Source organism: Benincasa hispida, chromosome 1 (assembly GCF_027475165.1).
Source record: "Benincasa hispida cultivar pf3 chromosome 1, pf3_genome.v1.1, whole genome shotgun sequence".
NCBI lineage: Eukaryota > Viridiplantae > Streptophyta > Magnoliopsida > Cucurbitales > Cucurbitaceae > Benincasa > Benincasa hispida.
Window position 1 is genome coordinate 84,692,590 of NC_143478.1, and position 72,089 is coordinate 84,764,678.

General features: G+C 34.7%; 4 protein-coding genes and 1 long non-coding RNA gene across 7 annotated transcripts in view; 1 reads left to right on the plus strand and 4 right to left on the minus strand.

Annotated features, from left to right (window-relative positions):
* The first annotated feature begins 9,250 nt into the window (after positions 1 to 9,250).
* On the plus strand, positions 9,251 to 9,938 carry LOC150038789 (uncharacterized). Its single transcript, XR_016528193.1, has 2 exons — positions 9,251 to 9,595; positions 9,700 to 9,938. It is a non-coding gene; the product is annotated as an uncharacterized LOC150038789 (long non-coding RNA).
* Positions 9,939 to 13,179: 3,241 nt separating this feature from the next.
* Positions 13,180 to 34,697, minus strand: LOC120088514 (Tetratricopeptide repeat (TPR)-like superfamily protein). Of its 2 annotated transcripts, XR_005484947.2 has the most exons (3): positions 31,437 to 34,697; positions 14,977 to 15,047; positions 13,180 to 13,764 (listed from the first exon to the last, which is right to left on the minus strand). XR_005484947.2 is itself a non-coding variant. In XM_090306820.1 (2 exons), the coding sequence occupies exons 1-2, from the start codon at positions 34,580 to 34,582 to the stop codon at positions 32,426 to 32,428; spliced, it is 2,079 nt and encodes a 692-aa protein (XP_090162946.1). In that variant the 5' UTR covers positions 34,583 to 34,697; the 3' UTR covers positions 31,287 to 32,425. The 2 variants fall into 2 exon arrangements, 1 of the variants encoding a protein (XP_090162946.1); XM_090306820.1 differs by lacking the exons at positions 13,180 to 13,764; positions 14,977 to 15,047 and having other exon boundaries at positions 31,287 to 33,360; positions 33,439 to 34,697.
* Positions 34,698 to 41,869: 7,172 nt separating this feature from the next.
* On the minus strand, positions 41,870 to 46,274 carry LOC120070982 (Peptidase S24/S26A/S26B/S26C family protein). Of its 2 annotated transcripts, none has more exons than XR_016524478.1 (5): positions 46,086 to 46,246; positions 45,757 to 45,981; positions 45,504 to 45,648; positions 44,896 to 44,968; positions 41,870 to 42,190 (listed from the first exon to the last, which is right to left on the minus strand). XR_016524478.1 is itself a non-coding variant. In XM_039022954.2 (5 exons), exons 1-4 carry the CDS (start codon positions 46,194 to 46,196, stop codon positions 44,930 to 44,932), a joined length of 486 nt encoding a protein of 161 aa, XP_038878882.1. In that variant the 5' UTR covers positions 46,197 to 46,274; the 3' UTR covers positions 41,870 to 42,190; positions 44,896 to 44,929. The 2 variants fall into 2 exon arrangements, 1 of the variants encoding a protein (XP_038878882.1); XM_039022954.2 differs by having other exon boundaries at positions 45,504 to 45,614; positions 46,086 to 46,274.
* A 12,651-nt stretch (positions 46,275 to 58,925) lies between these two features.
* Positions 58,926 to 63,867, minus strand: LOC120086134 (solanesyl diphosphate synthase 1, chloroplastic-like). Its single transcript, XM_039042601.2, has 6 exons — positions 63,138 to 63,867; positions 62,893 to 63,017; positions 61,345 to 61,472; positions 61,144 to 61,247; positions 59,940 to 60,067; positions 58,926 to 59,769 (listed from the first exon to the last, which is right to left on the minus strand). The coding sequence occupies exons 1-6, from the start codon at positions 63,364 to 63,366 to the stop codon at positions 59,221 to 59,223; spliced, it is 1,263 nt and encodes a 420-aa protein (XP_038898529.1). The 5' UTR covers positions 63,367 to 63,867; the 3' UTR covers positions 58,926 to 59,220.
* A 3,649-nt stretch (positions 63,868 to 67,516) lies between these two features.
* Positions 67,517 to 72,089, minus strand: part of LOC120082135 (mitogen-activated protein kinase 19-like) — a 5,214-nt gene continuing 641 nt past the window's right edge. Inside the window, exons 2-10 of the mRNA XM_039037379.2 lie at positions 70,959 to 71,367; positions 70,633 to 70,760; positions 70,501 to 70,560; positions 69,709 to 69,858; positions 69,430 to 69,585; positions 69,087 to 69,298; positions 68,898 to 68,999; positions 68,305 to 68,435; positions 67,517 to 68,107 (exon numbers count right to left, since the gene is read on the minus strand). Coding sequence (XP_038893307.1) covers positions 68,013 to 68,107; positions 68,305 to 68,435; positions 68,898 to 68,999; positions 69,087 to 69,298; positions 69,430 to 69,585; positions 69,709 to 69,858; positions 70,501 to 70,560; positions 70,633 to 70,760; positions 70,959 to 71,367 — 1,443 coding nt within the window. The 3' untranslated portion in view covers positions 67,517 to 68,012. The remainder of the gene's footprint in view (positions 68,108 to 68,304; positions 68,436 to 68,897; positions 69,000 to 69,086; positions 69,299 to 69,429; positions 69,586 to 69,708; positions 69,859 to 70,500; positions 70,561 to 70,632; positions 70,761 to 70,958; positions 71,368 to 72,089) is intronic.

Sequence of the window (72,089 nt, forward strand, 5' to 3'; positions counted from 1 at the left end):
AAGGAACTTCAAGGAATTTTAACAAATCTCCAAATTCAAAGAATTTCAACAAATCTCCCAAATAACAGATGTACCAGATGTAACATATTGCTAGGCATACCCAGACTTCTCCCTCGTGCCTCAAAGTGTCCCACAAAGGGGACCACTAACAATTCAAAATATTCAACAAGTCCAAACAATGTTGGAACTTGCCTTGTGGAATCGGTTGGTGAACATATCAGCAGGGTTATCAACAGTACCAATTTTCATCACTTTAACTCTCTTCTCACCTCTTAAGAAGTGATATCTTATATCGATGTGCTTAGTTCTCTCATGATGAACTTGATCCTTGGCTAGGCATATTGCATTAAAACTATCACAATATACAATAACTTGGTCATGATGTAAACCAAGATCACCAACTAACCCTCACGCCATATTCTCTCTTTAGTAGCTTCTATCAAGGCCATGTATCTATTTCAGTAGTAGAAAAATTAACGGTAGGCTGTAAAGTTGCCTTCCAACTAACAACAGAACCACTTAAAGTGAATACATGGCCAGTCATAGACCTCCTACTGTCAACATCTTCAGCATAGTCAGAATCAAAATAGCCAGTCACCAAGCACTTTATGTCATTCCCATAAACAAGACCAACGTCAGATGTATCTCTAAGCTAACAAAAAATCCTCTTAACAGCTTGCCAATGCTCCTTCCTAGGTTGACCCATGAACCTGCTGACAACACTAACGACATGGGCAAGATCAAGTCTAGTACAGACCATAACATACATCAAACTTCCCACTGCACTAGCATAGGGAACTCGAGACATATACTCCTTCTCAGCTTTAGACTGTGGTGAAAGCACAGATGACAAATGAGCATTTGCAGCACTGATGACATATCAAACTTGGACAATATTTTCTTAATATAGCCTTTCAGTGACAAAAAGAGCTTATTTTTATCTTTGTCCTTATAAATCTCCATACCCAAAATTTTCTTAGCCGCACCCAAATCCTTCATATCAAACTCAGCATTGAGAAGGTTCTTCAATTTCTAAATGTCAAATTTGGACTTTGCAGCTATGAACATATCATCTACATATAAAAGTAGATAAATCATCAAACCATCATCAGCTTTGTTGTGGTATACACAACAATCATATGGAATCCTGTTATAGCCAAGTTCCATCGTACAGCTGTCAAATCATTTGTACCACTGCCTTGGAGACTACTTTAGCCCATACAAAGATTTCTTCAACTTGCAAACATAACATTCTTTACCAGGACAATGGAACCCATCTGGCTGGTTGTCACATCCCCTCCCAGACTACTCTCTGAGACTAAGAAAGGACATGACTGCAACAGTTATCAATACTTTTGTTGACACTTACTGCCTAATAACTCTAGCGAAAATAACTCTGATACCAATAAGCAATCTCATACACATGGATTCCTCTATGGCTCAAAACATTATGTTTACACACTAAATATTTAGAGAGATTCAATTACTAGTTTCACGAGTCTCGATGCCCAAAACCTTAGTCCCTATATGAACAACTGTAACATGTGTACAATATTTACAGTAACCACCTAACAGATGGGTTACAATAACTTTGTTCTTTCGTAGTAGAGCAAATACAGAGCTATCTCCTAAGGATTTGACCGCTACCTGGGGAAAGAAAAACATTTGAAAATGGGGTGAGCTTGCTAGCCCAGTAAGTGACTTAAGAAAGAAAACTAATTATCATGCAAAAGTCTCAATAAAGAGATTAAACTGAAATATAAATTTCTACAGTAACCTTGTACTGCAATATAAACATTTTCCAAGCATAAAACATATAAAGTTGTTTTCATCATAAAACATAAAACTGTTCCTTAGTTGAGAATAACCCTGATATGGTTAAATCCCAACGTCAACTACTAGTCAAGAGAGAACCCTTTTGCTCAATCTCTGACTTAGTCAAGAGAGAATCCTTTTGTTCAAACTCTGACTTTAAACTACCTACGTGCACATGGCCATAACTAAGTATCATCATAGCTTAGGTATTTTTTCTCAGATATCTTCTCAGAACTTGTCCTCAGTATCGAGCTGCTCAGATACTTTCTCAAATGTCCCTCGGTATCGAGTTTCAAGTAAAACTAGTCATACAGGGACTTTCTCTTTAAAGCATGTAAATCATAACGCATAGAAAACATGTCTTTAAAGATACTAATGCATGCTTTGTGTAATTAAACACACATAAATAGTTTTTCAATAAACTTTCATACATGACATGCATTTAAAACATAACTCATGGTTTGCTTGGAATTTACTTTGTAAAACTAGCTAGCATGAGAATAATCTTTCTTTAAAACATGGTTTCTTTAAAACATTGTAAATATTTAGTCACTCACAACTTCTAGAACTATTCCTCAAGGGTCGATATGCTTCTATTACTGGTGTCAATCTTGTGGACACAAAAGCATATATTAGCTACTAGCATGAGTCTCCCAATTGACACTAACCCTTAAGTAAGCTTTGCGTTTAGCCTTCCCTTTTGAAGACTTTCACCACAATGCACCTTGTTGTAGGTTTAGACACTTAGGAATTTCTTTGAGATTTGGCTCATGCAAAGCTTCCAACCACTCTTCACAAACACAATACCACTTATGCAACCAACACTTTTCTCTCTAAGTGTTCTTACAGCTGCATATAGTCGTCCTCAAGGCTGCTTATGCATCCAAGACTCCACTACAAGCTCTTCTCAGCCTGCACAGTAGGTCCAACACAAGGAACAGCTCAGCCCTTGATCTGTCCAAGCGTTTCCTTCGAGTTGTCAGCTCATTCAACTCAAGCAACTGCCTGCTTGTTCATAAAATTCTAGATTTATCTTACGAAATTAATAACTCAAATTCTAGAGCTCATCTCAAGAAATTTTCTTCTACAAACGTGTTAAGAACTATCTCAGGAATCTCAAAATTTCAGCTTCAGACTCCTCGTGGTCTGTCCTAGAAACTCAATTCTTTAACGACGGCCCGGATTCACCCGAGACAGAACCTCTGGATCTTTTTCTCCTTCTCCGGCATTAATCTGATGAGGACTTCTTCCGCCAGTGTCACCTCTGAAAGTAGACTCTCAGAGCTTTCCAATGATATCAAGAACTCTAAATTTGCAGAGAGGAATTGATCAAATTGATCGTTTGAAGTTCAGGCTCCCCTATTTATACTGCTTTCTACCACTTCTCATTAAAGCATAGCATGACACTTCATTTTCATGGAGTTAAATCCGGTGCTAAGAACATCTGGTGTTTTTAATTGGTGATTAATGTCGATCAATACAAGTCCAATCGTTTAGCTCACCGCCCCATCGTTTAGTGACCTCACGCTGATGCTTGTCACCCAACGATCTTGCCCAACGCATAGCACACTGATGCCTATCGTGTAGCCCTGACGCCCATCGTCTATTGTAGCATGGCCATCGTCTAGTGCCCAGACCCATCCCGTAGCGCCATCGTCTAACACTAATGTCGATCGTGCAATGCCAACTTCTCATTGCTTAATGTTATCGTCCAATGCATAGTGTTATCGTTTAGCACGATCCTTCGCATCGTCTAGCGTCGCACTTTGCCGCACGATCGCCTACCGCATCGTTGAGCTCTGCGCATTGCTACACAATCGCCTACTTCATCGCCTAGCACCACTCATTTGTTAGACGATCGCATACCTCATCGTGTAGCATCGTTCATTTGCTATACAATCGCCTACTTCATCATGTACCACTGCTCATTTGTTATACAATCGTCCAGCGCGCACAACTCCAACGCGCAGTACCCATTGCTCGCGCACACTTAAGGCTTCCGCATGCTTTGATTAGCTCTCAAGATTTTGGTTGTCGCATGCTTTTCCACGCATATCTTTTCCCTTGGCCATACTTTGGCTTCCTTCAACGCCCAAATAACCTCTCAACTGAGCAAGGCCAACGCATGGCACAACACTTAGCCAATTTTCTAGCCTCCAACGCATAGGTTATACTTAGCCAATTTTTCAAGTTTTACCCAAGAGTCAAGCTTTCAAATTCAAACTTTTTTTCTAACTTTTCACCCTCTCTTTATCATTACACATTAATTTTTACGTCAACCTACTTACCACACTGGTCTCAGTAGGGAACATACTCAAGTAGAGAAATTAGGGCTCAGGGTTCACACTGGTGTTGGGGTTGATGCCTTAAATCTCGTAGGGTCCTGTAGTTTGTAAACACTTGTATGAACAAATATTCTGTGATTTATAATATATGATATTTTATTCACATTGTCTATGAAATATATGATATTTTAGTTGCATTAACCACAAACCAATAAACTAAGATCCATGGTTATCGTTGTAACTTAAACATGTATGTGGAGCCATACAAGTGGATCGTGTTTAAGTGATAACCTAAATGGTCTGTAGTATATGGATGTGACACTACGAGTATGCCCCGCTTTGTAGATGTTATAAATGTTGTAAAGTACTACAAATGATTTGATCTTGATTGTTCATGTATTAAACATGCGAGCGGGGATATTCTATACAAAAGAGTTTGTATAAGACCGAACCACGAAATGTTTAGTCTCGTTATATAACGACATTCATAATTGAGACTTTCATTTCACTAGGATGACCATAGGTAACATGACCTTAATCCTGAGTGAGTTGTGAACTTCTGCTATAAGGACGGTCCTTTGATTTTCATAGGTGAGAGTGGCCAGATCACCGACTTAACAAGCCTACCATTTTGGGGATTCGTCTGATTGGGGAGCTAGGAACTCAGCTACACAAGATGGAATTCACTCCTTCCCCAAAGCAGGGGTGAGTAGATAAATTGCTCCCTTAAGGGCTAATTTCGGGTATTGAACAATGTGGCACCACACCCTCTCTTAGCCTGAGAGGGGTTTAGTCATAGTGAGACTATGATCTATTGTTCATTAGAGGGATTGGTGGTACTTAAAAAGATAGATGTAACTACAGGGGCAAAACGATAATTTGGTCCAACTGTACTTATGAGCGATTTATGAAGGATCATCGTACTGTTGATTGGTTACATCCAATGGACACAGAAATATATCTATAGTGCGAAGAATGCAGCTATCGGTCATTAGTGGAGTGTCCGACAATTAATGGATGACGAATAATGTGATTAAAGAGTTTAATCAATTATTCACGCACCGTTGGAGCTTCAAGCTACAGGTCCATAAGGTCCCCTTAGTAGCTCAATGGATTTAAGTTGAGAATCAGTTTTTGGGTTAATTTGAAATGTTCAAATTAATAAAAGGGAATTTGATTATATATGATATAATTGATATAATGTATTTGATACATTATTGTTTAATTGGAGGAACTAATATTTGAATATGATTCAAATATAATTTCTATGAATTAGATTCATCGTTATTAAATTTAATATAAATATGATTTATATTAAATGTCATAAAATAAAGAAAAAGAACTATGGTTTATATATTATATATGATGCAATATTAAAACTATAGGTTATAAATATAATATGATAAGTTAGTTATCATATTTATTTATATTTATTAATTATTTGATAATTAAATTCTTTTTCTCAAATAACCACACTTAGTGGGTAGTTATTAAGTTTAATGGAAAAAGTGGGATAAATGAAATGGTTTTAATTATTCCAAGAGACAAGTGAGAGATAGACGTCATTAGCAATCAAGTAAGAAAGTCATACAATACGATCACTTGAGACACTAAACGATCAAGTAGCTTGTCTATGCGATAGACTTTCATATACACGATAGTGTTGTTCATTTACTCGATCGTCATCCTCCTTCACACCAAATCTTCTCACTAACCAAAATAAGCCAGAGCCCACCACTCCTGGATTCTCACACCTGGAATACCAAGGTAATCTAGTGGTAGTTTCCAATTGTTGCTTGTTGCTGCTCGAGGGTGTTCGAGTTGTTCGATGCGTTCGTGAACGATCAAGGAATTTACTTGAAGAAGAGTTCTTCAAAGGTATAATTTCTTATCCTTTGTTTTTTATTTCAGAAGCATGATGTAATTTAAATTTTGTGTATAATCTATTCTGTGTGACTGTAAATGTATAAGTTCATTCACAATGGGATTTGGACGATCCGCTTCCGTTTAAAGGTCCTCTATAAATTAGAGTTCCTTCAATTGGTATCAGAGCCAGGTTGTGTTCTGATTTCCAAATTCCATTTATGTATTGAATTTCGTTTACAGTGTTAGTGGGTTTTAACTTTCTGCAATGCGTTTAAGTGTTAAGTGTTTGTGGATGTTGTTAATGGATAATTTCGGGATAATTGTCTCTGTTTAATGCTTTCGCTTATTTTTACAAAAGTTAATTTATAAAGGCCCCGGTGTTTTTTTGGGCATAATAACTTGCAATCAAATCTGTATTCATTTTTGTTTTTAAGTCGTTCTTGAAGAAGCTTCAAACACAAAGAGTTGTTTTTCGCTTCGTTGGAGAAGACGAAACGATGGTCGCATCGTGTAGCTCAAGTAGAAGATCGTTTAGATTTGGCTATGTGTTCGTGTAGAAATGTTATACTCGATCGTGTAGCATTTACTAAACGATCACAAAGCTAATGTTTTACAATCGTGTAAAGAGTTTACTTGATCGTATTTTGTTGGATGCATGATCGCATAGACACTCGGGGGTAAATGATCGTATAGTATTTGATACTCGACACAAGGCATGCGTGCTAAACGATCGTGTAGGCTATCATGCTCATCGCATAGTCAGTAGCTACACGATCGTATGATATACGATACTCGACGCTTGCTACTCGATCATGTAGTCTATCATGCTCATCGCATAGTCGTTAGCTACACGATTGCATGGCATGCAATACTCAAAGCCCGCTGCACGATCTCATGGACTTTCATGCTCATCGCATAGTCTTAAGCCATTTGATCATCGCTACACGGTCGTTTACACTCAACGTGCGTTACTCGACGATCAAAGGATTTACTACATGATCAAGTGACTAGGCTTCAAGGCGGGCGGTTCAAGACCCGATTCACTTGTTCGAACCGGTTGACTCGAATCTTTTGTAATAGTTTAGCTTTTATTTTCGATTTTAAGACAAGTTATCTTAGTCCATCAACTTTTATTAAATGTGCATGTTATGTATATTTATTTTATATGCCATAATGTATTACATATAGTTTTAAAACTCACCATAGGTTATGCATTTTTTTTCATGCATCATTTTTATATTATAAGTGTTATAATATATTAGTATGCATGATTAAATTATTTAAAGCATGCTCATACATCATATAATATAAGAGTTATAATATATGCATGCATTAAAGCATATCCATGCATCATCTATATTATAAATGTTATAATATAAGGTTGTATATTTGCATGGAATGTGTGTTTTTTTCATTACTTTGTCATATAAAAGTTATATATATTAGTAATGAATAAATATTGCATGAAGCATGACACTTAGATTTATTTATAAAAGTTATAAATACCTTATGAATGTCTAGCTTAGCAATATGAATGGTTTTAATTGTTTCATTCTTTATAAGAGTTATAATTAATGAAATTAGAATTAAAATCAATAATAAAAAGTTGCATGCACACCTTAGGCTTTAATCATGTTTTAAAATTTTTTTAAAATTTGATTGAGATAGACTTAATATCACGATTCTAATAAGATTAGAAACTTAAGTTTAATCTTTTAATTCGGTTTAATAGGATTAAATTGACTACTAAAAGATTAAATATGTAACAAATGTATCTATAAGGGACCTTTTGGCTAAGGCCGGTTCTTGCTAGGCTAGGGTACTTAAGTCGATGGAAACGCTGCACCCCTACCTGGGAACCTACCTGGAAAGGTGAATTAAATAAATTTATTACATGCATGCAAATTGATGACAGTCTGTTAAAGTGTTTAATAAGACTTGAATCAAACTTGTTTAATCATCAAGTGCAAGTATTCTTTTTTAGAAAATTAAACAAACCACTTAGTTAAAATCAATAACCGGATTTTCTAAGTTAATGAATCCCTAGGTAGAACATTTAGTGGGAGGTAATTGGGGTATATGATACTTCACTTTACCTCTACACACTTCTCCCTAAAAAGTTCACACTGTGAGATCTATCCTTGGCCTCGAGGCACCTTGAGAGTGTCCTCCTACGGATGGCATTTGAGTAGGTCAATACCAAGGTGAATGGAGAGAATGTTCATAGTAAGTGGGAGCAGGACGTGTGACAACATATCCCTCGGTCTCTCTCATTAGGTTAGATAAAGTTTTAGTGCATCGCTTCGAGGCACCCTGGGAGTGTTCCCTTAAAGGATGGCTGTTTTGCACAACTCTTTCTCTAATCTTCAGCAATGTATAGGGTTGCTTTAGTCTCTTGTCCTAATCGGCTTTTCTCTAAGGTTGGCTCATTAGGGCGGGACTTTAGGGCCTAAAATAAGGGGTTACACTTACACAAAATTATTAAGGATGTTAACAAATTCTGGACCGAATAATGGTGGCTGTTAGATTCAGTTACAAAGAGTTGTTTCTATCTAATGGTTGAGATTGTCTCATTCTAGTGAAGGGGCACTTGATCACCCTACGGTGACTTTTGTCCTGCCTCATTGGAGCATCATTGTAAAATAGATGTCACTTAGGATACAATAGAACTATTTCGCTAAAACTTAATTGGTGTTAAAAGTGGTTTAATGCAAGTAGAATTATTAAGTTTGTTCATTTTTCAGCAATTTTATTATGGCTACCACTACTTTATCACTACTTATCGTCGATAATCTGACTGGCGAGAATTATGCCAGTTGGAAGAATACGATTAACACGATTTTAATTATCAATGACTTAAGGTTTGTCTTTATGGAGGAGTGTCCTTTTATTCCACCTCTTAACGTTGCTCAAAACGTTTGAGATGCTTATGAGCGATGGACATGGGCGAATGAAAAAGTCCGAGCGTATATCTTGGCCAGCCTTAACAACGTTTTGGCCAAGAAGCATGAGCTCATGATCACTGCACGCGAGATCATGGAGTCCCTGAGGGGAATGTTCAGACAACCGTCTGCGCAGCTCAGGCACGACGCTCTTAAGCACATCTTCAACTCATGCATGAAGGAGGGATTATTTGTTCAAGAACATGTTCTCAACATGATGGTCCACTTCAACGTGGCAGAGATGAATGGGTCGAGCATCGATAAGGCTAGCCAGGTTAGCATTATTCTGGAGTCGTTACCAAAAGGCTTCTTTCATTTCTTAAGCAACGCTGTTCTAAACAGGATTGATTACAACCCTACAACTCTACTCAATGAGTTACAGACTTTCCAATCTTTGCTAAAAAGCAAGGAAAAAAAGGTTGGTGAGGCAAATGTTACTTCATCATCCAAAAAGTTTCATAAAGGTTCGACCTCAAGAACTAAGTCTACACCTTCTTCTTCCGGCACCAGCAAGTGGAAAAAGAAGAAGGGTCGTAAAGGGAAGGCACCTACTTCCCACAACCTCTTGCTCCACGAGGTAGGCAACCAGTGAGGGTTGACAAAGGAAAATATTTCCATTGCAACAAGACGGGCACTAAATGCGGAACTGCCCACGTTATTTGGCTGAGAAGAAGAAGGTCAAACAAGGTAAATACGATTTACTGGTTTTGAAAACTTGTTTAGTGGAGAATGATGATTCTGTCTGGATTATTGACTCTGGGGCCACTAACCATGTTTGTTCTTCATTTCAGGGAATTAGTTCTTGGCGGCAGCTTGGTGCTGGTGAGATGACGATGCGAGTTGGAACCGGACACGTCGTCTCAACTGTGGTAGTGGAAGGTCTCCGATTGACTTTACAGAATAGGTTTATCATTCTAAATGATGATTATGTAGTTCCCAAGTTAAAGAGGAACTTAATTTCTGTAAAGTCTTTGCTCGAATGTAATTATACACTTAATTTTTCAGTAACTAAAGTTTTTATTTTGAAAAATGGTGTTGATATATGTTCATCTAAACTGGAAAACAATTTGTATGTGCTAAGGCCATTAGCAACAAATTCCCTCCATAACATAGAGATGTTTAAAACTGTTGTAACTCAAAACAAACGACGTAAAATTTCTCCTAAAGAAAATGTCCAACTTTGGCACCTACGTTTAAGGAACATTAATCTCAATAGGATGGAGAAGTTGATGAAGAATGGACTTCTAAGCGAGTTAGAAGAAAATTATTTACCTGTGTGCGAGTCATGTCTTGATGGCAAAATAACTAAAAGGCCTTTTACTAGAAAAGGTTATAGGGCCAAAGAGCCTCTAGAGCTAGTGCATTCAGTCCTCTGTGGTCCGATGAATGTGTGAGTCAAGGGAGGCTAGGAATATTTCATCACTTTTACTGATGATTATTCGAAGTATAGGTACGTTTATTTAATACAACATAAGTCTAAGTCCTTTGAAAAATTCAAAGAGTTCAAAGTTGAAGTTGAAAATGCATTAAGTAAAATAATTAAAACACTTCGATCTGATCGGGGTGGATTATTTTTGGATTTTGAGTTCCAAAACTATATGATAGAACATGGAATAGTTTTCCAACTCTCAGCACCTGGTACACCTCAGCAAAATGGTGTATCAGAGAGGAGAAATCAAACCATGTTGGACATGGTTCAGTCAATGATGAGTTACGCTTTTACCTGACTCGTTCTGGAGTTTTGCAGTAGAGACTGCAACTTACATCTTGAACTTTGTTCCCTCCAAGAGTGTTGCCAAAACACCTTTGGAGTTGTAGAATGGTCGTAAAGCTAGTTTATGTCATTTCCACATCTGGGGTTGCCCAGTACATGTACTTGAGGCTAATCCTAAGAAACTGGAACCACGTTCGAGGTTATGCCTATTTGTAGGTTACCCCAAAGGGACATGGGGGGTTATTTTTATGATCCTAAAGAAAACAAAGTGTTTGTATTGACAAATGCTACTTTTCTTGAGGAGGATTATATAAGAGAGCACAAACCTATAAGCAAAATCGTGTTGAATGAGCTTTCCAAAGAAACTACTAAATCTTCAATAAGAGTTATTGAAGAGCCCACTACCTTAACAAGAGTTGTTGATGTAGGTTCATCTAGTATGTCAAATGTTAGGATTGGTGTCCTAATTCTCCCAAAGTCTCGTTGTTTTGTAAAGATACACATTGCTTAATGAATAAGATAATTATTATTTAATTCTGGCATTTACCCATATCCAATAAACAAAGCTCCATGGTTATCTTATGTGAACTTAAGTATATATATGTGATATACAAGTGGATCATGCCTTAAGTGATAACCTAAATAGGTCTGTAGTATAAGGATTAAGGTGGGATACCTGATCCTGGTGACACTACCAATACAGCCCGCTTTGTAGAGGTTTGCAAGTATTGTAAACTACTACAAATGGTAGATCCTGACCATTCATGTGGAGACGTGCGAGCGGGGGTGTCCTATACAAAGAGTTTGTATAAAACCTGGACCACGAGATGACTAGACTCTGTATATAACGTCATTGATACTAGAGACTTACATCTCACCTAAACGACCATAGGTAACACGACCTCAATCCTAAGTGTTTTAGGAACTCCTGCCATTGAGGGCGGTCCTTTGATTAGTATGGGTGAGAGTGGCCAGATTGCCAACTCAACATGCCTACCTTTTTGGGGACTTGTCTGATCTGGGAGCTGGAAACTCAATCCACAATATGGAATTCACTCCTTTCCCGAAGTAGGGATAAGTAGAGAGATTGCTCCCTTAAGGGCTGATTCCGGGGTTTGAACATAGTGGCCACAGCTTCTCTTTGGAAGAGAAGACTCAGTCATAGTAGGACTATTTGTATTTACCTGAGATCAAGAATGAAGAATGGAAGCTTAAAGAAAGGAAATATGAAGATTTTTGGGTTTATTTACGTGTATTTATATCTCTTCCGTTTAATTTTTTATTCGTCTTGTCAAATAAAAACTGAACTAACCAAAAAAGTTTGCTTGCATGCAACAATATTCTTCCATCATGGGGCTCTCCCTTTTTGTATCATTAATTTTTTTTTCCTTTCACTTATCACCATGGAATTAATTAAGTTTGATTTTTTTCATAAAAAACATAACAATTAATTATCTGACTTCTAATCCAATGTTTGGGATTTTTATCATAGGCATAAGCCAAAATCTAACAGATCATACATAAAACAAAACAACCATGGAATAATCCTTTCCCTTCTTTCCTATAAAGAAAGAATGAAAACTTTAAAGTGGGATTCCTTCTAAATACCAAAAATTTATCCTCTCTACTTTTTTCAAGAAGTATATACAGTATTAAATTATTGGCTTATAAATATAGTAGAAGGAAAAACTTGAAGAGTGCTTTTTTTTGCCAAGAGATTGTATTTTATATTGGTAAACTCCCAATGTTGTTGGATATGAAACCTTCCATCCTCATTTTCATAATTTGCACTTCTTTATTAGTTGTTGCTGTGATTTTATGTTGTTTTTGTATAATTGGAGGTGGTTATAAAAAGAAAGATGCACATGAATTACCTACTCCAAGTGTAAGTATTGGACGTTCAAGGCCATTGCAAATGTACCATGATGTTGAATTTGGACAAGGTTTTCGGACCTATAGACAGGACATGACTCCAAGAAGTGAACAGAGCATTTTTCCTGACATACGAGGTTCTCAAAGAAGCCAACAGACCATCTTCCCTATCACACGAGGTTCTCCAAGAAGCGAACAGAGCATTCGACCGGATACACAAGGTTCTCGAAGAAGTGAACAAATTGACCGACAAGATACTCGAGAAAGCAGGATCAAGGAGAGTGAGATGGCCGTCTTGGCTGGAGCAGGCGCTGCTATAGCTTCTGCAGCTGCTATCCTTGGTTTAAGTAGTGACCAAGGAGGAGAAGATATCGATGGTAGCTATGTCGACAGTTGTGACGATGGTACCTATGGCGGTGGCCGTGGTGCCTACAGTGGTGGTGGCTGTGGCAATGTCTCTCAACTCTGAGTATTGATGTAAAGTGAAACAAGCTGTGCAACACCACAAAGCTTTTCCATATTCCTTTTTTGTTCTTTTCTTTTCCAAAACTTTTATCTTTTAGAAGGAACAATTCTGTATAACTTTTGCTTTTATCACCACCCTTTTGGTCATCTTATTTTCAATATTTCACTGATTTTATGTTAAGTTGCAAATCATAACGTTTATTCAGTATAAAGTGTGGAGTAGGAGAATCAAACCTCAAATCTCGAGATTGATAGTATGAACACTATGTCAATTAAGCTACGCTCTTGTTGGTTATTCAGTATAATTTTTTTAGTACACATTATTCAGCATAATTAACATTGTTGGTGCGGGAAACTCACACATGAGCCTTGGGTGCTCCTCCAGCCCGTTCCTCTGGTCCATACACATAAATGGAGCTATTTTGTACAAGATACACACACCAATGTCGTATCGAACTAAGAATACTCTGATACCTAAATTAATAAAGAGAGTATTTAGCTCAACTACGCATAGAGGGGGTTTCTTACCTTTTGAAGTTGTTTGTGTGGAGCTATTTATAAAGTTCTTCCTTCAACACCTGCTTTAGGATATGTATAGTCTCAATAAAGTCAAAATGAGTGTGGTCCTTAGGATTGTAAGATGCCAATGGCAAGCTCAGCTCAATCATTTCTCTTTTGGTAAAACTTAACCAATTCAGCTGGTTAATTTAAATCTTACGAGTTTGACTTTTTCTTTTGAGACACATGAAATCCTTGTGGAGGCCTTATTCCCTTTGAATTTGGCTCCCATGGACTTTAGGCATTCCTGAGACAATTTAACAAACAACATAAACTTTTAATCTTATTTATTTTTCATATACAAATTCACTAAATATAGAATAAATATAAAAATTATACAAAAATAAGAAGAAGAAGAAATTTTATCATACAAAATTGAAAGTTCAAGGGTTTATTATACACTTTTGAAAGTTCATGATCAAATAAACATAAATCTTAAAATTCAAGAGACTAAACTTATAATTTAACCATAACTATTTTACACTTTATAATGGTAAAATTTCATGCTTATATATCAATTCAAGCATAGTTTAATGAATAAGACACGATCAAATTCATCAACTTATGAGATAGTTTGTTACAAAAGATATCCATCCATTGGAGGCTTGATTTTATCCCAACAAAGTATATTTCAAATTTGTTGCAAAAGACTGAAATGCCTCTCAGGCTAAAGGGATTTCTACAACAATTATTGGAGGTTCACTCATGTCTATTTCGGGGGAGAAAGTTTGCTAATGTTCAATTACACCGTAGCACCATTGAGGCTCTATAAGATGCAACTCTCCCTATTCCTAAAGTTACATACAATGTGACCAAAGTATGTCTTTTATGCATTCCCCCAAAATTACAGATGGATGGAAATTACTTATAATTATATACCATGTGTTCAAATATTTTCATATATATTGATATATTATTTTATTATTTTATATTATACATGTATGATGATGTAGTCTAACTATCTTACCTAAGAGCCTCAAAGAGTAATCCTCTAAGAATTATTATTGTGAATCTTTTATTAGAATGATAATGTGTTTATACAAGAGGGAAAGACTCATATTTATTGAATTTATTCTTCCTACATCTTTCTATCCCTCCAAAAAGATAACTTATTCTCGAGTTTTAAATAGAGAAAAAGACAAAGAATTAAATAAATTCGTTCAACGGAATATGGTCAAACGGACCTCCTATATCTTGCACAAAAATATTATAATCAAAGAGGTAAATCCGAAACAGAAAATCCAACATTGTTACCAAAAGATGAACATAATTATAAGAACATGTTGGATTATGTAACATAATTATAAGAGTTAGTCTAACCCAAATGGTGGAGTTGCGAAGTATTTTTAATCAACTCATTTTCAAAATAAATATATTAAATAATGCATAATCCAAATTATTAAAAAGAATTGCCTATTTCAATTTTTCTAAAAGAGAAATGGGAAGAGAAGAAAATTACCGTTAAGAGACAGCAGCTGAAGTTTAGGATTCCTACGTTGCAACCTTCTTTTCACGGTCACGCAATGTCGCCTAAACAGTTAAGTTCAAATTTTCAGCAAAGGAAGAGAGCGAAATATATGAAAAACAATGGTAAAACATATTTTTGAATATAGAAAAAGGAATTTTCTTCTCAATATATATCAATTTTTCCTAATTTTTCCTTGTGTATTCATTTCCTTATTTTTCGTACTACTGTTAGGTTATTTCCTCATATAATTATATCTGTCTCTTTAAATTAGGGTTGTATCTTTGTATAGAAATATATGAGAAATATAGAATTCTTCATGGTATCAGAGTTGTCGCTTTTGAACTCTTTGTCTTCTTAGGTTTTAAGTCTGAAACCTCTCATGAGTTAGGTGCTAATAAGTCTGTTTTTGTTGCTTCTAAATACAATTATGATAATAAAATAATGTTGTGGCATAATCGTTTAGGCCACTCCAATTTTATGTATTTGAAACACATTTTTCCAGATATTTTTAGTAAAAGCTCTTGGGTTTTTCAATGTGAATCGTGTGAATTGGATAAGCAAACCCGATCTTCTTATCTAATAATTACAAACCTTCTCATCCTTTTTCTATGATGCATAGTGATGTTTGAGGAGCAAGTAGAGTTAAAAAAAATAACATGAGCTAAATGGTTTGTTCGTTTCATTGATGATCATACTAGACTCACTGGGTATTTTTAATGGACTGTCATATTCAAAAATTTGTATGTCATGATAGATACTCGATTTCTTCAATACGAAAATTCAAATACTTCACTCTGATAATGCTAGGGATTACTTTAATGTCTTTAAGAACCTTTTTAAAAGAAAAAGGCATTGTCCACCTCAGTACATGCTACCAGACACTACCCAATAGAATAGAATTGCTCAAAGGAAAAATAGAAATCTGTTAGAAGTTACTACAACCTAATGATTTCCTCAAACACCTTGCGTTATTTCTATGGAGAAGCTGTACTCACTGCAACCTACCTCATTAATAGAATACCATTACGAACTTTAGGTTTTAAAAGCCCCTTACAAAAATTTCAGGAGCACTATCTACACACAAGATTGTTCCCTAAAGCTCCCTTGAAAAGATTTGGATATACTGCTTTTGTTCAAGATTATCAGTCAAATAGGAGTAAGTTGGACCCCAAGGCAATCAAATATATCTTTCTTGGTTATGCCCCAAACCAAAAAGGATACAAATGTTATTCGCTAGTCTCAAAGAAATTTTATACCTCCATGAGTGTATCCTTCTTTGAAAACCAACCTTACTTCCAAGAGAGGAACAACGGAACTCCTTTGTTAGAACGGAAGAAAACGCTAACACAATTTTGACAGAAGCACATACTCCCTATGAACCTTTCATCCTCGAAGACCCTAACCAAAACTCTCAAGAATATACAAAAAAAATAATAGTCTATACTAGAAGGAAAACGCACATCACATACATCCCTGAAGTTGGATCGGTACCTAACCAAAGAACAAATAAAATACAAGAGAACTGTGTCCAAATCTCAAATGCAAGTCCAAATAGAAGATATTGATCTTTCTCTTGCTCAATGCAAAAGGGTAAGGACATGTATAAAATACCACATTCAAAACTATCTATTTCTTCATTGACTTTGTATTTGATGATAAAGATACATTTGCATCATATTGTTTTTTTTTTCTTGAGGGCAAGTTTGTTATTTCCCACGTTTTGTTCTTTTCCAGGGTGTTTAATTCTTCTAAGATTACATTTTTCCAATTTGTGTCCTTAACATTATTAGGAATTTGTATGTTGGATAGGCTGGAGTTGAATGCCTTAAACTCAAGAGAGAGGTGTGTATAAGATAGATAGACTTAAAGCAAGACTCGTCGCAAAAGATTTCACTCAATCGCATGGCATTGACTACCAAGAAACCTTTGCACCTATAGCAAAACTAAACATTATTCGTGTCCTCTTCTCCTTAGTAGTGAATAATGATTGGCTACTCCACCAATTAGACATAAAAGATGCATTCCTCAATGGAGACTTAGAAGAAGAAGTCTACATAGATATACCTACCGGTATGGAATCAACAATAACAATAAATAAAGTTTGCAAACTCAAAAAGTCCCTTTATGGTTTAGTCGTTTAGAACAATCCCCTCGAGCCTGGTTTTACAAGTTTTCAAAGGTTGTTAAAACTATACGATGCCAATCTGATCACAAACTCTTTATCAAACATCACAGCAAAGGAAAAATTTCTATTATTATTGTGTATATGGATGACATTATAATCACAGGAGATCATAAAGAAGAAATAAAGGAACTAAAGTGATGTAACTAGAAAAGCTTACTTCTTTAATTAGCTATAGTTAGTTTGTTAGTTTTGAACAAACTTGTAATTTTTATCTATAAATAAAGCCTCTTCCCTCGTTTTGAGGAGAGATTCATTGATTCAAAATATTAGATTTTTTGTTTTGCACCAAAATTGGTATCAGAGCACTTCAAGATTTTGGAACGATGGCGGGAAGGAGAGCCCATCAACCAATCGAAAGAGATGTACACGGGCAAGAACAAGAGGTAGAAGATACTCCCACCCTCTCTCCAAGAACCTCAACCCGACGCTTGCTGTCTGTTGAGAACTCATTGGAGGGAATTCAAGGCACCTTAACAAACCTTCAAGAAAGCATGGAAACCCTTGCTAGAAGAGTTGAAATGCTTGTAACCACACCTCAAAATCGAGAGAATATTCAACCAATTGATCCAGAATAGGGAGGAAGAGGAGGAAGAGGCGGCGGTCGGGCAAGAATTGGCCAAAACCAACAAGAAATATTTCAAGAAAGACATCCAAGAATTCAAAGATAGTACCATGAAAATCTAAGAAGACAACCAATTGGCCAAGAAAGATATCAAGAAAACCAAGATTGGGATTCATCTAGTGAATACGATCAAGAAGAAGAATTCTTTGTGCTAAGAAAAGGAAGGGGCAAGAGACGTGAGGACAATGATTTCAAGATAAAAATTGACTTGCCAAGTTACAATGGGAAACGAAACATTGAAGAATTTCTTGATTGGATCAAGAACACAGAAAATTTCTTCACATACATGAACACTCCCGAGCACAAGAAAGTGCATCTCGTGGCACTAAAGTTAAAAGTTGGCGCCTCGGCTTGGTGGGATCAACTTGAGATCAATCGGAGAAGAATTGGCAGAAGACCAATTCATTCGTGAGAGAAGATGATAAGGTTAATGAAGGAACGCTTCCTACCTCCTAATTATGAACAAACCTTGTATAGTCAATATCAAAATTGTAGACAAGGAGGACGATCGGTGGCTGATTACATTGAAGAATTCCATTGACTAGGAGCAAGAATAAACCTTATGGAGGGTAAGCAACATTTGATTACAAGGTTTATTGGAGGTCTACGCATGGATATCAAAGAAAAGGTAAAACTACAACCTTTCTACTCTTTTACTGAAGCTATCTCTTTTACTGAAACTGTGGAGGAGATGAACGAAATCCGAGTCAAGAATTGATCAAGAAGGTCCGCTTGGGAAACCTCCACAAGCAAAAGGGTTAGTGCTGCAAGTAAAGCGCCAAATCCTCTAAATCCACCAGCCTTGACCAAAGACAAAGATAAAGAAAATCAAGAAGGGAGTGAAGGGAAGAAGACCGAGACCACATTCAAGAAGAGAGCTTAAAATCCCTACAATAGGCCTTCTTTGGGCAAATGCTTTCAATGTGGCCAAGTTGGTCATCTATCTAATGCGTGCCCCTAACGAAAAGAAGTAGCTTACATAGAAGAGGAAGAAGAAATTATGGTTGAAAACAGTGAAGAATAAGATGAGGAAGCCGAGTTCATTGAATCGGATGATGGTGATAGACTATCTTGTGTTCTCCAAAGAATGTTAATCACTACTAAAGAGGATTTGAACCTCCGAAGGCATTGTCTTTTCAAAACAAGGTGTACAATCAACAAGGTATGCAATGTCATCATAGACAGTGGAAGTAGCGAGAAGTTTGTCTCCAAAAAGCTAGTGGCGGCTCTAAATCTCAAAGTGGAGACTCATCCAAACCCATACAAGATAGCATGGGTAAAGAAAGGTGGCGAGGTACAAGTAAGTGAAATTTGCACCATTCACCTTTCAATTGGTAATAGCTACAAGGACCAAATAGTATGCTATGTATTGGAAATGGATGTCTGTCACATATTGTTAGGGAGACCATGGCAATATGATACTCGAACCTTACACAAGGGGAGAAAGAATATAGTGTGAAACCAAAAATCTAATATTTTGAATCAATGAATCTCTCCTAAAAATGAGGGAAGAGCCTTTATTTATAGAGAAAGATTACAAGTTTGTTCAAAACTAACAAACTAACTATAGTTAAAGTCAAAACTAACAAACTAACAATGGCTAATTAAAGAAGTAAGCCTTTTAGTTACATCAAATCCACCCCCTCAAGATTGGACTCGTCCGCGAGGCAATTAGGATGCTAAATGGAAGCTGTCCGGTGCAAAATAAGGCTTCAAGTCAGTCACGTTGAATATTGGATTAATGTGCAAATCTGTTGGTAATTCAATGCGGTATGCATTGGTGCCATATTTCTCTAATACTTGAAATGGTCCAAGTTGTCTTTCTTTCAATTTGTTGTACGTACCAGTAGGAAATCGAGCTTTGCGTAGGTGGATCATTACTAGGTCTCCTACCTCAAAATTAACTTCTCTTCTAGACTTGTCTTTAGCTTCTTTGTAAGGCAAGGTGGTTTTCTCCAAATGATCATGGACTTCTTGATGAAGCTTTTGAATTCTTTCAGTCATACTTTCAGCCTCAATGCTAACATCCACTACAGAAGGCAAGTTAGCAAGGTCAAAAGTTAGTCTTGGAGTTCTGGTGTATACAACTTCAAATGGGCATCTTCCTGTTGATCTATTCTTCATATTATTAAAGGCAAACTCTGCTTAGGCAAGGGACAAATCCCATTGTTTCGGTTTTGAGTTACTTAGACAACGTATAAGATTTCCCAATGTTCTGTTGGTAACTTTTGTCTGCCCATCAGTTTGAGGGTGTGAGATAGTGTTAAATTTCAATGTTATATCAAACTTCTTCCACAGTGTACGCCAAAAATGGCTAAGGAATTTGACATCCCTATCAGATACAATGGACTTGGGCACTCCATGAAGTCAAACAATCTCTTTAAAGAAGAGATTGGTTATATAAATTGCATCATTTGTCTTTTTGCAAGCAAGAAAGTGAGTCATTTTACTGAAACGGTCCACAATCACCATTACTGCATCATACCCACGTTGGGTTTTTGGAAGACCAAGTACAAAGTCAGCTGATAAGTCTTCCCAAATGGTTGTGGGAATAGGTAATGGTGAATATAGACCCGCATTAGTGCTTGTGCCTTTTGTTTTTTTTTGACAAATAGAACATCTCTTAACAAAGTTATTTGTGTCCTTCCGAATTTGTGGCCAATAAAATCGAGCAGTCACTAGTTCAAAAGTTTTATTTTGACCAAAATGTCCAGCCAATCCTCCCGGGTGTGCTTCTTTTAGAAGAGCTTCTCGAAGGGAAATGTGTGGAATACACAATTGCTCTCCCTTAAATAAGAAACCATCCATTATATGAAAATCATTAGTCTTTATAAAATGGGTGCAATTATACCATATCTCAGCAAAATCAACATCTTCTTTATATAAGCATGGGAGATGAGAGAAAGCAGTTACTTCTGTGGCTAAGATAGTAAGGAGAGAATTCTTTTGCCTTAGAGCATCAGCTACTTTATTCTCCTTGCCTGATTGGTGTTTGATCACAAAGTCAAACCTTTGAATGAAGGAAATCCACCGTGCGTGCATACAACTGATATTATTTTGAGATTGTAGGTACTTCAATGAAAAGTGATCTGTCAACAAGAGAAATTCTTCAGAAAGAAGATAGTGCTCCCATAGTTTCAAAGCTCGAACAAGGGCATACAATTCTTGTTCATAAGTACTCTAGTTCTACCTTGAATTACTGAGTTTTTCACTAAAGAATTCAATAGGGTGCCCTTGTTGTGATAATATACCTCCAATGCCCACTCCACAGGCATCCACGGCTATTTCAAATCGTAAAGAGAAGTCGGTAGCTTAAGAACAGGGCTGGAACTCAACTTTCCTTTGATACATTCAAAGCTACTGTGTTGTTTCTCTCCCAAATGGAAACTGCCTTTCTTTAGACAATTAGTAATAGGTGCTACGATAGAGCTGAAATCCTTGATAAATTTTCTATAAAATGAAGCCAAACCAAGGAAGGCTTGAATGTCTTTACCGAGCATGGAGTTGGCCATTGGGTAATAGCTTCAATCTTCTTTGGATCAACTTTAATTTGATTGTGACCAATTAAGAAGCCAAGAAATGTAATTTCCTTTACTAGAAAAAGACATTTCTTATGATTGATATAGAGCTTGTCGGTTGTTAATGCTTGAAAAAGACTTTGAAGGTGCTGTAAATGCTCCTCAATGTTCCTGCTATACACCAAAATATCGTCAAAATACACTACGATAAATTTGTTAAGAAAAGGATGGAGTACTTGATTCATGAGTCTCATGAAAGTGCTTGGAGTATTTGATAGCCCAAAGGGTATGACTAGCCATTCGAACAATCCTTCATTGGTCTTGAAAGCCGTCTTCCATTCATCACCCGGTCGTATTCTTATTTGGTGGTATCCACTCTTCAAATCCACCTTAGAAAAGATCAATGCTCCTCCAAGTTGGTCAAATAGATCACTTATACGAGGGATTGAAAAATGGTATTTCACGGTGATTCGATTAATGGCTCTACTGTTTACACACATTCTCTAGCTTCCATCTTTCTTTGGAGTTAGTAGGGTCGGGACTGCACACAGGCTTAAACTTGATTGAATGTGCCCTTTGTTGAGTAAGTCCTCGATGTGTTGGTGAAGGATTTCGTATTCCTTAGGACTCGTTCTATAGTGAGGCAAGTTTGGTAGTGTAGCTCCAGGGATTAGGCCAACGTAGTGTTGAATATTTCTCAATGGGGGCAGCCCCTCGGATTCTCCTTTAAGGAAGGGGAATTCATTGAACAATTATTGTATCACCGGAGGGTTCCCATTCTCTTGTATTTCCTCGGGCTTATCAACAACAACAAGTCCTAATATATCTTCTTCTCTTTCTTTCATCAAAGTTTTTCCACTAATTGTTATAAACAAGTGGCTGCTGTCTTCCTTTTTCACCTTTACGCCTTTATCATTCTTCTTGTTTAGTGGAAGTAAGACCACTTTCTTGCCCATCCAATTAAACTCATATGTATTCTCTCTCCCTTTGTGTAAGGTTCGAGTATCATATTTCCATGGTCTCCCTAACAATAAGTGACATATTTCCATTTCCAATACATCGCATACTATGGTCCTTGTATTTATTACCAATTGAAAGGGGAATGGTGCAAATTTCACTTACTTGTGCCTCGCCACCTTTCTTTACCCATGCTATCTTGTATGGGTTTGGATGAGTCTCCACTTTGAGATTTAGAGCCGACAAAATTCTCGCTACTTCTACTGTTATGATGACATTGCATACTTTGTTGTTGTATGTACACCTTGTTTTGAAAAGACAATGCCTTTGGGGTTCAAATCCTCTTTAGGAGTCATTAACATTCTTTGGAGAATATAAGAGAGTCTATCACCTCTTCCGATTCAATGAACTCAGCTTTCTCATCTTCTTCTTCACTGTTTTTAGCCATCATTTCTTCTTCCTCTTCTATGTAAGCTACTGTTTTTCGTTGGGGGCATGCATTAGATAGATGACCAACTTGGCCACATCAAAAGCATTTGCCCAAAGAAGGCCTATTGTCGGGATTTTGAGCTCTCTTCTTGAATGTGGTCTCAATCTTCTTCTCTTCACTCCCTTCTTGATTTTCTTTATCTTTGTCTTTGGTCAAGGCTGGTGGATTTGGAGGATTTGGTGCTTTGCTTGCAGTATTAACCCTTTTGCTTGTGGAGGCTTCCCAAATGGACCTTCTTGATGAATTCTTGACTCGGATCTCGTTCATCTCCTCCATAGTTTCAGCAAAAGAGATAGCTTCAGTAAAAGAGTGGAAAGGTTGTAGTTTTATCTTTTCTTTGATATCCATGCGTAAACCTCCAATAAACCTTGCCATTAATCGAATCACCATGAAATACCGTTTTCCAATCCCTCGTATAAGTGATCTACTTGACCAATTGGAGGAGCATTGATCTTTTCTAAGGTGGATTTGAAGAGTGGATACCACCAAATAAGAATATGATCTGATGAATGGAAGAAGGCTTTCAAGACCAATGAGGGATTGTTCGAATGGCTAGTCATGCCCTTTGGGCTATCAAATGCTCCAAGCACTTTCATGAGACTCATGAATCAAGTACTCCATCCTTTCCTTAACAAATTTGTCATAGTGTATTTTGACAATATTTTGGTGTATAGCAGGAACATTTAGGAGTATTTACAGCACCTTCGAAGCCTTTTTCAAGCATTAACAACCGACAAGTTCTATATCAATCATAAGATATGTCTTTTTCTAGTAAAGGAAATTACATTTCTTGGCTTCTTAATTGGTCACAATCAAATTAAAGTTGATCCAAAGAAGATTGAAGCTATTACCCAATGGCCAACTCCATGCCCGGTAAAAGACATTCAAGCCTTCCTTGGTTTGGCTTCATTTTACAGAAAATTTATCAAGGATTTCAGCTCTATCGTAGCACCTATTACTAATTGTCTAAAGAAAGGCAGTTTCCATTTGGGAGAGAAACAACACAGTAGCTTTGAATGTATTAAAGAAACAACACAGTAGCTTTGATATCCATGCGTAGACCTCAAACTGATGGGAAGACAGAAGTTACCAACAGAACATTGGGAAATCTTATATGTTGTCTAAGTAACTCAAAACCGAAACAATGGAATTTGTCCCTTGCCTAAGAAGAGTTTTCCTTTAATAATATGAAGAATAGATCAACAGGAAGATGCCTCTTTGAAGTTGTATACACCAGAACTCCAAGACTAACTTTTGACCTTGCTAACTTGCTTTCTGTAGTGGATGTTAGCATTGAGGCTGAAAGTATGGCTGAAAGAATTCAAAAGCTTCATCAAGAAGTCCATGATCATTTGGAGAAAACCACCTTGTCTTACAAAGAAGCTAAAGACAAGTCTAGAAGAGAAGTTAATTTTGAGGTAGGAGACCTAGTAATGATCCACCTACGCAAAGCTCGATTTCCTACTGGTACGTACAACAAATTGAAAGAAAGACAACTTGGACCATTTCAAGTATTAGAGAAATATGGCACCAATGCATACCGCATTGAATTACCAACAGATTTGCACATTAATCCAGTATTCAACGTGGCTGACTTGAAGCCTTATTTTGCTCCGAACAGCTTCCATTTAGCATCCTAATTTCCTCGCGGATGAGTCCAATCTTGAGGGGGGTGGATTTGATGTAACTAGAAGGCTTACTTCTTTAATTAGCTATTGTTAGTTTGTTAGTTTTGACTTTAACTATAGTTAATTTATTAGTTTTGAACAAATTTGTAATCTTTCTCTATAAATAAAGGTTTTTCCCTCATTTTGAGGAGAGATTCATTGATTCAAAATATTAGATTTTTGGTTTCACACCATGAAGTTACTTTTGACTAAAGAATTTGAAGTAAAAGATTTAGGCAACCTCAAATACTTCCTAGGAATGGAAAATAAAACACGGTAAATAAGGATCAATATCAAAGACTCGTTGGGAAGTTGATTTACTTAACTCACTGATATAGGAATTGTTGAATAATTTTAGTTGAATTTTAGTTGTTGTAAATATTAAATCAACTGTAATTTTAAGGCAGTAACCTTCTGTATTAAATCGGTTGTAAAAGAAGTTGTTATTACCTTCTTTATTCGGTCATTTCTTTCAGGTTAACTGGCTGTCTAGGTGATCAGTCACCTTTTGTATATAAATAGAGGCCCTTATGCCTACTTTCCTATTCATCAATAAAAGAAATACTCTTGAGTTCTTAAAGTATTACACCAATTGGTATCAGAGCGTCGATCCAAAGCGAATTCTTCTTGGATCTCAACCTCAATAGATGTGGAAGCATCATCTTCAGCCAAAGTCATGGAAGCTCGATTGACATCAGTGGAGAAGTCTATCATTGAAATGAAAGGAGAAATGGGTGAGTTATGTTCCACGCTACCCAAGTTCTAAGCCGAATGAACATTCAAATCGAAGGGGGATGGGCATGAACATGTTGATATACCTAACAAAGGAGGAATCTGAATCCAAGAACCTCAAGATTCTAGTATGAACAAAGCAAAAGGTGAAGATCTGGCCATTTGTGACAAATAAGAATCACCAAGAAACTATGGGAAAACCAAGATCAATGAAGTATTTCATCAAGAAACCAGACAAAACAAAAATGCAATTCCAAGAAACTTGTACTAAGCAAGATTCATATCCCAATAACTTCATAGAGGAAGCTATATGTTGCAAGATTATGATTCTTTGAGTGAAGGAAAAATGTACCTTGGTGGAATACAAGATATAATGAGTTTTAATCGTGGAAGACTGCAATTTCATCATGATAACGCCGAGTACAAGATGAAAATCAACCTTCCTAGTTTTGATGGCCGAATGGATGTAGAAGAATTTCTTGATTGGGCTTCAAAGGTAGAAAATTTTTTTGAATATGCCAACATCCCGGATGACAAGAAAGTTAAATTTGTAGTATTCAAGTTTCAAAGAGGTGCATCGATTTGATGGGATCAACTCGAAACCAATCGGCGATACTATGGCAAACCTCCAATCAAATCTTGGCCAAGGCTCTTGAAGATGATGACGAAAAGATTCCTCTCCTTAAACTACCAACAAAGACTTTACAACCAATATCAACTTTGTAAACAAGGGGATCGATCTATCTTTGATTACATGGAAGAATTTCATCGCCTTGGTGCCTGGAACAATCTTCCTGAATCATAACAACAATTGGTGTCAAGATTCGTTCCTGGCCTTCGAAAGAAGATCCAAGAAATTGTCAAATTACACCCGATAGAATATTTGGAAGATGTCATCACTCTTGCAACGAAAATTGAAGAAAGTACTAAGACAAAACGGCAAAGACCTACCAAAGAAGACAACCATGGGGATGGCAGTAACAATCTTTCAAGAGAACACCACTGATCTGTCACAGTTGAATGCTTCTGGAGCAATAACAAATCAGCAAACCAAAAAAGACAAGGCTCCTCCTAAAACCTCAAATGTCCGAGGGGCTGAAAGCAACACCCCTAAGAGGAATTTGAATCCTTATCAACGAGCTACACTAGGAAAATGTTTTCGATGTGGGCAACAAGGCCATTTATCCAATGAGTGCCCTCAATAAAGAACACTAGCAATTCAAGAAGAAGACGCCTTAGATGAAGCTAACTATAATGAAGACAACATGGATGACCTCGCAATAGTACATTCAGATGACGTCAATCAACTTTCTTGTGTTCTCCAATGAGTCTTGATTACTCCGCATGCTTTCTTCCGCATGAGGTGCACAACCAATGGAAGAGTATGCCAAGTTATCAGAGACAGTGGAAGCATTGAGAATATCGTCTCCAAAAGGCTACTTTATGCCCTTAGCCTTACCGTTGAACCACACCCCAATGCCTATAAGGTAAATTGAATTACAAAGAAAAGAGAAACAGCAGTCAAGAATATTTGCACAATGCCTCTATCCATTGGCAATGGCTAAAAGCAACACCTCTAAGAGGAATTTGAATCCTTATCAATGGGCTACACTAGGAAAATGTTTTCGATGTGGGTAACAAGGCCATTTATCCAATAAGTGCCCTCAACAAAGAACACTGGCAATTCAAGAAGAAGACGCCTTAGATGAAGCTGACTTTGATGAAGACAACATGGATGACCTCGCAGTAGTACATCTAGATGATGTCGATCAACTTTCTTGTGTTCTCCAATGAGTCTTGATTACTCTGCATGCTTTCTTCCACACGAGGTGCACAACCAATGGAAGAGTATGCCAAGTGATCATAGACAGTGGAAGCATTGAGAATATTGTCTCCAAAAAGCTAGTTTTTGCCCTTAGCCTTACCGTTGAACCACACCCCAATGCTTACAAGGTAAATTGAATTACAAAGAAAAGAGAAACAGCAGTCAAGAAGATTCGCACAGTGCCCCTATCTATCGGCAATGTATATCAAGATTAGATTATGTGTGATGTTCTTGAAATGGACGTTTGTCATGTCCTCTTAGGACAACCATGGCAATACGACAATAAAGCACTTCATAATGGGCGAGATAATACATATGAATTTAGTTTGATGGGTAAAATGGTTGAATTCTTTCCCATCGGTAAGCAAGTCACCACAAATAAGGTACCCTCTTCCTCAACTAAACAACTTTTTCTATTATCTCAGGGCAAGGACATTTTGCACTCAAAAGAACAATCTCTTTTAGTTTTTGTAATAAAGCAAGACCCTTTCGAATCATCTAATACTGACCAACTAAACCCACAGATTTCTTATTTGCTAGAAGAATTCCCCTCTCTTTTAGAAGAACCAAAAATCTGCCCCTTCCCCCTAGAAACATACAACACCACATTGACTTAATTATGGATAGTATCTTACCTAACCTAACCCACTATCGTATGAGCCCTAAAGAATATGAAGCTTTACATAATGAAATATATAATATCTTAGACAAAGAACACATACAACCTAGTCTTAGCCCATGTGTCGTCCCAGCTTTACTTGCACCTAAGAAAGATGGTTCATGGTGACTTTGTATTGATAGTAGGGCAATGAATAAAATAACAATTAGATATAGGTTCTCTATTCCTAGATTGTCGAACCTACTAGATCAATTAGGAGAGCATCATTTTTTTCTAAAATAGATCTTAGAAGTAGATACCACGAAATTAGAATAAGGCCCGGAGATGAGTGGAAGACAACCTTCAAGACAAACGAAGAACTTTTTGAATGGTTAGTCATGCCTTTTGGTCTATCTAATGCCCTTAGCACCTTATGCACTTAATAAATCAAATTTTATTGTCTTATCTCAATAAGTTTGTAGTTGTTTACTTCAATGATATACTAATTTATAGTTATTTTTATGAATCTCATCTTGAACATTTACATATTATCTTTACTGTTTTAAAAGAAAATGCTTTGTATATAAACTTAAAAAATGTTCTTTTCTTCATAATCAATTATATTTTTTAGGATTTTTAATAAGTTCTAGAGGAGTTAGTGTAGACCCCAAGAAAATTGAAGCAATTCTTGATTTTCCCCAACTTAAATCTATTAAGGAGATTCAAACTTTCATAGGCTTAGCTTCATTTTATAGAAATTCATACGAAATTTTAGCACTCTAGCTAGCCCTTTAACTACTTGTATAAAAGCTAAACTTCCTTTTGTTTGGGGTGAGGAACAAATTGCAAGTTTTGAAGAACTTAAAGAAAGCTTTAAGTACAACTCCAATTCTTGGGTTTCTAAATTTTCAAAAACCCTTTGAAGTATCTGTAGATGCTTCGGGTGTGAGAATAGGAGTTGTCTTAGTCAAGATAAACATCCTATAGAGTTTTTTAGTGAAATTGAGTTCTCCTAAACAAAATTGGTCAACCTATAAGCAATAACTTTATGTTTTAGTCCGAGCCGTTAAACAATGGGAACATTATCTTCTTAGGAAAGAATTTATTTTATTAGCTGACCATTTTTCTTTAAAATTTTTGCATTCTCAAGAATCTATTAGTCGCATGCATGCTAGATGGCTACAGTTTTTCCAACGGTTCAATTTGGTCATCAAACACACTCCAAGTAATGGCAATAAAGTTGTGGATGCCCTAAGTCGAAAAGGTACACTTCTAACTTTACTTCAAGGTGAAATTATGGCTTTTAACCACTTACTTGAATTATATTCTATTGGTCCCAATTTTAAAGATATTTGGTATGCTTGTTCAAACCATCTTCCAGCCAAGGATTTCCATATATTTTATGGCTTTCTTTTTAAAAATGACACTCTATACATCCCACACACTTTAGAGAGTCACTTCTAAAAGAAGCTCATTCGAGTGGTTTATTCGGACACTTTGGTAGAGAGAAAAACCTAGCATTTCTTTCTTCTAAATTCTATTGACCTCAATTTAAAAAGGATGTTGCAAATTTTGTTAAGAGATGTTTTTATATGCCAAACTTCCAAAGGATCTAGTTCAAACAAAGGGATTTACTCTCCTCTCCCTATACCTACTAATATTTGGGAAGATCTCTCCATGGACTGTCATTGGTTTACGACTAGTGATGCTTTAAATGTGGAAAATTTATTTTTTAGGGACATTGTTCATCTACATGACATCCCAAAAAAGCATAATTTCTTATCAAGATGTCAAATTCATGAGTTATTTTTGGCATTCTCAATAGAAAAGATTCAGCACTACTCTCCTTTTTAGCTCAACTAGCCATCCACAAATTGAAAAACAAACAAAAGCTACCAATTGCACACTTGGTAACCTCTTATACTATTTAAGTGGAGACAAACCCCATCAATGGGATCTTACACTTGCTCAAACCGAATTTGCTTTCAATAATATGGTCAATCGTTACACCGAGAAATGTCCCTTTGAAATTGTCTACACTCAAGTCCCGAGATTGACTTTAGATCTTGTCAACTTACCTAGTTCAATTGATCTAAGTGCTGAAGCAACTTTCATGGTCGATCAAGTGAAGAAAATACATGAAGAGGTTCACCAACATTTAGAGAAATCTACTACTAATTACAAATCTAAAGTTGATGAACATAGAAGACCTGCTGACTTCAAAATTGAAGAATTAATCATGATATATTTGAAGAAATCTAGACTACCTACAAGATAACATCCCAAATTCACCAATAAGAAGATAAGCCCTTTTCCTATCCTAGAGAAATTGGGTCCCAATGCATATCACATAGATCTTCCACCAACAATGAAAATCAGTTCAACATTTAATGTTTCAAACATATACCATTACCATCCTCCAAATGAATTTGAGCTCACTTAACCAATCTCAGTGGCGAGTCTATTCCTCTTGGGCAGATAGAACTAATGTAGGAATTGTTGAAAAGTTTTAGTAGAATTTTAGTTGTAAATATTGGATCAACTGTAATTTTAAGGCAGTAACCTTTTGTATTAAACAGACTATAAAAGAAGTTGTTATTACCTTCTTTATCCGATCATTTCTTTTAGGTTAACCGACTGCCTAGGTAATCAGTCGCCTTTTGTATAGGCCCTTATGCCTATTTTCCTATTCATTAATAAAAGAAATACTCTTGAGTTCTTGAAGTATTACACCACTCATACTAGACCAAATATTTGTTTTGCAGTATGCTTGTGAGTCAATTTATGAACAAACCGATAGAAGAAAATATGCAAGCTATTTATAGGATCCTCAGATACTTAAAAGGAACCCTAGGAGAAGGATTGTACTTCAAAAAATCAAAGAAAAGAAGCATTGAAGTCTTCACATATGTAGATTGGGGAAGCTCAAAAGTCAATTGAAGATCAGTTATTGGGGAAATCTAGCAACTTGGAGAAATCTAGTCACTTGTATGGGGAAATCTAGTCACTTGGAGAAGCAAAAAACAACCAGTCGTGCCCTAGAAGCAATGCTGAAGCTGAACTGAGGGTCCTAGCTCAAGGAATATGTGAAGAAATGTGGTTCAAAGGCATCCTCTTAGAACTAAGACTTACCACTTAAGAACCAATGGAGGTCTATTGTGACAATCAAGCAACGATAAGTATTGCAAAAGACTCCATATATCATGATCGCATAAATCATGTAGACATTGATTGCCACTTCATCAAAGAGAAAATTAAAAACAATAGCATCTCTCTTAACTACATACCGACCAAGATGCAAATTGCAAACATACTTACCAAGGCATTGTTCAAGAACATAATTGATACATTGAAGACCAAGCTGGATTTAATCAATGTACACAATCTAGCTTGAGGGGGATTGTTGAATATAGAAAAAAGTTCTTCCGTATATATCATTTCTTCCTAATTTTAGCGTTAGGTTATTTCTTTATATAGTTATTTCGGTTGTATCTTTGTATATTTCAATTGTTCACATATTACCAAAGCTTCTTCCAGATTGTAAACCATCTTCTATAGTCCAATACTTGCACTAGCCAAGCATTATCAAAGAACCTTGGAACAAATCACAAGCCAAGTACTACAACTAGCAGAAAAGTAGTGGATCTTATCTTCATGAAGGCTAGAAACAATTCTAGATCAGACTACATTCTTTGTGGGAATTTTCATTGTAGAAACTAGAAAATAAATTTATTCTCACCAAATGATTTATTTCTAACTCAACTTATCTTTTAAAGCTTCTTCAGTCATAAATCATCTTACATCAAAAGGGCGAAGAAGCAATAGGACAAAAAAGATGTCAGCAGTTAGAGCATAACCTGAAGAAATAAGCATTGATCTTTCATCCTCACCCATCCAAAGTCCACTTCCCTATCAATATTGGTCATCGGTCGTCGAAATTTCGAGTCATCCACTTCTCAACTCAGCCAACAGAGGGCATAGAGCTCAAAATGGGATGTTTCAATTCCCAACCTTGTTTCTCACGTGAGTACCTTTGGCGAACCTCAACCTTGATTCTCTTTGTTTGTCTAGCCGATCTAACTATACCTCTGTGGCATGTAGGCATTCTTACGGCTGAGCATTGCCTCTACAAGGCTAGGTGATGAAATGGAGTCCTTAGAGTTTTGTTTCACAAAAGGAGTTTGACCAAGTGCGGCCTTCCTTGGCTCGAGCCAATAAACTGTTGCACAGCTCCAAGGCTAAGTCGACCCTGCTGGAAGTGTCTTTGAAGGGCTCCAGAAGGTAGCTCAGGCAGAAGTGTTTGCTTCAAGCAAAGATGTTGAGCTTAAAGCTCAAGTGTCAACAGTCCGAGCCAGGGTTGACGAGGCAAAGGCAAAACTGCGAGATTTGGCACAAGTGACAAAGGCTATCAAGAAAGATTGGAATATATCGCAATACCTCACCTTAGAGGACAAGGCGATGGGATTCAATGTTAACTGGTTGATTCATCATGCTGGTGCTTGGTGGACTTCAATTTCCTACAATGTGTATTAGGCCGATTATAGTGCTCCAGGTACCATCACTTTTTCCATCTTGACAAAAACAGTCAGGGAGTGGAAAGATTGAACTTCTAGATTTTCTAATGTACAACTTTAGCTATTAAGAATTAAGAACGGCTTCCACTCAAACCGCTCCTCAATTGAGCATAGCCTGGATGTATCTCTCGCTTAATCAATCCGTATATGCCCATAAGGTGGTATCTCCTATATTCCACTCAAAACATGAGCATCCATGGCAGAGACGAAATTCCATATATCCAATATGCAATGGTAATTCCCAGGCGAATCAATCTGATTCTACCATTTTTTCATTCGTATGATATCTTCCACCTTCCTACTTCTGCGGCCAGCGTGTATATAATTTCTGTCATCTCTTTGATGTCTTTGTGGGATTGATCTCCTGCATGGAATAGATGGACTTTATCTTTAACCATTATCCAACTACAACCTGGAGTCTTCTTTATCCCTCTTGATATCTTCATCGACCTTATAAGCTCATCTTTCCTCTTATCACCAGAAATAGAGTGTAAATTAGATAAAATCACGTAAGCTGTTGCACTATTGGGTTCAATTTCAAAGAGATTTTGAGCTGCAAGCTCTGCAACATCGAGACGTAGGTGGGTCCAGCTTGCCCCAAGCATTGCTCCCCAAACACCTTGATGAGGGTCAAATGGCATTGAAGAAATCAAACTAACTGCTTCGTTGAACATTCCAGCTCGGCAAAGAAGATCAACCATGCATGCATAATGATCAGGCTCAGGTTGAATATCATACAGTGATCTCATTAGATCAAAGTATCTCCGGCCCTCTTCCACAAGTCCCACATGGACACATGCTGAAAGAACACCTAGAAATGTAATATGATTAGGTACCAGGTAATCATCCTGCATTTTCGTGAATAATTTAAGTGCTTCTTTCCCAAGTCCATTTTGAGCTAACCCAGTGATAATGGAATTGTAAGCAACAACATTAGGAACCTTGATATAATAGAACATCTTCAATGCATCGGCCACATTTCCACACTTCGAATACATGGAAACTAAAGAATTTTGGATTGTTAAATCATATTCCATACTCATCTTGGTAACAAGAGCATGAATCTGCAACCCTTGGCTTAATATTGCCACACCAGCCACCGCACTAAGCACACAACTCAAAGTGAATGGATTTGGCTTAATTACTCTCTGAAGCATCTCAATAAACCAACGGAAAGCTGTCGCATATTCCCCATTGCTCACAAGCCCTGAAATTACAGCAGTCCAAGCAATATCATCCTTCTTAGGCATCATTTGAAACAAACCAATGGATTCATCAATCCTACCCTTGCTGGCAAATCCAGAAATCAGAGTTGTCCAGGAAACGACATCCTTTTGAGGCATATTCTCGAATAGAAAGAAAGCTTTTTCCACGTTCCCAGATTGAACATAACCTGCAATCAAAGAATTCCATGTAACTATATCTTTCTTGACCATTAGATCAAATATTTTAGTAGCTGCATCTATAGAATAACATCTAGAATACATCGTGATCATAGAATTGGCTAGATAAGCATCTAAGTCAAACCCCAAGGACAGAACCAACCCATGGATCTGAATTCCTTCTCCATATCGATCAAAACAACCACAGGCTTCAAACAAAACCGTCAAGGTAGTTGCATTAACCTCCACCCCTTCCCTTCTCATATTTAGAAACAATATGAAACCATCTTTAAAATTTTCCATCTTCATATACCCATTAATCATTGTTGTCCAAGTAACCACATTTCTTTTAGGCATTTTGTCAAACAAATTTCTAGCCCCAACAATCTTCCCAACTCTGCAGAGCCCATCAATCATGGAGCTCCAAGAAACCACATCCTTTTCTTCCATGCCATCAAAGATCCGAACCGCATCTTCTGTTCTCCCCACCTTCAAATACCCATTGATTAACACATTAGACGACACCGTAACTGGCTTTTCACGATGCAACTTCTCAGCCCGATCAAACATTCCAGCCCGCACAAACCCAGTAATCATGGTAGAATAGGAAACAGAATTACGCTGAGGCATGCTAGAGAACAACTCAAAAGCCTCATCTACCATGTTTCTCCGATGATATGCCGTAATCATCGCATTGTAGGATGCAATATTTCTGTCAGGCATTTTGTTGAACACTTCATGGGCTTTATTTATTTCGCCGTTTTCAGCGTATGCAGTGAGCAAAGCAGTCCAAGAGACGGTATTCTTGTGAGGCATACGATTGAAAATGGACTCTGCTTCCTCGATACAACCATTCCTTCCGAGTTTTGTGATTTGGGAGTTGCAGTAGACGAGAAACTTACTGCTTTTCTGCCTTATAGCAGAGTCAAAATTTCCCCGCTTTGGAAATATTTGGGTGGAAAAATTGAAGGGACGAGACTTGAAGTTGGAAGGGGGAAACATGGGCAAGTGTTTGAAGACAAGTGTGGCGGTTGATTTGGGCATCATGGTTCGAAAACTTCGTATTTTGCGATGGAGAACATAGGCATTAAGCTCTACGACCCAACGTTCAAACGAGAATCCTTTGGAGGCGCCGTCTATGTATTTTACTCGAGAGTAGTTGTTCAAATATCGTGACAAACAGAATAATTGTAAAGATTGGATTAGATTAATTTTAATTTTGAATTGGACTGGATTGAAATTTTTATGTTTTTTTCGAATTAGGTTAGATTCGAATTATACTTTTATTTGAAGAAATATCAAAGTACGGAATCCTTTTAAAATATGGTAAATTGTGTGATATACACGTAGGTCGATTTTTCATAAATCCTAAAATATCCTTGCCAGTCTTTTTAATTTCACATAATTAATTTTATATCTTTCTTAATTACTCTGTAATTAATTTATCAAATTTATAATATGTACTCTATTGATTTTCTTTGAGATTTTAACTAAATGCCTCTTTCCAAATGAAAAATCTAACCTAAATTTCGTGATTTAATTTGAAAATAATTGAAATCTATATTTGAATGATATTCTATCTTCAAAAAAATGTTTTGAATTTTTCTAAATTCCCTCTTAAACTGACTTTTTATATTTATACTAGGCTTTCTCTTAATCCTAACTAAATCATTTGTTTTTAAAAATTAATTTATTATTGTCTTTTTTTTTTATTTTCAAATCTTATATTATATTAATTTTCTTAACTAACTTTTTATATTTATATTAAATTTTATGTTAATCATAACCAAATCATATTTTTTTATTGTTATTATGATTATCTTTATTATAATTTTATTTTAAATATGAAATATAACTAAATCGTATTATAAGTTTTTAAACTGCCACATAGTGTTCGTATTATCAACCTTAAGTTCAGAGGTTTGATTCTCCCACCCCTTACTAGTGTGTTTACTTGCCTAATTTTTTTTATCATAGATCTTTATTTTTTTAAAAAAAAATATCTCCCATGTTTTAAATCATAAGATCGTATCGTTATTTTTTTTCTTCAAATATCAAAACTAAACCAATTTTTTTTCAAATATGATTTTATTTATTTGTTTTTATTTTTTTAATCTTCTTTCAACCTGTTTTATGTTTTTGCATTTTGATTTTAATGCTAGTTTACTATTTTTACAAATGAAAAGTTAAAAATATGTTATTCATCTTATTGGCCCTTTAAAAATTCAGATTGACCCAATCCAACTAGGATTTCTAATATTATATATATTTATAAATATTATAACTCATATACATTTTTATGATTTTTGTTTAAAGTTTGTAATAGATATATTGGATTTTGCTATTTAATATTTGAGTTTGATGAAGTTTTAATTATTAGTATATGTTAGACAAATTTAAGAATTTTAATTTAATAAAAGAAATACAAAGTTGCAAATATAGCAATCAGATCTAAATATGACAGAATTTAGATAGTTTATCAGTGATATACCATATCGCTGGTAAGAGTCTATCAGTGATAGACCATATAGTTTATAAGGGTCTATCAACGATAGAAGCCTATCGCGGGTAGACTTTGCTATATTTGCAATTTTTTAAAATATTGTTATAAACTTTGTTATTATCCTAAAATGCTATCCAGTGTACCCTAAAAATAATATATTAAAAGAGAAAAGAAAAAATATTGCTGACTAGATAAATAGCAGAATTTTAGTTTTCATTTAGATAAATAGCAAAAAAAAATTAATTGTAAAAATAGCAAAATAGATCATAAAATTAGAAAACAATGATTAACAATTATCAAAACTACCCCACATGGAATTCTAAAGGTGTAAGAATTTCAAAACCGTTTGAAAATAACAAATATACTCTACCTAGACAACTGTCACACACTAAACAATGCATTCTAACAAAGTGTTTAATCAACATGTACAAGAAATAAACTGTTTTCTTCAATACAGACTTGCTCCTAAAAAGTAAACATACTCTAGTGGGAATACAAGATTGAAAGGAATCGAAATCTTAGAAATCAATGATTTCAGTGTTGGCCTCATGAGGTTGGGAAGAATGATTAATGTCTGTTGATTCATATTTCCAGTGTTTGGGAGGACTCTGATAAAACTGACATTAACCAAAAAATATATTTATCTTCAACAATCCTAATAAGATTCGAATTGACAGAACCAATCAAGTTTATTGTCAAATAAGATATAGTTAACTCACCGGAGGGAAAAAGTTTACCTTAGATACATTCCAAAAATTGTTGGAACCATGAATTTGATAGAATATGCGCCTCAATATTTCGAAAATCATGGTAGTGAGAATTCACATTCCATCGATCATCAAAAAGGAGTCTAATCCGTTGTAAAATCATAGCAAAAACAGTAACTTGTTAAAGAAACCACAACACAACATAAATCAATGAACACTTTGTGTGAGTAATAAAAGTTATGGTCATTTTTTTAAAATAATAGCAAAACCAATATATAAAACTAATTTATTAAGAATATGAGAATGTACAGCTAATTTATCAAGAATGTATGTATAAAATTATGAAAAAAAAAAATTTAAAGATTTGAGTAAAGTTGAATACATATAAAGTAGGGTAATTGCAATTGGTACCATTTTTAAGAATAATAACCAAGTGTATAAAATCATTTTTAAAAAATTGCAAATATAGACAAGTCTATTAGCGATAGACAACGATAGTGATATGGTCTATCACTTATAAACTCCTACCAATAATATGGTTTATCACTAATAGATTATTTAAATATGGTCATATTTGTAATTTTTTTATATTATATTATATCTGCTAATACTTTTGGTATAATGTCTATATTTGCAACTGTCCCTATAAAGTAATGAAAAATAATTCAAAGATTTGAATAAAATATATGGATAAAATAAAAGTTAATAATATATGGATATTTAAAAAATAAATTTAGTAGAAAAATCTAGATATTTAATTAAGGTGAGATTAATTCAAAAAGTAGTTAAACATAATCTACAATAATAATAAAATATGGAGATTATGCATGACAAGGAATATCAGCAATTACCTTGTATACATAACTCGACCCTGTACATTGTCAAACGCAATATAGTTAGCGCAGTGGAGGAAAAAAATTTACCATGGATATATTCTACAAATTGTTGGAACGATAAATTTGATGGAATATGCGCCTCAAAATTTTAAAAATCATGGTAGTGAGAATTCTCTTCCATCGATCATCAAAGAGAGTCTAATCCGTCATAAAATCATAACAAAAATAGTAGTTTGTGAAAGAAACCACAATAAACCTAAAGTTATGGCCATTTTTTTACGAAGTGATATTTTTTTTCCAAATTGTTAAAATAATAGCAAAAACAGTATATAAAACTAATTATTAAGAATATGAGAAATATACAACTAATTTATTAAGAATGTATATAAAAAATTATGAAAAACAATTCAAAGATTTGAATAAAATTGAATACGTATAAAACAATGAAAAATCATTCAAAGATTTGAATAAAATATATGGATAAAATAAAAGTTAATAATATATGGATAATTAAGATGAGATTAATTCAAAGATTGGTTAAACATAATCTAAAATGATAATAAAATATGAAGATTATGTTAACGAGCAAAATTAGAAGCACAGTTGTTCTTAAGGAATATCAACAATTATACATAACTCGACCCTATTTTTTAGTCTACAATTAACTAGTATGGGTAGTTTCATCAATAACAACTACTACGAATGACAAATAGAGATTTAGGATTTCGTGGCCACGTGCATGTCACGTGAGTTGCCATAAATCTTATTCCTTTGCAATTTTACCATTTTTCAGAACGAAACCTTAAATTTTGTCATACGCTCCAATTCTCCAAAAAAATAAATAACCCAACAACTCAACTTAATTCAATCCAACTCTAAGGGTTAGGTTGGATTGGAGACCCAATTTGAGTCATTCGGATAGCCAGCCCATCGGATTGGTCTAAAAAATCTCTCAACCCATGTATACCCCTAATTTTATTGGAAAAATTTTCAACCTCCCGTTGGGTAATTCCCACTCAAACTTTTCCACCTATATATACAGTAACTTTTTGCCAACTATTTTAAGAGATCTTTATATGGATGGGCTATTTACATGTACCTTTATGATTAATGACTTGCTCCCACAAACGTATAAAATCTAAACCTTTTGCCCTTTTTAGTTATGTTAGAACGTACTATCACATTTTATAATATACCGCCTTAAAAATGACCATGTCTATTATAATCCTAATGTGATGGTCATCATAAGTGTTAGAATATAGTGGCTTTGAAAATAATTTGGAAAAAAAAAATTGTGTGAAAACTATATGTAAATAGTTTTTTTATCTTATTGAATTCAGTCTTGACAATAAACTGAAATATAAATATTTTATTATTATTTTTTAATTCAGTTCTCGAAAAGACTCAAAACAGTATTTTTTTAAAAAAATTATATTAGGTTTTTTGTGCAACTCACTAAGTTTATATATATATATATATATATATATATATATAATCTTTTGTTTTCTTTTCACCTTTTTTTTTTCATTTATTTTATCCTCTTTATAGTCTATTTTTCTTTAGAATTAAATAATTCTTTCTACCTTTTTGGACGTTGAAATTTTTAAAAATTTTAAATTAACAATAAAATGTTAAATTAATTTTCTAATTTTATGTTAAAAATTAAAATATATATATATATATTTTACAAAATTTAGAAGTAACTGAAATATAAATTTTTGAAAAAAAAAAATAATTGAGTCTTTAGAGAAGTGTTTTTTTTTTTTTTTTTTTTTTATATATTTATATTAGTTCTTTGGGTTGCATTTTGCAATCCGCTAATTAAGTTTGTTTATATATATCAATTTTTTCTTTTCTTTTAACATTTTTTTTTTTCATTTATTTTGTACTCTTCAATTAAATAATTTTATCTATTTTTTTATTAGGATAGTGAAACCCTTTTTTTTTTAAGATTTTAAGATGTTAAATTAATTTTATAATTTTATTGTAAAAATACAAAATTTAGAATTTAACAATTTTATAAATTTAAAAGATGCTTGAATGACTCAAATATAAAGTTAAAAGCTTTAATTATAAATTATATAGATGAATCGAAGATCTTCCCAAGAACATTTTATGAATGTTGTTTCAAGCCAAAAAACTGGATCAACAAAAATTTGAAAATTTTCTTTTTTTAAAAAAAAAAAAAAAAAAAAAAAAATAGTCTAACCACAAGCTATGATAGTGTACAAGTGTCTCACTTGAGCTTTGTGTGAGTCATCACACTAGGTCTCAATTCCTTATGGCACTTGAGCTTTGTGTGAGTTGCCAATATTTAGAACATTTTTTTGGAAGACATTTAGTTAGATTTATATTTTATAACTAAAACTTTAAATTTATATTTGAGTGATTCAAATGCCTCTTATATTTATAAAATTGTTAAATTCTAAATTTTGTAAAAACATAAATATATTTAATTTTTAACATAAAATTCGAAATTTGATTTAACATTTTATTGCTAATTTAAACCTTAAAAAAAGTTTCAATGTCCTATATAAAAAGGTAGAAAAAGTTATTTAATTCTAATGAAAATTGGACTATAAAAATAAAAAGAAAAGAAGGTCAAAATAAATGGAAAAGAAAAAATGAAAAGAAACTAAAAGAAAAAAAAACTTTGCAACTCAAAAAAACCTAATATAGATATAAAAAAATAGCGTTTTCAGTCTTTTCTAAAGACTGAACACGAGAGAATAATAAAATATTTATATTTTAGTTTCTTCCAAAGACCGAATTTAATAAGACAAAAAAATAATCCTTTTTACAAATAGTTTCCACACAATTTTTTTTTTTTTTTTTTTTTTTTTTTTTTTTTGCAAATTCTTTTCAAAATCACTTTATTTTAACACTAAATCCCTATCGCAATCTTCATTACATTCAGGTAAAATTACAATAAAATGTGAGAAAACACAACAAACTAACATATTGCATTAAGGATGTCCATGTGTGACTAACGCGATGGTAATCTCTAACGGGATTTCATTTTTCTCATCCAAAAATACAATAAACTTGAAAAAAATGGAGAAACACAACAGATAAATGAAGACACAATGGAGATGACCATTGTATTAGGGCAACAATAAACATGATCATCCTATACATTATAAAATGTGATAATGCGATCTGATATAAGCATAATGTGAGATTTCATACATCAAGGGGCAGGTCATCAATCACAAAGACGTTTGTGAATGGTTCATCCATACAAAAAAAAAAAAGAAAAAAAAAAGAAAAAGAAACTCCTATTTTAATGCCTCTCCACCAAATTGATATCAGGTTATAATTAATTAATTAACTTTTATAATTTTAATAATATTCGTCACTATTAAAATTAACTTTAAAATTTCAGTTCATGACTTTTTAAATTAATTAATAGACATTAACATCAAAAACTAATGAAAAATCAAGGTTGAAAGTATAAATATAAAAATATAAGAACCAAAATGAAACAAAATTTAAATTTCGTTGATAAAATTATAAAATCTAGTGACTAAATTGAAATCAAACTCAAAACTTAAAATTTAAAAAGATTAAAAGTATAAAGTTTTAAAAATTAGAAATCAAATGAAAAGAAAACTCATAAATTACCTAGAATATTTTAACTCCTTTCTAGTCCAGCCCTTTTTGAACTAAGTTGAGAATATTTTAGTCCGCCTTAACATAATTCATCCCCCCTAAATACTAAAAAGAACCATTTCTTGAGAATTTCTAGTTTAGGGTTGATTCTTCCGTCAATTTCAAATTAAAAATTTGTGGTAATTGAGTTCAATTTTAAATAGAAATGAAACTGAGATGGTAAGCTTCGATCCAAAACAATCAAATTCCTCTTTAACAAATACAAGATTGTAATATAAATCCTTTAATTTAAAGCTATCTTGAGTACTAAAATGAACATAACTCAATTAATATTAGTATTTATATTATCCTTATAACGTAAAATAATATATTTTTATCCCAAATTACACAATCCATAGCTCGCACCATACATGATGGAACATGCAATCATAGTTTTAATATGATGCAACACATTTGCATAATAAGACTTTTTTTTAGAAGATATAATAAGACTAATTAAACATAACATATCAAACATTTAATTAAATATTTGGTTAAATCGAACCTAACTCAATAATTGTCATATAATGTGTTAATGACCAAAAAAATATGTTTCCATACCCAAAAAAATAAAAATAAAAATAAAAAGACATTCTCAATCTCATTCCTTTAATAAGGTACACAACAAAGACCAACCTAAGCAAAACCAAAATAAAAAATTCGTTAAGATTAGATTTACTGTGTACACTGCTGCAATATTTTTATCCAAAATACACTTCTTTTGCAATAAAATAAACTTAAATTTATTACCCTGTGATAATGAAACATAAATTACACCTGTAAAATGAAAATAGTCGTAAATTATGGTCTGCAAAATCTACAATTCTATATCCTTTAGATAAATTTGAACCTACTAATAAGTTAACAGCTATCGAAGTAGAATCAATGGTAAAGATGTATATTGGACTGGGGCCAGGTCTCAGCAATAGCTCCTTTAGAATAGCCACAAAATGAAGTCCTGAAAATTCAAAAGCACATAAATATGTCAATGGCAAAACGGATCACTAGCAAAAGGGTGAAGCATAGATGTCTCCATTGTGAGCAATGCGTTTGAGAAAGATGTTTTCTGTGAAGATTTTCATGTTGAGTGAAAAAGAAAACCATTAAACAACCTAGTTTGAGGCTGAAAACCAAAATAATCAGCAGGAAAAACTAGAAAAGTAACGGGGTACAAATATGTTTAATAAATACCACAAAGAACAAAGGGCCATAGAAACTACTGGGTTGGAAGAAGCAAATAGTAAGATCTCTCAAATTTAACAAGGGATATGGGATATGGGATACAATTGAAAAAACCGATGAAACCATCCAATAGAGATGATAACTAAACAAGCAATTGGATTGGCTTTTTTTTTTTCTCCCTTTTCTCTGCAGTGATACGCCAATGTGAAGTGGTTTTGGCCAAACAAGGATATTTCAACCTACTTATCCCCACGAAGGGGCCGTTTGGGCCCCCAATTACATGTTGGTGGGATGAGCTATAATAGTCTACTCCACGTTTGGAGTTCCAACTATCAAACCACTCATTTCTTCGGTAAATTCGATTTTGTAATTTCCAATTAGCTACAATCAACACTATTTCAAAACTCTTTTTATCGCAGTATTTACTATTTGCTAAAGTTTTTACTATTTTACATTCATCATCTTTTTATTCTTTGCTATATGGTTTATTTCCTACTCAAACTAAAATAGTTTACACCTCAAACACATATTATTATAACCAAAACTAAAATAATCTACACCCCGAACACAAACTATTATAACCCACAGATTATAATAACCAACAGTGCCCTAAACGCCCCCCAAGAGCTTATCAAATTGCTCAAGAAACAATTGGAGACCCTTTTTTGTTCTTGGTTATTCGTTAGGTCTTATTGTGCTTCATTGGAGACTTTTTAGTTGGTCTCTTCTTTTGTGGGTGCGAACAACAATGTGCTTGATTGGAGAGACTATTTAATTGGTCTCCTCTTTTTGTGGGTGTCTACGTTGTTCGACAATGAAAGTCTTGTTATTTATAAAAAGATAATAATAAATAAAAGATAAAAAAATGAAATAAAAAATAATCCAATTGCTCAAGAAACAATCAAGAAATCCGATTGTTATATAACTTCATGAAGCCAATTTGTACTTGCTAACTACCTGAGATGTTAAGTTGAAAAAAATTTGTGAACTCTATGGGACCATGAAGGTCTTTAAAGCACTGAGTAGATTATTATAATCTATGGTTATTATAGCCAGTGGGTTATAATAGTTGTATTTGGATTGTAAACTATTTTAGTTTGGGTTACAATAGTTTGTATTTGGAGTGCATACTATTTTAGTCTAGGTTGAAAATAGTCCACTTGTAACAAAGAGAGAAAGAGAGAATGAATAGGAAATAGTAATAACGGTAACAAATAGGAATTTAAAATAGTAATATTGTAGTTAATGGTAGATCATAATAGTTAGAAACATCAACTATTGTAATTGGTTGAGTAGGTTAGTAGCCACCCACTTGAAGTGGGTGGTCCAAACACCCGTTATTTGTTTTAGGGTCAAAATAATCATCGTTTACGAATAATCAAAATTTATCCCACTTCAAGATTTAATCAAAATTTATCCCACTTCAAGATTTCCAACTCTCATATGAAGTTATTTAGACTTTACTCTTAGCTCTCAAGATGCTTTCTCACCAAAGCCTCCAAACACCATCAACACCCACCCCAGCTCTTCATATGCTTTTTAACTAAAGCCTCAATACATACACCGCCACCAACGCCCCCGTCCACCATGCACCAAAAAACAGAAAAAGAAAATAAAAGAATAACAACCAGTTTGGCTGGACCAACATATTTCTTCAGCACGTCTTTGCCTAAGAAAAGAAAGAGAAACCCCATTACCTCCTAACTTCCTCTAAAATCCTTTCTAAGGAAAACCATTACTGCTACACAACAGCATAACATTTTTTTAACACCCGCAATATCCAAGAGAGCCAATAAGTTTCCAAAATCCAGGTATTCTGTGAAGCTTCACCATTAAGGCTCATCATAACCAATTCTTAGCCTCAGCTGTATCTAATATCTACTGTAATTTGCACTTTTTGTTCGTCATAAACAGATTACAAAAGCTTCTTCCAGATTGTATATCATTTAATACAGTTCAATACTTGCACAATCCAAGCATTACCCTCTTTCACAAGAACCACCAAAGAACCTTATAAATTTCCAAAACACAAGTCAGTAGCCCATCCTAGAAGTATAGAAGAAACCTCCCCAATTTGAAAAGGTAACCCAAAAGGAGTAGATTTAGAAACCTTTTCTGTGAAAGCCCAACGAGAATTATTATATTTTGCAAGATCAAACACCTCCCTCCACTCCTTAGAAATACCTCTAAACATTATACCCTTTCCTTTAAAGAAAAAACCGTACAAAAGTACAAAAGCTATATGATTCCTTTTTTAAAAACAAAAAAATATCTTTTATTTTTATCAATTATGAAATTTATAAGGCTAGTCCATCAAGGATCTAATATGAAGTGAGGAGATTACAAGGTTCGTTAGAATTATTGGTCAAAACAGCAATGTGTAAACTAAAAGGAATGGTAAATGAATAAACTTTATCCTACAAGATAGCCATATTGAAAACAGCCATAATAAACAAGGAAAAACTAAGCTTAACGTAATACCAGCATTTATATTTTAAGTTCGGCATATCTGAGTTCATTGATCCAATGGTCCAAAACAATCTGGTGGCCAGACCTGACAAAAGAAGAACAAAGAAATATTCAAGTAAGCAAAAGAGAGAGGAAATGCTTTAGAGATGCAAAGCTCCAATATACAAAGGAAAGACATTATCTAGCTTTCAAGTCCTAAACCACCAATGTAATTAGAAAGTACTTTCATAATCCTGTTGACTTCTTAAACAACTAGAACGGGATCCAAATCATAAACCATGAAAAAGAGAGAAAAACCACAAGAGATTTGAAATTTCTCCAGACCTCTTGCCTTTGTTCTTTTGACACAAACCATTTAAAAAAGATTGCATAGTCAAGTGGTTGCATTAAACCACCACATTATCGTCAGTTTGAATCACCTCCAACAGATTTGTAATGTAATATAATATTCATTAATACAAATGATCGCATAGAAAATGGCAAACAAACCTTTTATTATACTAAAATCCTAGCTAACCAATATGTCTCAACGCAAGGATAACAATCATTTTTACCGCGGGGGGGGACTAATAAAAGCAGAAGTAAAGATGATGATGATGATGATGATTGATATATCTTACTCTCAAAAACACTTTCCCTTCAATCAGACCATAAGGTACAGGCCCAAAATGCCGCGAATCACTAGAAGCATACACATTATCTCCTTGAATCCATACATGCCCTTTCGGAACCTAAGCATCCACCCGCAAAAAAGAAACAGAAAAACTAAACAAAGAAACGAATCAAACAACACCAAAAAACCCAAAATCAAAACCAAAACCAAATTTCAAATGTTAAACCATGATCACTAAATTCAGGTCCGTCAATCCATACCACAGCCGACTGATATCGATCGGAATTGGCAGGGTCCGGAAAAAAATTGACCTTATCACCCTCGACGCCCACAATGCGCTTCGTCAACGTCTTCCTCGGGTTCAGAGGAGAGCGAACCAGCACAACGTCGCCCGGGCCAACCCTGCCCACTCGGTGCGACACGTGCTCGGCCAAAAGAACGTCGCCGGTCAGATTCAAGGTTGGGAGCATGCTGGGGCCATACACCTGCAACCACCAGATAATGAAGTTTGCCCTTTGAATCAAAGCGGCAAACAGAAGGAGATAAAAGGTAGAAGAGGAAGAGGAAAGAGTAAGAGAGAAGTACGGACGAGAGTGGGAGAACAAAGATAGTTGTTGGTAACGTGAAGCAAGCAGAGAAACTTGGCTATAATGGCTGTGCGATCCATTGCCTCCTTCACTATGCTTCTCCACTGTCCCATGGAACCCCTCTTTTCACTCTCGACTTTCTCTGTAATTCGCTTGGAAAAAGCGTCGTCGATCTTTGGTGAAGACGAAGTTGAACAGATGGGCCGGAATATTGGGCTGGCCCATAACATCTAATGCAGTACAGGGCCCATGGCCTTGGTTTTTTGGAGTTTTTTTTCAAGAATTTCTACGAATAGACACATGTTATGTTAATGTCTTGGACATCTTATTTTTTATTAAAAAAATCTATTAATCTCCCTATTTTCAATAATATCAATGACTATTTACAATTTAGCTCTCACTTACATTATATATTTTTATTTATTAATTAATTTCTCTCTCCTCGCATATATTCTCTCTTCCCAATAATATATTTCATATATTCTCTCCCCCATAATTTACATCAATTTCTTCCTCCTCCCTCTCTTTTCTCCTTCCCCTCATTCTCTTTTCTCCTTCCAACGGTGTGATTTCTAGGTGGTAGACAACGGCGTGAAACGAATTGATGGCTCGACATGAGATGACACAAACGACTTGAGATGAATCGACAGTGACGGGTTGAGCAGTTTGGTCGACGACACGACGAGATGAGTAAATCCGATTGACGATGACAGGGAGAGATCTGTGGTGACCATGGCTGAAGAAGAAGAGATGAAGATGGATGATCATGTATTATAAACTCTCATATGAAAATGAACTTTATTTTATTTTTTTAAATATATATGTATTTTTTTTAGTTTTTGTAGGAAATTTGATATATAATGTGGTATATGTATTCGTTTATTTGATATAAACGAGTATTTTTTTTTATTTAGACTTAATGTATTATGATATATATATTGTGGTGTAAATGAAATTTATGAAGATTTATATATGTGGTATATTTCATATATTGGTTTATATTGTAATTTATTTCAAGCATTGAGTCAATCTCTAATTTATAAACGGTAGTATATTTCATATATTGGTATATTGGTTATAATATTTTTAAATACCTAACAAAATATTTTAAGGTATATTTAAAATAATAATGAATACGTCAAAATGTTCTAAGGTATATTTAAAGTAACCATTAATCGATAAAAAAAACCAATAAATTAATATGTAAAAACCAACGTAAATAGAAAATGAAATTTTATTAAATGCATTTTTTTCAAATTGGAAAATAGAAAAAAAAAAAATAAATGCATTTTATCTGTCCAATTGATAAATGAGAAAAACTATATTAAATGCATTTTCTCTCTTTATAATAAATGTTTTTTTCTCTTTCCATCATTAAAGTAGCTTCAAAAATAGTAAACATACATACATACATACATACATACATACATACATACATACATATATATATATATATATATATAACGAAGATAAATAAATACAAAAAAGGGTAAAACTATCCAAAAATAATACTAAAAGACCTTTTTGAAAAGAAAAAAAAAATCTAATTTAAAGACATTTATGAAAAATATATGATCAAAGATAGGCTTCTTATGTAAAAATTCCTTTTTTTTATTTTTTTTTTTTTCATTTATGGGATTTCTACATAAAATGCACTAAAAATAAGCTCATATTACATTAATATTTTTAACATTTTATTTTTTACACAAAAAAAAAAAAAAAAAAGAACCCTATTGTTCTCCCTACTTTTGGGAAATTTGTATGGATGACCCAATTTTTGGGTCTAAAATGTCAAATTACCCATTTTTAAAAAATAATGTCAATTGACCCTCTGCTGACATCATCGTCATTCCAAATTACGTAAATTGCCCTTACACCAGTCTCACGAGGTAAATCTCGCTCTCCTCTGATTAAACACTCTCGCTCTCGCTTGAAATTCTCTGGTTTGATGTGATTGCTCGTCAGTGTACGAATGATTTGATAATTTTCATGACGAAAGTCTCAAATCAAATCAATAATACCTAAACACAATACAATGGTGATTTCTTTAAACTCTAAACTCCATTTCGAAGGTGATTACTTCTCAAGTTTTCGATGGTGTTTTTTTTAACGGATATTTTTCGAACGGGGATTTCTAAGACGAGGCTTTTTCAGAACGGAACAACTTTTTCATAAAGATGTTTCATTATTTTGAGTTTGTTTAATTATTTTTGCTGTGTTATTTCTGAAAAGGTAGCATTACGAAATTTTGTATTAGGAGAGAGTAAGAAAGAGGAAGAGTAAAAGAGAGAGCAAGAGTAAGAGAGAGAGCGAGATTTTGAGAGTGAGATTTTGAAAGAGAGCGAGATTAAGAGAGAGAGCGAGATTGAGAGTGAGAGTACACTTCAATTGCTTGTACAACTTAATGACAAATGTTCTCTTGCTTTGTAGGATGATAGAAAAGTGTCTACTTATTCGATATAGAGGAGATTAGGAAGAGAATGAAAATTCATATATTAGGGGACAGTTGATAGGAATCATTGTGCCTCATACATTGAAGTATGAAGAACTTAAATCTCGCATTTACAGGGTTACAAATGTCAGTTCTTCAAAATTTGATCTTATACTGAAAGTTAAATATAAGCTTGAATTTGAAGCCCCTCCACAATGTATAAGGAATGATGATGATGTTTGCTTCCTTCTTTTGCAAGAAGAGCTTAGTAGACTTCAGATATTTGTAATGTTGAAATCAGGATGAAATTATTGGAATGAGGTTTGGAAATATGAGTTATGATGATACAGCTGTGGACAGACAATACGAGAAATCATATCAGTTTCTTCGGGAAGAGGATGATATTCCATTTCTACCAATACGGTACCATCAACATTTGATTATATGGATTATGGTCCTTCAGTGGATGTGAATGAGCGACCAGCAGGATTGAATGAAATGGATCGTGATCATGGAGATGTGCGTCATTCTACAGCTTCAGTGGTTCCACCATCTGTGTCTTTAAGTCATAGGACATAGTTGATTATGCCGGCACCTCTTCATCTGAGACAGAGGACGTTGAAGTTGATCAACTATTTTTTAGCAAAAAGGACTTGAAAATGAGATTATCTATTCTGTCCATCAACCAAAATTTTGAATTTAAGGTCAGGAAATCAACCAAATCTTTGTTCACTGTCAAATGTATTGGGGAGACATGTAAGTGGAGCATTCGTGCAGTCAAAATGGAAGGGTTTGATATATTCAAGATCACAAAGTACTGCAGTTCGCACACATGTTCCATTGGAATTCTAAATCACGACCATAGACAAGCAACTGCTACGATTGTTGGTCAACTCATTAAAGATAAGTTCACGGGAATAGGACGTATTTATAAACCTTGTCATATCGTTGAGGATATGAGGAGAGATTATGACATGAACATAAGTTATGATAAAGCGTGGCGTGCAAGGGAAGCCACGTATGATCTCACTAAAAGTACTCCAGAATACCCATACTTCATACTATATGCTTATGGAGAAGCGTTACAAATAGAGAATCTAGATATAGTCTTTGAGATCAAACTTGAAGATGAGGTGCATTTCAAGTATATGTTTATAACATTAGGGTCTTGTATTAGAGGTTTCGCAAGTTGTCGACCTTGTATTATTATTGATGGGTTGCACTTGAAAGGAAAATACAAAGGCACCATGTTGGTTGCGGTTTCTATGGACGGGAACAATCAATTATACCCACTAGCATATGCAATAGTGGACAATGAAATCGATCGATCATGGAAATGGTTTATGTTAAACTTGAAATACAGTATCGGAGAACCCGATAATCTGGTGTTTGTGTCTGATCGAATGGTATCTATCGGCAATACTATTCGTGCATTTTTTCCCACGACATTAAATGGATTGTGCACATAGCATATAGAACAAAATCTGGTTACAAACTTTAAGGATAGAACGGTTGTTGGGATATTTAGAGATGTAGCAAGGGCATTTTGCATGACAGAGTTCCAAACAAAATGGGACAAATTCCATAGTTTTTTAGACGGTGCTGTCACGAAATATTTGGAAGACATCAGTCTTCAAAGGTGGGCACGAGTTTACCAAATAGAACGAAAATATGATAACATGACATCCAACAGTGCAGAGTGTTTCAATTCATTAACTAAAAAGTATCAACTATTGCCTATGATATGCTTAATTGAACATGTTAGAGGAATGCTACAATCGTGGTTCTACGAACGGAGGAATTACTGGGCATCTCGAACGACATTGCACTCTAACTACTATGAAACCCGATTAGAAAGTGAGGTCGATAAGGGTAGACGATATCGAATGAAGCCTATTAATTGTTATCGGGTACACGTGCGAGATAATCGATTGGAGGTATTGTCAATCTTCACACGAAGGAATGCACGTGTAAGGAATTCGACTCACTTGGTATCCCGTGTTCGCATGCAATTGTTGCTGCCAAGGAACGAAATATACCCATCCACAGTCTTTGCAGTCGATTTTATACAGTGGACTCTCTAATGACTGCGTATGCAGAGCCTATAAATCCACTTGGCCACATATCTAAATGGAAAAAACCTCCTGAATATGTAGAAAAGATTATCCTTCCTCCGAAGTTTGTGCCATAAGTCGGGCGACGAAGAGTGAGAAGAATATCATCTAGAGGAGAATTTCGCAGACAAATGAAATGTGGTTGGTGTGGGAATTATGGGCATAACCGTCAAAATTGTACAGAACTGCTTACAATCACGCGACATGTTGAAAATGCCATAGACCGTGACACAAACACCTCTCATCTAGTTTAGTTTTTAACTAACTTGTAACATTTCATTTGTTATAAATACCATTGATCAGTTTTTCATACATCATACTTGTAACATACTTCATACTTTCATCTTGTAAACAAAAAACAATAACAAGCTGGAGTATTTCTATACTAGCAATCTTCATACTCTCTCAATCATCATACTTGTAATAAAAAACAATAACTTCATACTCTCTCAATCTCACCCTTTCTCAAAATCTCGTTCTCTCTCAAAACCTCGCTCTCTTAATCTCGCTCTCTCTCAAAATTTCACTCTCTCAATCTCACTTTTTCAATCTCGTTCTCTCTCAAAATCTCACTCTTTCAATCTCGCTCTCTCTCAAAATCTCGCTCCCTCAATATTTGAATTTTGAACCTTGAACCATATAATGTTCTACATACCATTGATACAATGAAAAGAGCAGTAGCTTCATTATGCATGTTATGATAAGATTATGATATTGAACTTTGAACTTTGAACTTACATAAAAAATACAAGTTCAATCATACAATGAAAAGAGCAGTAGCTCCATTATACATAAAAAATAAATGTTTTTACATACATAAAAAATACATGTTCTATACACATAAAAAATATGAAGTGTTTGCCCATAGTTGACACACTAACTGCATCCTATATTCACTCATCTTCTCCCGAGTGATTACAGATGGATCAACATCAGTCACCAGGTGTTCTAGTAATTTGATTGCAAAGATGCCACAATCAAGCAACCCGTGTTGTATGCGACATTCATAGGTTGCGAGATTTTCCAACGAGCTGTGGATAGGTCAGACTTTGAATGATCCACATCACAGTAGTGAAGTAGAGATGGTATTGTGACTGTCAATGGCTCTAGCCAATTCACCAGCATTGTCATTAGTGTGTATGGTGGAAGTGAATCAAACACGAATATGTGGCTTCTGTTAATGTCCATTGCAAGGACCATCCAATGGTCACTGATATTCATCGCCGTATAAACGAAATCCACATCTGCCCATTTGACATCGAATTTACTGGTGACGTAGTTCTTATACGTGTCTTCATCTTCCCATGTTAGGGCAGCCTCCAGAAGTGTCTTATTCTTTATTCGTTTAAATACCCCGCCACGAGCATTAAGGTGACTCTTTCAAATAAAATGAGAAGTTAAGTAACGAAATATAATGAGAAGTTAAGAAACGAAATATCAAAATTTACTGTTACATTAATTGGCAAGATGGTGAACTTGTGCATGCGCATGTTGGGCCGGGTATAAAATTTTTCTTTCATAAAATAAAATAAAGTATTTATGGTATGTCAATAAAAGTACAAGATAGCCAACATGTAAAAAAGTCAAGATTAGGAAACTTACATCGCACTCGACCAACGAATTCGGGATAATCAATTCCTTGAAGAATTGTTTGACGAGTGGTTTAAAAGAGTTCTCTTGAACCTCGTTGTCCATACTGTTATCCGAGATCCAGCCCATCATTTTTGTAAGGATATTGTGTGGAACATCATGTGCTACGTTATATGTGACAATCGCTCTAGATAGTGACGTAGCTACACCTGGGAGAGGATGCTTAACCACACTTTTCTTCACTTGAGCTGGAGGTGTATATTTATCAACAGGTTTCCTCTTACGACTAATTCTTCGAGATTCCTACATAAACAGATAACAAAAGATTACTCATCAAGAAATATAAAAATATAAACAAAGATTACTAATCAATAAATTACTCACCAGTGTAGCTCATTCTATGGTCGTAACAATCCCAGAAGTGTCGGCCTCTAGGATGCCAAATATGTCAGCCTCTGTATGTGGCATGGTGAGTAAGGAAGACATGTCAGGCTCTGTTTGTGGGACATCAACCTCTATAGGTTCAACATTAATTGTTGATGTCGTGGTGGTATCGGGCTGTAGAGGGGGGGGGGAGTTGGTGAAGTGGTGGTATCGGGTTGTAGAGGGGGGATGGAAGTGTCAGAGGCAATCACATTATTGGTATCAGGATCCCGAGATGGGATGGGTGACCTGGTCGTCTTCTCATTCACCGTGGAACCCTTCAATTAGTAAAGTAAAATGATGAGTTCACGAACAAGTAAAAACTAAACACATAAAGACATAAAATGATAGTAAATTCAAACCTTGCACAACTACAACAGTGATAGGATGGTCGACAATTGCCTTTTCATGTCCGTCATGTTTTCCTCCATACTGGATACACGATTATCTAAACCTGATATACGGCCATCCAACCTCGATAATGAGCTGTCAATGGTCCGCATGTACGAATAAATTGACTTGTCGGGATTGGCTCCCTTCCTGCGACGGGCAGCTCACTCAGGACACTCTTCATCCACAGAACGCTCTCTACGGGAGTTCGCAAGATAGACATCAAGTTGGTTCAACTCATCCTCATCGCGTACGTCCCCCATAACATCATGGAACATATCATCACTAGGTGTGTATGTCCCTCCTTCCACCCTTCCATATTCAACATCCTCTTACTCAGAATGCTCAGGTTCATCCCCTCCCTCCACCCTGACAACTTCATCATTGTCATTTCCACGATGATCATCACCGTCACTTTCACTTTCAGAACTACCCCCATCACAAGTCGACCTATTGCCACTTTCAGAACTATCATTATTCGCACCTAGATTAAATATAGGTCATCTGTCCACTAGGGTATCCCGAAACTCCCTCTCAGCATCTGACATGACAGTACCCTCTTTAACGTTTATCTGTATCAACAACCCAGTAAACTGGTTAGTGTCAATTTAACAACCAGATAAACATATTATGCATAGAGTAAATGTACATTGTTAGATTTGCATATCTCTCTCTCTTGAGTACTTTGAAGGATACTGAGTGGGAGCATGACCATCGTAATATGCAGGGCAAAGCCACCTTGCTCCTCCGCTTCGCAATGTTTCCAGCTATCGATGAAGTTAGGATATCGTACGTCCATACCTATATAAAATTTAAAATATATTAAGAACAATAGTAATGTTAAATCAAACAACACGATTATTATGTTAAGCAAATTTACCTGGAACGCTTGTAGAAATCCACGTAAAGAGTACCGCACAATGTATTTTTTTTTCCTTTGACCCTTGTATTGTATAGATTGCTCTCCCAAATAACGGTACCCAATCAAGACTGTTGTAGTACTCTAAGTTTTGAATGTCCTTAAAACGTTTGAGGTCCACTGCATTTTTCTGTTTGTTTTTCCTCATCATTGCGACCTTAGTATAGTAAACTACTGTGATCTTCATAGCATCGTCATCATTGTCAAACTCCAAGTCCTTGTATTTTTCTTCAAGTTGACGGAGATGTAAGGTGTCCTTCGTCACTCAAATATCAAAATACTTGATAGCAAGTTCATACGAGGATTGTTGGTTCTGATCAACTCGTGTTGGGGATTGATACAAATTAGTCACCAAAAAAAAGTCATCCTTCGAAAAAGTGACAACCTTTCCACAAACAGAGAATGACATTGAGTTTGATCTCATCCTCTTTGCTTCTCTCAGCAACATGTGATGGATAATTGGACTGTTAAACACCATGTCAACGTCTACAAATTGCCTAAAATCTATTCTCTTAAACATGTCCAACTGCCTTGGTGTAAACTTCTCTTTCACAATCTTGTTTGCATTAGCTATGTGGGCCAAGCTCGTTACTTGATCGAAAAATCAGTCGGCTTCGGGTATTCTGAAACATGTTTCCATCTTAAATCACTTCTGCATGAAATAAAGATTCAATCAGTAAACTTCTTAAAAAAAATTGTAAAACAACATTCTATTTAAATCTCACTGCATTCGCTCTCACTGGATTCGCTCTCGCCAGTATCGCTCTTTCTGGTGTCGCTCTCTCCGGTATCGCTCTCTCTAGTGTCGCTCTCTCCGGTATCGCTCTCTCTAGTAACTCTCACTTATCTTGCTCACGTTCTCTCTTTTTACTCGTCTTCAACCACATAACACATCGACCACCCGAAAAACAAACAAAAAAACCATAGGTTCACAATATTTCTAAACCCCAGAACAACCCACTGCTGGGTTTTATGTCCTAAAAACTCGCAATTTGTAAAATGATAAACATTTTCTATTATCAATATAGTTGTTATTGATCTCATAAATTGTATGAAAGTCTAAATCTAATAAACTAAGACCCATGACTATTATATGAGTACTTGAACTTTATGTGGAGACATAAGAGTGGATCAGGTTCAAGTAAATAATCAAAATGAATGAGGTTGGGTACATGAATGAGGTTGAGTACCTTACTCTGCTAACACTATTGGATGCGGCCTACTCTGTAGTTGTTACAAAGAGTTGTAAAGTGCTATATACGATGTCATCCTAATTCGTACATGTTATGACATGAGGAGTGGGGGCATCCTATGCAATAAGTTTGCATAAGATCAAGACCAAGAAATAAGTCACTCTTACTTTATAATGTTGTTTTCTATTTAAGACTAACTATTTCACCTAGATGACCTAGGTAACTCGATCTTACTCCTGAGCTAACTATGAACTCCTGTTTATTCGGGATTTCCCTTGGATTTGCATAGTTGAGGGTTGGCTCAATAGTGTCGGCTCAATAAGACTCCCATTTCAGGGGTAAGACCGGATAGATAGTTGGGGACATAAGGTGCAAGAAGAAGTTCACACCTACCCGATTTAGGGATAGAAGAAATGTTGTTCTCTCAAGTACTGAATCCAGGTCTTGAACAAGGGGCCTCACCCTCTCATTTGGTCAAGAGAGTTTGGTTTGGTGATTAGATCACAAATCAGTTGTTCATTAGAGGATCAGTAGGGACTTGAGGAATAAGATGTAATCTTGGGGGTAAAACAAATATTTGATCCAGCCGTTATTACGAACAACCTGTGAATGGTCGACTTGCTGATTATGGTTAAATCATGTGGACATAATATATCTACAATGAGGGGATTGCAACTATGGGCTTTAGTGGAGTGACCCATTAGTTAACGAATGGAGATTAATTTGGTCTAATGAGTTTAGCCAATTAATCTCAGATCGTTGGAGCCCATGATCTGTAGGTCTGCAAGGTCCCCCTACTAGCTCGTAACGAACTAGCTCTAGAATAACGTGATAAGTTAATTTGAAACGTTCAAATTAGAATTAAGCGAATTAGTAATTATATGAGATATAATTATACGTTTAATTTTAAAATTAAACGGAATAGGAGAATTTATATATTTAAATATGATTTAAATATATAAAGATGGATATGTGTTAAAATTAATTTAATATTTCATAATAAATTAATTAAGTTTTATTTAATAATTAATTTATGAAATTAGTTAAATTTTCATTTTTAAAATCAAAATAGATTTATAAAATCAAATTTTGATTTTTAGATAAAATTGGAAAAATTGGAAAACAAAAACACAAAATGGAAAAATGGATTTTTCCATTATCCATCACCTAAGTAGCTCACACATGAAGTATTATTTGTCTTATCCTCTCCAAGCATGAGCTGCAACTTATGCATCTCTTCTCTTTGCATGTTGATCTGCAATATAATGAAGAGATTAGAGTGAAAATTAGGCATGCAATCCATAGAGTTTTTTAGAGAAAAACTGGTTTGAAGAAAGGTTCTTCAACAAGGTTGTTGCAGTGAGCATTTCTCCTTCTACCCTTGATTCAAGCTTGTTTTGAGTCCCACAACTTAATCTAGACCACCAAGAGAATAGTAGAAAAAATCTTGAGGTGGTCTACAAGATATGAAGAAGATAACAACTAGAGATAGAGCTTTGAAGAAGTTTTACAAAAGGTATGTCTTAAAACTCATTTTTCCTGCAAAAGCATGCTTTATTTTTTGCCAAAATTAGTGAATTTGAATGCTTAGATGATCCTTGTGCTTCACTGCTATTAATACAATCCTACACCTACCCTTTCTGGTGTCGCTCTCTCTAGTATCGCTCTACCGATTTCACTCTCACTTATCTCGCTCACAAACTCTTTCTACTCGTCTTCAACCACAAAACACATCGGAAAAAAAAACAAACAAAAAGAACCATATCAGTGTATTTCTAAACCCAGAACGATCCACAAAGCCCCATTACCGATCAGTGTAAGACATTTTCAGGCACAGATTGAAAGATTTACCGATCCGATTTGATTTGTCGGCGATAGTAGAATCGTTTGCAAGCCGAAATGATGGATTCTAAAGAGTTTTTTAGTTTATGAGTGATGTGAAGCCGTTAGCCTTAGAAAATTTGAATGAAGAGTTTTTAGTTTTGGTGGGTTCTCAATAAAAAGGTAAGAAGATGAAGAAGTAAGGGCAATTTACATAATTTGGTATGGCGATGATGTCAGTAAAGGGTTAATTGACATTATTTTTAAAAAATGTATCATTTGACATTTTGGGCCCAAAAATTGGGTCGTACAAAATTTCCCCTATTTTCACTAATATAAGTGATTATTTACAATTTGGCCCTCACATATATTATGCATATATATTATTCTCTCTCCCCATGTACATGCATATTCTTTCTCCCCATACATATAGTCTCTCACCATGCTTCAAGGTCATTTCTTCCTCCTCTCTATTCTCCTTTTCCCTCCCTCTCTTTTCTCCTTCTGGCGGTGTGAGTTATAGGCGGGAGACAGATGGCATGGCACGATCCGACGACGGGGTGAGCACGGGATGACAAGAACGACTATAGCGGACTCGGAGCAGACGAACGACAATGACAGATTCAGAGGACTCGGAGCAGACGAACGACAATGACAGATTCAGAGCAAATGAATGGCGACGACGAACTCAGAGCAAATGAATGGCGACGACGAACTCGAAGTAAGTGAACGGAAAAGACGAAATCGGAGCAGACGAACGGCGGACCCGATTCAACTTTTAGTTTTATTTTTTTTCCTATTTTTTATATATACTGTGATATAAATGTACTTTTTAGCTTATGTAGAAAATTTTATATATATCGTGGTATATATATTCATTTATTTGATATAAGCGAGAGTAATTTTTATTTATTCAGACTTCATGTATTATGATATATATATTGTTGTAAATAAAATTTATAAAGATTTATATACTATGGTATATTTCATATATTGATTTATACTGTGATTTATATCAAATATTAAGTCAATTTCTAATTTATAAACTGTAGTATATTTCATATATTGGTTATAATATTTTCAAATACTTAACAAAATATTCTAATTGATAAATGAAAAAAATTATATTAAATACATTTTCTCGTATTTTCAACTTCGAAAATAGGAAAAAAAAAATATAAAAATAGGATATAAATAAATGAAAAAGGATATACTTGTCTAGATTAACCTTAAAAGTCATCTTTTAAAAAAATTAAATTTTAAGACATTTATGAAATATAGAATTTGCTTTCAACCTTATGGGTAGAAACCCTTCATTTTTCACTTATACCGCATATACGAAACCAATTTTCATAACCCCCTCCATCATACTTTTATTTCAAAGGTCCTTAAATCAAACACATGTAATTGCATAGGTACCCCTGTTTCACCCCTTTTTTTCTTTTTTCACTAACTGTTTCACCCCTGATTGTTCAGGCTCCAAACTGTAATCCAATAATGACGAACATGTCCCGTCATATAGTATATGAGATCCACCGGGGCTAATAAGGTAAAACAAATAATTCTTCACATCCATAACCATAATCCCCTAAATTGAGAATGGGATTATGAGGATTGAGAAAAATAAAATCACCATGATATGGAATGAATTCCTACCTTATTGTCATCCATTTCTGTAATGACTTTAATATGTTGATGAAAATGCCCAAAGTTTCAAATTTATGGAGGAAAAAACCATAGAAATCAGGAAATTCACAAGAACCAAAGTAAAAGGGAAAAGAAAAATATATATGTATCTCTTGTTAAAAACCTGCAAAATAATTAATGAACGGTCCTAAAATTATAACATAATCGAAGTTGTCCTTTTAAGATGGCAATGGCTCAGTCAAATAAACAGAATTCAATCTGTAAATAGGAGAAAAAGAAGCAGATAAGGGGAGGGGGACAAGAAGAAAGAGAGATGAAAGGGAAGAAAATGTATAAATTTTATTAGAATTTAGTATACAGATTACAGAAGCTATCAGAAACAGACATTCCATGTCAGAACAACTTGCATCAAATCTATAATTCAATATGATACCATGAGCAGTTATTTTCAGCTCAACATGTTCAACCAATATACAACAACCCAACCAACCAGTAACATACCAGAGCTTGTGTGATGGCAAAAGGTGTAGTCTCTTTTCATGATTTCCGAGGGATTGCGCCAGACTGTATCCTTTGATCAAATTCCAAGTATATTTTCCTTAAACTAAACTAATCGATCCGTTCTAGATTAAACGTTACCATATCCTCAAGCGCGAACCGAAAGGCACTTTGTGGAAGGCATTGAAGGTTTTGGATAGCAAGATCAGCCTTTTGTTTAGCTAATTCCTGCGCTCTTTCAATGCCACCACTGCTCTTGACTATGCGGATGGCTTCTTCGAGAGACCCCGGCTCACTGAATTCCGATTCGATGATGTCTTTCAATTTCGTCTCTCTCTCCAGAGCAAATATAACTGGGGCTGTAAGATTTCCTTTAGCCAGATCACTTCCCGCCGGCTTCCCAAGCTGCTTTGTTGATTGTGTAAAGTCCAATATGTCATCGACAATTTGGAATGAGAGACCAAGATTCCTTCCATACTCATACATCTTCTCAGTCGTATCACGATCAACCCCACTAAATATTGCAGCACCTTTGGTACTGGCAGCAATTAAGGAAGCTGTTTTATAATAGCTTTTGATCAAATATTCTTCCAGTTCAACTTCACAATCAAACAGGCTTGATGCCTGCTTTATTTCACCACTTGCAAAATCTTTAATAACCTGCAATAGAACTAATTGAAACTTACATAAGCTAGGGGTTGATTTACAAATCAAGATTCAGGTATTCCGATGCTTCATACAGTCATTAAAGATCACCAAATTCAATTAATCGGTACATAAACATTGACAGGACATTACAGACTTACTAAGTAAATGGGAACCAAATTTACCTGACTGATAAGCTTAATGACTTCAAGGTTTTCGAGATTAGCAAGACACCACGATGACTGTGCAAACATGAAATCTCCAGCCAGCACCGCCACTCTGGTACCATATAATTGATGCAAGGTTTCCTTCCCTGGAACAAACAGCTTTAACCATCAGGACAAAATATATGCAGCTGAGCTAATGGAAGTTGTAGGGGCCAAGGGGAAGCCGTAAATAAAGTGACACATTGCAAACGTATGAGAAAAAGGCGAGATGGAGAAACTTGGAAGTCTCATCCTTTCAGAAAATCTCAAACTTTACACCACATTATTAAACTTATTCTATCACTTGATGCTCTTCTCTACCTTTCAGTAACCAACACTTCTATCCTAACAAAATTATATCCTGAAAAGGTATTGAAGGCAGGTAATCATATATGTATTTGGTAATAAACTTAAATTATTTGTTTCTGAGCAACTAATAAGTTACTGTAGTCACTTGTCTCCAAACGAGGAAGAAGTACTGGCATGGCAAACAAGTGATGAAACAACCATAATATCATCATCATTTAAACATTCAAACTGACGGCATGTCTGCCAAGAGCTTGAGATAGATATGTTGTCATTTGGGTAAACAGAACAATGAGGATTCCAGGCAGTCTTTTCTCCAGAGTTACAGAGTTCCATGATGAATCTGTGAGAGGACAGTTAGGATAGGAGTGGGAATATTATTAGATATTAAGTGTAGGTTTGTAATTAACAAGGAGAGTGTTGGGAGGATTTTGTTATAAATAAAGGAAATTCAGGTTTGTGGGGGGAAGGGGGTGGGGGGGAGGAGGAAATTGACATCATGGTTTTAGGATTATACATAGTGGACAGAGTGTGAGAGAGATCGAAAGAATATTTGTTATATTGTAGTTCTTCTATGATATTGTAATATAGTTTAATGTTTTCTTAGAATCGGGATCCTTACAAGATCACAGCCTCAACGGGGATGAAGAAGAAGAAAACAAATAGAATGAATTCAGACCCAAGAGAAGATGGCCCTCTAATGCCCATTTCCCAGTAACGGAGAGGAAACATTTTAAATTCACTAAAAACATTAAACAATTTTCATCATTTGAGACTCATACCAAACTCACTCTTATTACGTAGATATTAAACAGACATAGGAATTCAACAATTTATGGAGAAAGCATCGAAAAGAATTTCCGTGAAAGCGGCATACCTCTCCTCATATCACTATCGTCTAAGACATCATCATGTATCAAGCTTGCAGTATGGATCATTTCAATGATCTCTGCCAAACGCCGATGCTCCACAGTGAGTTCCCTGGAGGCAATGCAAAACAAATTAATATCGAATTTTTGTCAATTCGATAATAGGTTCAGATTTTGAGGAATGTGTTTGTCTGGTAGAAATTACTCACTCTAACCCAACCAGTCCGGCCGTTGCTCTTGACACCAGGAATACTAGAGCTGGTCTCATCCTCTTCCCTCCAGCACCAAATATCCGCTGAGCAGCAGATACCAGGGCTGGGTTCTCCTTACCAACCATCTGCAGGGCATTTCCGTTAGTTGCATGACTTAAGAGCTTTAAGACTTAAAATTAAGCGTTGAAATAATAAAATCATATTCTAAATGAAATCATTTTTGATAAAGAGGATAGATAGTATTACAGAATTCCACATTAGACGTGATCAACATGTCAGAACATGAAGACTTCTAAAACACTATTCTCAAAACAGTGTTCATTTGATTGTGAAATGGCAGAAGCCCAACGCACAGGAAAAGCCATCAGATCAAGTTAATAAACAAGTCTGAAAATTTAAACTGATAACATTAACTCTTGTGTAAGCAATTTGATGAGTATGTGATGTGAAGTTTGAAGAAATATATAGCCATCCTCGACATGGGACACCTATCCTAATACTTGATCCAGAATTCACAAAAAGGAATGGCAAAGGTTCCGATCCATTATCAATCTGTTGATGAAAAAATGTTGAAAAGAAGAAATAAGAAAGCGCACAACATTGGTGTTTTTCCAATCAGCACTCAAACATGTACAGTCCTACTAAAACATAATACTTTGCAAACAAGAATATTATTGAGGCTGTTAGGAAACGAAAATAAAAGAAGTGTACAAGAGCTGATTTCATAAATTAATGAAATAACAGCGAGTAGTACAAATAAGATAACAGGAAAATTCTAGTGGGAATTACTACTCAAATTATTATTATTTTTTTTATAAGAACATCAAAAGGGTAAAACTACTTGATTTCAGTTGTACATATTTATTAATGAACCCAAACTTGTGCTTCAAAATGTCCAACAAACAATTCCTTTTCAAGACTTTCTTTGATGAAATACCAATTTCGTTCTGATATCCATCCACCACATGTTTCTTGTACTGATGATAAGCACAACTTTTTTCTATTGAAATCATTCAACTCCATCAAAAACCTTTTTATATGAATGCCCTCACAAATTCTATGCTTTCATTAAACTTTTTTCCAAAAACTGATTTAGCTGTACTGAAAATAGTTCCCAAACTCAACCAAGCATGCCTTTTTTGATCTAGCTACAAGGAAATGTTAAAAATTGTCTGTAATCAAATTTTCCGCAATTTAATTTTGCTTATATATTTATCTTTCGAGTTGCTTCATCAATCTGCACAATTTATCGGTGGATTTCAGACCAAATACATTGCGGACAAAAATTTGAAACTAACATCTCCCTCGTTATATACTACATAAAAACATGGTACAAAGAAGTAAAGTTCAGATTAGAGGAAGTTTCCCAAAATTTAGGAAATAGAGGCCAACATCAGAAGCTATAGTATCTTCAACTCAAAAGGAGTTAGAGAATAATAATAATAATAATGACAATGATAATGATAATGATAATCAGTCATAGAATGCAAACTCAGCAGCAAATCCCAAATCTACATAATACAGTGTAAGTTCGCCGCCACTTACAGACAGAAGATTTTGGTTAAGCTTCTGGAGATCATCGGCTACGACTTCAAACAAACTTGTCGACGAGATTGGGCTTCTGGGCTCCCTCCTCAGTTCCAAGAATGATTGAGGACCACCAGTAATGCCTGTTTTAGCAAAAAAAAAAAAAAATAAAATAAAATAGAAACAGACAAAAGCTATTACCGCAAGCTTTCGCAAGCAACCAATGAGATAATGGAGCTGCCAAAACCCAAAAGTTCACTTGCCATTCAAAACAGTTTCTGGTTTCGTAGTTGAAAACACTCTGCACTGCCCAACCTTTCGTCGAGAACAAATCAAAGTTCGAGCTTGGTGTCGCCTCTTTCTACCCTTAGTAGACAGTTTGACATGACTCCTGACCGTATGTGGATCCAATGGAGTATTGGAAGAACAACCACAAGCAACATAATCCAAAACATGCCTTCCAAAATCAAGACTCTGGCATATGACAGACATCGTTCCTAGTCAGACCCAGAAATCTAAAACCACCAAATGTCAAGCTAAAATAAACAAAACCCAGCTCAAAAAATCCGCTCAACTTCTCATAGACAAATCATCAAACACTTAATGCGCACAAAATAAGAGATGGGTATGAAAGTAGAAGGAAGAAAAGAGAACCCAATGGTCATTAACATTAAAATTAACCGATTTAGAAGAGAGTGATAGATTACAAGTGGGAACTAAATTGAGTGGATAGAAGAAGCCCACATAGGGGGTCTCTTATTTTCTTATCAGTAGCTAAATGAAGGGGAAGTTATGAGGTAGGTGGCTCTCGTACCAAGAGAAAGTAGTTTTGGTTTGAGAAGCAACCACGGTCCGCGTATGAAGCCTAAGCGCCTTGTAAGTAGGCGACAAATCTACAGCTTCTTCGGAGTTTAGTGGTGGAGCTGAAGCCATCTACTGCCGCCTCTAATTTTAATTGGCGATCAGAAATGGGGATATCCAAATTTCCCATTTCTGTGATTTCGGTGAATTCCTCGGTTTAGTAATAGCGATACCACTCCATACTTCAAAGATTAAAATGGATTTTTCCGTAAACTTGGAAACAATCAACTTTGGTCGCCCTTGGTCAGTCTTTAATTTATAAACAAGGTTGAAATATGTCTTTTAAGTAGTTTTAAAAAAATTAATAAAGCCTCAACTTTTTCGTAGTGAATATATATTTTAACTATCATTGTTTTGAGGAGTGTTTGACTTACCAATATGAGTTGAGATGGTGTACAATCCATTATTTGGCCCACCAACTCTCCATTTTTCAATGTTTTAAATGGCTTCACCCACTAGCCAATGTCGCATTCTGGGAACTAACTCCTTGCTCTAACAACCACCTCCGATAACAACTCTGACAACAAAATCTAGACTTTGACAACCACCTTCGATGACAGTTCCAACAACCAACTCCGAGCTTCGACAACCTTCACGCGACTAACTTCGACAACCAATTCCAAGCTTTGACAACCACCTCTGCTGACTCAATTTCAACGACCACCTTCGCGCTACCAACTCCGATGAACAATTTCAGGCTCCGACAACAAACTCTGATAACTAATTTTGAAAACCACCTCCGACGAAAAACTCCGACAACCAACTAATACCATCTTCATGTGATTAACATTCGAGTTCCGATAGCCACCTCTAACTACAAATCTCCGATAAAAATCATCTTCGATGATCAACTTCGACGACCACCTTCGTCCGACCAACATCGGGATTTCAAAACTACCTCCGATTATGAATTTCGACAAGTAACTCCAATACCACCTTCATGCGACTAACTTTAGGCTCCGCCAACCACCTCCGACTACAAACTCCTGTGAAAGCATCCTCGACAATCAACTTCGACAACCACCTCCGACTATTATAAGACTAATGACTGTTAAAATATGTTGTAGGGTTGTTGATTATATAAAAAAAATATTATTTTGTATGTATTAAGTGCAATATTTATATGTGAAAAATTATTTAAAAATTATTTTTATTTAATTGAATTCACATAGCAAATGAGTGTTAAGAATATTTAGAAGAAAAGTAAGTATGTAATTGAAAAGTATGTAACATACGAAAAAAAAACATAAAATGAAAAAAAAAATTCATGGAATATTTCCTTGCAAGAATTAGTAAAAATAGAGTTTTTTTTCTCTGATGATCCTCCAAATTTAGAGGAATTAAAAATGAAATTGCTGAAGAAATGTGGTGACATTTCATTGGCTACTGAGTTGATGAGAGAGATTTAATTTATAAAAAATTATTACATGGTAAAAGTATAGAGCAACAACATGAAAAAGAAGAAAAATAATAAGATGATAATGAAATTCATAGAGAAAAACTAGGAATCAAAAGTTTTGACTCCTCTTTGATTTTTCATTTTATTTAATCATATTTCTCCAAGAAATGTAATGGATTAATTGTTGTTGTCCAGAAAGAAAGAAAGAAAGAAAATTTTTAACAATTAAAAGAAAAAATTACAATATATTTTATTCAAACAAAGATGGGTAAAATTACTGATAAAAAAGAACCAGATATCCCTGACATATGAATTCAGGCCGAATAACTCTGCACCCCAAATACAGACATATGAACCCCAAGACTCAGCGCCCCAAATAATTCCAAATAGTTTTTGAAATATGGTTTAATTTGTTGAATTAATTAAGACATTAATAATTAAGTAATAACGACATTTTGTAACAAATCTACAATATTTTTACTATAATAGAAGTGGTAGAACTCGAACCATAGACTTCTGGATTGATAATTCATGAATTTGAGCAATTATATACTAAATTTCTACAACTTTCCAAATGGTCGATACAAGCATCATACTTCGCTATTAAACAACCATTTGATGTCTATATATCTTAAATTGTTCTATTTGATCATCACTTTTGATGTTTAAAGTTGTATCTATCATTTCTCACCATTAAAATAATAATAATCATCATCCCAAAATCTCGTGTAAAAATAATTTGATTTTTTCTACAACTATTTATATTTATATGGTCTCGTCTTTTTAATCATTATTGTATTTTAAGTTCAATTATCTTCCTTAATATTATTGAATAATTTCGAGAAAAATTCAAATCATAAACCTTTTAATTATTAAAACATATCAAAGTAATGTTGTATCTACTTATTCTTAAGGGGATATTTGGATTGAAAGAATTGAAATGGGAATAAGAGCGAAAATAGATAAAGGATACACATCCCTTTAATTGGTACAAGTTTTAAAACTTTAGACATGGAAATAAGTTATTCCCATGCATTATTTACATTCATTCAAAATTGTGGGTTTTCTTTAATGTTATTCTCTCTCCTCTTTTAATATATGAATTTATTCTTTAATTTTATATATTACTAAATTAATTAATATATAAATATTAAATTTATAATTTAGAAAATTATATTGAAATTTAAATTATAATACTTGAATTCAACTATCACAATTTCATAAATAAATAAATTATATGCGCGCACACTTATTTTTCAATAACTCGTAAAAAAACTGATACATTAGTACTATCAATTCATTAATAAATTATATACATAGTTAATTAATTATCATTATGATTAATATTTTATGCAATTATTCTTTAAAAATTATAATTAGTTTATCATGAATTAATTATAATTCATTAATTTTTAATTACAAAATGTCATAATTATTTTTTCAAACTAATTTTGATTATATTAATTAATACATCATAATTATATAAGTTGATCAAATTGATACATCAAATTATGTAATCAAATAACTTTAGTTATAATTTACTCATTTTACAAATACATGCAATTGATAATTTAATTAATATTATTATTTGATTGTTACTAATTAATTTTGCTCCAAACTTTGAATTGAATTTATTGTTTATCAATTAATCTATTAAATTTTATAGAGATGTCCATGATTAATTTTGTAAATTAAAATCAAAGATAATTTTTTTCCATAAAATTCTGATAATATTTTCATACACAACCAAAAACAGTCATCCTGAATCCCAACAATCTTATTCTCTGAAATCCTTAATTCCTAAATATCTATAAAACATTAAACCAAACCAACCCCTAAGAAGATTGCAATAAACATTTTTTTTTGTTATTAGATTTTGAATTTAATTTTCATTTAGGCTTTCAATTTCTAAGAGTTACACCTTTACTTGTGAATTTCAGATGGTTACATTTTTACTCTTGAATTGAATTATATTTCAAATTGATCCTTAAAACATCAATATTTATACTTTTAACCTTAATATTGTAATATTAATGTCTATTGATAATTATAAATTATAACTAAATTAGTTTTCACTAATTATCCATTACTATTATTTTTCAAAAAAAAAAAAAAAAAAAAAAACCTCATAATTACCTTAGATTGAGTAACTAAAAATTAATGTCAAATATACCAATGAGTAGTAAAAGTAAAAATTATTAAAAATTTAAAGACTAAATGAAAACTAAAATCAAAACTCAAAAGGTAAAATTATTCGAAAACCGAAGGACCAAATAAATATTATAATCAAAATTATAGAACAAAAGTGTAATATTTTAAATCCAAGAAACCAAATAGAAGTTAAACTCAAATCTTACGAGATAAGGGTATTGAAGAATATGGTTTAGCCTAATTTCAATTTACATAGCCATCTCAATTTGTCACCATTTTATTGGTTATGATTCACATATAGTTGGCTCACATTACAATATACAAATCTTCATTCAAATGTATATACAGCAATTGGGAGTTCATATAATTACATGGCATGATAAGAAGCAAATGCATTTAACAAAAAGACCCTTGAAAGAGGAGATAACCCTACAACTACAACAATTTCATTTCAATCAGAAATACCCTACTGTTGGTTATGCCTATCTCAGTTACTTCAATGAGCAGCAATGGCAATGGCAATGGCAATGGCTATGGCTGCCACTCCCAACTTAATATTAGCCTGCTGCGGCCTCTTAAGTTCCCTAATGGATGAATCATTCTATGGATCTACTGCTGCTCGTGCCGGGTAATAATGGTTAGTTTCAGAGCGAGCAAACAACCGTGTGCAACTCTCACCAAATTATAATGCCGGGAAATCAGAGATTGAATTAAGAAAATTCCTCATTCACAAATCCAAGCTCCTAATTTGGGATGTTAGGTTCGAATAAACATCTTTTATGTTTCTGTGCTCATATGGGAGGACAGGCCCAGCAACTCGTCCTAGTTTTGCAGCAAAACGAAACCGAGAAGTATATCAGTAACACAGTGGTAGTTGTGCTTGAAAGAGCTAAAGATCATAAATCTTGGATTACACAAGCTTACACAAGATTCTTACTCAAAAGATGCACTAACAGAATTTGTCCATGAAAAGAAAAGAGAAACTTGGAGGGGAAAAACAATGAGAAATATGTTCATACCAGTTGGCACTTTAGGTGGAGGATGAGCCCCCAATTTTCTATCAGGTAATCCCATGCTATTATTACAGACTTTGGGATTTCGCCGAACAGGTTCACGATCAGGTGAAACCAAATTTGTGCAAACAGTGGACCTAGGAACGGTTAGCAAGACTGTAAGAACACAACCTAAGATTCGAAGCTTATAATCACTACACCCGCCCATTAATATGGACTCCTTAGCTATGTCAATTAACCGCCCATTAATATGGACTCCTTAGCTATGTCAATTAAGGCACAATCATGAAAAGACTCCCCACTGCAGGAAAGAGGAACTCCACACTTGCAAATGGAGTGATTAAGGATGTGTTAGGTTTAACTTTTCAAGTGTTTAATTTTGAAAATAAGTTATTTAAGAAAAAATTGAAGTGTTCGGTATTACCTCAAAATAGCTTTTGAAACACTTTCAAAGTGTATAAACACTTCTTTATAAAAAGAGTTTGAATAAAAAGACTTTTCTAAAAAACGTTTTTTTCTTTAGTCAATCTAGACAGACCCTAAGAGGCATGTGAAAAAATTGAAGGAAAAAAATAATTGTTTAAAATCTAACTACATACCGTGGCAGGGAGACATGTTTCCTTTCTAGAGGCAAAACAGGTGCGCTTTTACCATTATTCTCCTTGTGGAAGGTGAATTGGCTTTTAAAATGACCTGTGACGCTGACAACGATAGACTACAAAAATCAGCAAAAAAGAGCTCAACAATCACTAGAAAATCATAATGTTGAAAAGAAAATTAATACGAACCTAGGATAGAGAAGCTTTGCAGTCTCAGTTCCATTCAAATAGTCTTCACGAATTTGAGGATGATATTCTAATATTTCTCTGTATAATAATTCCCTCACATCATCCTTTGTTAATCTCCGTCTCTCAAACTCAAATTCCACTCTTGCGATTGGCTGACAAGAAGGCTCTCTTTCAACTTTGGCTAGGCCCTTAAAGTAAGGATCAGCCAGAGCCTGTCAACATATAAATGAGAAAGGGGGTTTAATTGAATATAGTGAATTGAGGAAAGTAATTTCTTTGACCACAACTTAATAATCCCCAGATTCACATCTGTGAAAGAACAATCAAAATAGAGAACTTTTACCTCCACCGCTGATGGTCGATCCTTTGGATCAAATGCTAAGAGTCTTTGCAATAACCGGATGGCTGTAGGGTCAGCATTGGGAAATCTTTGTGAAAATGGCACTGTAGATTTCTTTCTCATTTCTGTCAAATATTTCCTGGCTTTTTCATTCCGAACCTAAACAATACACATAAAACATGACTATTATAACCAAAGCTAAATAACAAAAAAAGATCAATCAATAAACAAACAGGAGATGGACGAATAGGTGAGGATAGAGAAAGTGCAAGCAAGACATACTCCTGCAATGGTTTCCAGTGAGGGAGTCCCGAGAAGATCAGTAATCAATTCCAATTGATGGGCAACACTTTTACCCGGAAACAGTGGCTTCCCCATCAAAACCTCAGCAAATATGCAGCCAACACTCCAAATATCTATTGCGGAAGTATACTATAAACAGGATAAAGATAACAAATGTTAGAAAACCAAAAACAAAATAGTAACTTTAAACAAAAACTTCAGGAAAACAGATATAACCTGACACAGTTACCTGAATGAAAGATATTTCAACTTCCAGGACAGTTCAATAGTCCCCCCTGAACAAGAATTATTATAATCTATGCATTATTGTTTCCTATAAAGCACTATACACATTACATACTATTCATACATGATGAAAACGAAAGTAAGTCCAACTGAACCATGGCCAGTAATCACTAGAAGATGTTGTGCGTTGACCTTGGGAAAGAAATTTAGACTGCAAGGGAATTTGACCCTTTTTCCCCTTTTTGTGGCCTTTCCTTGTGAGTGATGGTGGTTGGGGGGACTTTTTTTTATTTATAACATAGAGAGAATCAATAACAACATAGGTAACATAAGTCATCATAATGATGCATTATCAGATTGATTCACTATGTAATGAAAACTTACATAACCATCAAAACAAAATGTCCAGGAAAGAATTTGAAAGAAAAAACAAGTTCATGGTTACGTCAAGCAATGGCAAGAATTAGTAAAAATAAATAAATAATAAATAATAAATTAAAATCAATAACAGCGATAGTGTCCAATGTGAATTAGTTTACTGCCTACCTTGGAACAGAACGATCCACACAACTCTGGAGCTCTGTACCATCTAGTAGCAACATAGTCCTGCAAACATCATCAGTTAGAAACACCGAAAACCAAATCAATAGTTTACAAGTAATAGAATAAATAACATACTGTCCAAAATACAGTAGTTGGGGTATCACTGAAAGCAACTCTTGCAAGTCCAAAATCACAAATTTTAAGCTTGCAATTGGCATTTGCTAATATATTCTTTGGCTTCAGATCTCTATGATACACATTCGCTGCAAACATGATTTTTACCAGGTCAGTATTACCATTTAAAAAAAAAAAAAAAAAAAAAAAAAAAAAAAAAAAAAAAAAAACCATCCGTAACCAAAATATAAGAAAGAAAAAGAAATATGTACTTGACGCTGTTGCCACAAATGAAACAAAAGCATGCAGTCACATGTATTATAACAAAAATGAACCAGCTGAAGTACCTGTATGCATGAATTTCAACGCACGTAGCATTTGATAGAGGAAGAATTGATGATGTTCACGCGTCAAGTCATCATTTGCTTTAATAACTTGATGAAGATCAGATTCCATAAGCTCAAAAACCACATAAATGTCCCTAAATTCTTTTTTAGAAGGTGGTAACATAATACGTTTGATGTCAACAATATCAGGATGCCGCAACAATCTAAGCAACTTAACTTCACGAAGGATTCGAATAGCATCAGATGCGTGATCAAAGATATCATGAATTCTCTTTATTGCAACTTTCTCCCCGGTTTGCATGTCAATAGCAGAACAAACAACTCCATAACTTCCCCTTCCAACAACTTCAAGAATCTTATATCTGTTAGCATCCCCATATTCAGTAAAAAAGTTTATTTCTTTGGCCTCCTACAGATCAATGAATTATGTAACATAGTCAAAAATAGAATATAAAGAATGATTGTAACGAAAGTATTTAAGTTTTGAACCAAACTAATCATAGAAAACTGTACAAACTGCAATCCAATATTGAGTAAAATGTTCCAAAAAATAGGGGGGAAATAAAACCAATACATCACCACTGAAAACATGATAGTCATACATAAAAATTGCTACTAAAACAGTGAGATCAAATACAGAGTAATTCTTAAGAAGTCCTAAATCCTAATTCCAATTTTATCGGATGTCCCCGAAGGGACAAGTCCTATATCCTAATTCCTAAAGGAAATTACAATAAGAATCCCATCTCAAACAAAACAAGCCAACTTTTCATCACCAAATATCTTTCTAATCCGCCCTACCCATGGCTAACAACTACAAAATACCAAATGGAAAAACACATCCATTTTCCTCTTTAAATCCTTAACCCCTGCAAGAAAATATCCCTGTTTCATGTAATATCAACAGAACTTTCGAGAATATAAAGCCCTGTGGAGACAACTCTACTACTGCAAAGAAACCAATTCACAAGGATCAACAGACTCCGACCAATCGCAGCATATAGCCCTACGGTGAAGAAGATTGAACTGGTAGTAACATCAAACAAAAACCCATTACACTAAATTTAATCCAAAAACAGATGAGCTCATTCAACACCAGGACAAATAAAAGATTGAAAACGTTCCTCGTTC

What these genes read in the sequence shown, in the direction of transcription:
- LOC120086134 (XM_039042601.2), bottom strand. Translation starts at nt 63,366, where the DNA reads ATGTCTGTCATATGCCAGAGTCTTGATTTTGGAAGGCATGTTTTGGAT. An exon ending in TTAACCAAAATCTTCTGTCT is followed by an intron (nt 61,473 to 62,892) that starts GTAAGTGGCGGC and finishes AATGCCCTGCAG; the next exon opens with ATGGTTGGTAAGGAGAACCC. An exon ending in TCATTAAGCTTATCAGTCAG is followed by an intron (nt 59,770 to 59,939) that starts GTAAATTTGGTT and finishes GTTCTATTGCAG; the next exon opens with GTTATTAAAGATTTTGCAAG.
- LOC120088514 (XM_090306820.1), bottom strand. Translation starts at nt 34,582, where the DNA reads ATGATGCCCAAATCAACCGCCACACTTGTCTTCAAACACTTGCCCATG. An exon ending in TTCTGGATTTGCCAGCAAGG is followed by an intron (nt 33,361 to 33,438) that starts GTAGGATTGATG and finishes CTGTAATTTCAG; the next exon opens with GGCTTGTGAGCAATGGGGAA.
- LOC120070982 (XM_039022954.2), bottom strand. Translation starts at nt 46,196, where the DNA reads ATGGGACAGTGGAGAAGCATAGTGAAGGAGGCAATGGATCGCACAGCC. An exon ending in ATCTTTGTTCTCCCACTCTC is followed by an intron (nt 45,982 to 46,085) that starts GTCCGTACTTCT and finishes TGGTGGTTGCAG; the next exon opens with GTGTATGGCCCCAGCATGCT. An exon ending in ATCGATATCAGTCGGCTGTG is followed by an intron (nt 45,615 to 45,756) that starts GTATGGATTGAC and finishes GTGGATGCTTAG; the next exon opens with GTTCCGAAAGGGCATGTATG.